General features: G+C 40.6%; 2 protein-coding genes across 7 annotated transcripts; one reads left to right on the top strand and one right to left on the bottom strand.

Moving 5' to 3' along the window:
- The first annotated feature begins 6,566 nt into the window (after positions 1 to 6,566).
- SUV39H2 (SUV39H2 histone lysine methyltransferase) lies at positions 6,567 to 34,039 on the top strand. 5 transcript variants are annotated; one of them, XM_026479040.4, is made up of 6 exons: positions 6,567 to 6,747; positions 9,395 to 9,540; positions 22,372 to 22,503; positions 25,016 to 25,162; positions 26,705 to 26,834; positions 27,621 to 34,039. In XM_026479040.4, exons 1-6 carry the CDS (start codon positions 6,717 to 6,719, stop codon positions 27,725 to 27,727), a joined length of 693 nt encoding a protein of 230 aa, XP_026334825.1. In that variant the 5' UTR covers positions 6,567 to 6,716; the 3' UTR covers positions 27,728 to 34,039. The 5 variants fall into 5 exon arrangements, with proteins under 5 accessions (XP_026334825.1, XP_026334822.1, XP_057160645.1 ...); XM_026479037.4 differs by having other exon boundaries at positions 22,372 to 23,043; XM_057304662.1 differs by having other exon boundaries at positions 6,567 to 7,149; positions 22,372 to 23,043.
- Positions 31,698 to 65,938, bottom strand: DCLRE1C (DNA cross-link repair 1C). 2 transcript variants are annotated; one of them, XM_026479031.4, is made up of 14 exons: positions 65,749 to 65,938; positions 61,908 to 61,959; positions 59,545 to 59,629; positions 55,841 to 55,900; positions 54,274 to 54,329; positions 53,617 to 53,718; positions 52,945 to 53,017; positions 52,614 to 52,754; positions 49,362 to 49,463; positions 47,477 to 47,613; positions 46,502 to 46,556; positions 42,080 to 42,168; positions 41,287 to 41,381; positions 31,698 to 33,433 (listed from the first exon to the last, which is right to left on the bottom strand). In XM_026479031.4, the coding sequence occupies exons 1-14, from the start codon at positions 65,855 to 65,857 to the stop codon at positions 32,511 to 32,513; spliced, it is 2,079 nt and encodes a 692-aa protein (XP_026334816.1). In that variant the 5' UTR covers positions 65,858 to 65,938; the 3' UTR covers positions 31,698 to 32,510. The 2 variants fall into 2 exon arrangements, with proteins under 2 accessions (XP_026334816.1, XP_026334818.1); XM_026479033.4 differs by lacking the exon at positions 61,908 to 61,959 and having other exon boundaries at positions 65,749 to 65,907.
- Positions 65,939 to 66,495: the final 557 nt, after the last annotated feature.

The raw sequence follows: 66,495 nt of genomic DNA, 5'->3' as shown, positions 1-66,495 counted from the left end.
TTAACCGTTTTTTAGGATCTTTTCCAGTTACTAAAAACTTTGAAATCAAATAAATATAAATTAAATGTTTTCAGAAAATAGGAAAGTAGCATCTGAACTAGCTGAACTGCTTTCAGTTATGCTTTGGAAAGTGCTTTAGGATTTTATTTTGTAGTTACTGTTAGCTCTTTAAACTAGATCAGGCACTGGCAAACTATAGCCAGTGTGTCAATTCTCTGCCATTCCTATTTTTGTAAATAAAATTTTTATTAGAATATAGCCAGGCTTACTGGGATCTGTACTGTTTGTGGCCGTCTTCACACTGTTATGGCAGTGAGTAGTTGCAACAGAGACTCTGTGGCCCATAAACTTTAAAATATTTACTGTCTTTACAGAAAATGTTTTGTCAACCCCTGAAGCAGATTAATGAAACCTGTAGAATAAAATATCATAAGGATTTATTCAAGAGTTTTCTTTTCTTCCATGTCTATGTAATAATTTACTTACTTGACTGCTTTCTCCACTACATTAGTAAGTATTGTGAGAGCAGAGACGCTCTTAGTCACCATTATGTCCCAGGCCCCAAAACATTACCTGAACATAGGTGTTCAGTCAATGTCTATCGAATAAGTGCATTACATGGAAGAAAAAGGTCGTCTTTGTATTCTACAGGACAATGGCCAGTAAGTACATCTTTTGCATATTTTATGATTTCTTTAGAAACACAATAAAGAAGGAAAGGAATACCACTGCTTTTCTGGCTTTATTAGTCAGCATTGCAATGATTTTTTTCCCCAAACATATCAAATTTGAAATTGTCACCAAAGGTGCTCTGTCGCCTAATGAAATGTACTCCAAATTGTCTGCATCCTCATGTAACAAGTTTTTTTTCTTCTGAATTTAGGGAAGGTTTGCCAATTAACTTTTCTTGTGTTTTACTTTTTTAAGGTAAAAATAGCTTCAACATTCTTCTAATTATAAAATTATACACATTCATTATAAAATTAAAATTGCAAAAGAAAGGGGTGCCTGGGTGGCTCAGTCAGTGAAGCATCCAACTCTTGATTTCAGCTCAGGTCATGATCTCAAGGGTCCTGAGATTGAGCCCCACATTAGGCTGCAAACTCGGTGTGGAGTTTGCTTGAGATTCTCTTTCTCCTTCTCCCTCTCCCCTTCCCCTGCTCAGCATGCACGTGCACCCTCTCCTTTCTCTCTCTCTCAAATCTTTTTAAAATTGCAAAAGAAGAAAATGTCAAACATCCTATAATCTACCACCTAAAGTAGATATTTTTGATGAACATCTTGATCTTTTCTTGCACTTAACCAATTATCTTTGCAGTGCCCAAATATTTAAAAACATGAGGGGCGCTTGGGTAGCTCAGTCGGTGAAGCGTCTTCCTTTGGCTCAGATCATGATCCCAGTTGTGATCCCAGGGCCCTGGGATCGAGCTCCACGGCAGGCTCTGCTCAGCAGGGAGCCTGCTTCTCCCTCTCCCACTGCCCCTCTCCCTACTTATGCTCTCTCTCTCTCTAATGAATTAAAAATCTTTTTTAAAAAAATTTTAAAACAAGCACTTTTATCAGTAAAGCAAGAGGTTATGTCAAACTATAATTTTGCCTGTCTACATGTCTGATATTGTCTAAAGGACAGAGCCAAATACACAGAAATAAATTCCTATATATAATACTGTGAAAGTTTTGGGGGGGAAACAACATACTTGTCATCACAAACAAAGCTTTTATATGTGTAAGAGCTTTTAAAGATAACATGTATCAGCACAAAACAAATTCTGTGGGAAAATGTCAGGATTTCTAAAATAACTGAGTAACTATGTAACATTTATAACGATACCATTGTTTGCTTTAATTCTTTATTTCATTTTTAAATTGTAACCTCACCGTAACTCCCTGAGTAGTTGCAATATGCAGAGAATAATCAAGCCTCTATTATTTCTGTGTTCTATATGTAGAAATAGAAATAGATTCAGAGAAGTTAAATAATTTTTCCAAGAACTAACAGTAAGTGTGAATTTTGAACTAATACTCCTATTTTTTTGTAAACAATTTTTCTTGATTACTTACTATTCTAAGCACCTTATGTACATTACTTCATTTAAATTCACACTGTCCATTCTATTCCCTGCCTCTTGAAGAACATCCAAATGAAAGAGGAGATACTCCATGGATCTCTAGAAATCATGTTTGCAGGGGTCTTAATGGGGAAAAACCTGGGGGGGGTGGAGGCATAATTCTGTATGTTTCCGTTGAGGCCAATGATGTATACGTCTGGCTTTTGATTTCCTCTCCATTTATAGCCAGGATTTACCAAGATCCTCAAACTTTATAGTCTCAGGACTCTTTTACACTCTTAAAAATTATTGAGAAAGTAAAGAGTTTTTATTTATTTATTTGAGATAGAAACAGAGTGAGAGAAAGCATGAGTGGGGGTGGGGAGAGGCAGAGGGAGAGGGAGAAGCAGGCTCTCCACTGAGCAGGGAGTCCGATGCGGGGCTCAATTCCAGGACCCTGGGATCATGACCTGAGCCAAAGGCAAACGCTTAACTGACAGCCACCCAGGTGTCCCATATTGGTTTTGTATACATACATATATAGTTATAGTTATTTACTATATTTACAGAAGTTAAAAAAAAACGAGATTTTTTTTTTCCTGCCACAGACAATTTTTGGTTGGCTATACAAAGGTGCATATTGGGTATGGGGGGTGAATTTGGGTTCCCCACTGAAGCAGGGAGGCCTGGAGTCATACCTGTTGCAGTAAATATTTTGCCTCTGATTTCCCCATCACTCCTGCACCTCCTCGTCTGTTCAACCAGCCTCCTTCCTTTTGTAACTTGTAGTCTATTTGACTCATATTTTCCTTTCCTTCCTATGTGAAATTTTGCTATCAGTCTGAGCTTTTGTTGCTTGGCATGTTGGGGAGATCCAAGGGTAACTTTTGGGACCAAGGGCCTGGCATGGCTCTGGTTTTTCAGGAAAGATCAGAACCAACCTCAGAAACCAGGCCATGGGGGAGATGAGAGGGAACTTTCCAGAACAAATCTCCCTGAGTTACAGGTGAGGATTACAGTAGTATGTTTCCCCATTGTCTTCTGAATGTTATGAAAAATGTTACCCTCCCATGGGTTAGTCCTAAAACCAAGAGATTTTTTTATTTGTTTTTTAAATAAAAAAAAAAATACATGTTAGGGGCGCCTGGGTGGCTCAGTCGTTAAGTGTCTGCCTTTGGCTCAGGGTGTGATCCCAGAGTCCTGGAATCGAGCCCCACATCAGGCTCATCCGCTGGGAGCCTGCTTCTTCCTCTCCCACTCCCTCTGCTTGTGTTCCCTCTTTCACTGGCTATCTCTCTCTCTGTCAAATAAATAAAATCTTTAAAAAACAAACAAAAAACTACATGTTAAGTAACATTTTTATGAAAGATAACTTTTCAAAAACAAAAAGATTTAGTGGTAAGTGTGGTATTGTTTCACGTTTTTTCAAATCTCTTTAATGTCTGTCTTGAGAAGATAGCTCTGTTCTGTTTCTTCATTCAATCTGTTACAATATCCAAGTTGTATATCCTCTGAAAAACTTCACTCTATACTTGTGAGAGGAAAGAAGTCAGAAAACATCTTGGTATTATTATGAAAAGTTTTGAACTTATGGGCCTCCTGAAGGGTCTCAGGGTTCCTGTCATACTTTGAGACTTGCTGCTTTAGATAGTAGACACAGTGGTACCTGTTGAAGAGACAAGGTCTAATCTGTCCCCTGGAATTAGTGGGGTTGAAGACAAAAGACAAAACGGTTGATGTACAAAAGAGTCTAATTCATCCCTTAAATGTTTACTGAACTGATCAAGACCCAAAAAACAGACAAGATAACTACAAATACTGGGAAGTGCATTTAGTGCCAAGGAGAGAGAATGGAAGACAGGAGGTACCTACTTTAGATAGGGTGACCAGGAGAGGCCTCTGAGGAAGTGGAAGAAGTGGAGACCCAAGCAATAAGAAGGTAGCCATGTGAAGAGAGAGCAGCTTCTCTAGCAAGTAATTACAGTTGTCTTAAGATATTTACTTGTTTATTATCTGCTTCTCCCACTAGGATATAAGCTCTATGCGGATGGGATCTTTTTCTTTCCTGTCCACTTTTAGCACTTAATACATTGCCTGGCACATAGGAAATACACCATAAAAGATTTCTGAATGGATGGAAAAGATCCTAGAGAACAGTGAGTAAAGAGGAGAGTGGCACAAAGTAAGGTCAGGGTGGAAGGGTTCCAATCACTTAAGGCCTAGCAAGCTATCAGAAGGTTTGTGTTTTATTCTAGGTACTCCAGGAAGTATTTAAAGGAGGAGAAGAATATGTGTCCACTTTATGTGTTAAGGTCACTCTTTCAGCTGTATGGAAAATAGATTGGAGGGGAAGCAATAGTGGAAGTGAAACCAGGTAGGCTTTCATAGGACTGCAGGTGAGAAATGGCAGCCTCTACTAAGGGCATATTAGCAACAATGGAGAAAAGAGGCAGAATCAAGGTATATTTTGGACATAGCACTGACACAACTTGCCAATGAAATTACAGAATGAGGAGAGGGTAAATCAAGATGACACCTAGATTTCCTTCTTGGTCCCTTGAGTAGATGGTGGTGCCAATGTATTGAGATGAGAAAGTTTGGGGACGCCTGCAGTGGAGAGGACCATGTCTTCAGGCAAAAATCAAGGGCACTCCTATGAGTGTGTTCAATTTGAGATATTTGTGCAACACCTAAGAGGATATGTCCGCTAGGCACTGTGGATATTCAAATCTGGAATTCAGGGAAAAGGTCAAGGCTGGAGACAAAAAGTTGGGAACCTTAAGCATAAAGATATAAATCCACGGGAACTGAGGTAGTCAATCAGGGAGACAGCCTAAGAGAGATGTCTTGGGGCCAAGCCCTGAGGAACCCCAGCATTTAGGCTAGATAAAGGGAGCCAAAAAGGGGAGAGAAGAGAGGTCAGCGAGGTAGAGGTCAATGAGGTAGAAGAAAAACCAAGAAAGAAGCTAAGGATGGGTGCTCCTGGGTGGTTCTAAGAACATACAGGACTGGCAGTGAATACACTTGGGGAGGGGAGGAAGGCAGAGAAGCTGCATCTAAGTCTTAAAGGGTCTCTAGGAGTAATCCTGGCAAAGATGGGGGAAAGTAGGCATTTTCTAGCAGCAAGAGCAGAATTGAAGAACTCCTGGGGACAGGGAGCAGGGAATATTTGAGGAAGTCACAAATTAAGAGGGAATGATGAGCAGTGAGGCTTGAGAAGTGGGCAGGAACCACCGTGTCACAAAGGGGCTTCCATGTGATAGGGTTGGATAGGACCTTTTATTCCTTATTACCAAGGTAATAAGATGCTCATTATAGAAAATGGTTAAATATGTAAAAAGGAGAAATCAAAAAGGAAATCACTCCCCAGGGATTTTACATTTATCTTCCTACACATTTTTATGTAGTCGAAACTTTTATAGGGTCTTGCTGCTTTTTTGCTTAACATATTAAACACTTCCCCGTGATACTGAAGGCTTCATAAACATCTTTTTAAGTGACTAGATCGTATTTCACAATGGAATCAAACTAATTTTGTGTTTAAATTTTGTGTTTAAACACAATAATGTTCTGTGTTTACGGTATTCCAAATTTATACAGGATGCTTTGAAAGACTTTTGTAATTTTTGACATAAATTTCTTTTAAAACTCCTTGGTCGATGTCAAACGGCTTTCTACCCAGGTTTTCCCAGTTGACTCTTTAAGATTTCTGCGTTGACTGCTTAGAACAATCACCATGGAAGCTGTGTGAAGAACGGATGGGGGCGGGGCGGTGGGGGTGGGGAGACCCGTTAAGAGTTGCTACAGCTATTTCGCAGAGAAGACCGGGCGTCCCGCAGCCTTGTTAGCTAACTATGCACACCCTTCCCCTCGACCCCCGCCCCAGCCGAACCATCAGGCGAAGAGTTCGTTAGAAACGTCAGAACCTCAGGTCCCAGCCCAGACCTACCTAATTTGAATCCGCATTTTAACAAGATCCCCAGAAGGTTCCTATGGCCATTCAAGTGTGAGAAGCACAGATGGAGACTGGTGGTTTCAAACTGCTGCACACTACAATCACCTGGGGAGCTCTAGCCAAAGCTGAGGTCATACCCATACCAATTAAATCAATCTCAGCGAGCGGGACCAAAAAAAACAAAACCTTTCCAAGTGATCCCAACATGCAGCCAATTTTGAGAACCTTTGATTTAGGAGCGTAGAAACAATGGTTAATAGGGCTCAGGTGGCTGAGGAACAGGCATGGGAGGTAAACCTACTCTGCACCATACAGCTCCCCTCTACATTTTGGATTTTGCACAACATTCAAGTAGGGCTGATGTGAAAGACTTAAAAAGCGTGGGAAAGCCTGATGTGCTTACTCCCAAATTAAGAGTTACACCACCCCATCGAGGTAGAGGGGCCGCTAATCCAGAGTACACCGCCTAGCTGGGACCGCGCGCCCCGCACCCCACAGGCTCCCCCGCCCTCCCGCGCGTCGGGATGGGACTTGGGGCGCATGCGCGCTCCCCGCTCCGGCCGGGGTCGACCTCCGGTGACGTCAGGACGCGTCGCGGGTTCCAGCCCCCAGCCCGGGCCCCCCGACTCCCGCGCCGGTCGGGCGGGGGCGGGGCGTCAGTCCAGCTGAGCTATCCCGTCAGACCGCGCCAGTTTGAATGAAAGCTCCTCAAGATGGCGGCGGCCGGGGCCGAGGCGCGAGGAGGTGAGGGCTGGAGAGCGGCACCCCTCACTGTCCCCCGTTCTCCAGGCAAACTCCCGAGGCCCGGGAAGCGGGGTCGGGATTCGCGGGCCTGCCGGAGAGTGACGCGGCGAGACGCCGCCTCCCGCCCTGCTGACACCTTGGCCCCCAAAGGCGCCCTCCGGGCTTCACCCTTACCCCGGTCCCTGACCCTTCTCACGCCACGGCCCGCTCGCTCCCCGCAGTCTCCCCCTGCGCCCCGCTTTCGCGGGGCCCGGTCCGCGCGCGCTGCTCCGAGGTCGGCTGTCTCTCGCTCCGCGGAGGTCCCGCGGACTCCGTGGCCCGGCCCCCGCTGCCCGTTGGGCCGGAGGCCCCTCCCCGCCTGGTCGCCGTGTGGAGGTATTCGGGCGGCCGCCGCGGCTCCTGGTAATCCCCGGGGGTGGGGGTGCTCGAGGGCCTGTGGGCACGCGTGTGGTTTACTCCTTTGTGGTGGTTTGGGCGGGACGTTTTGTGGTCGGGCTGGCTTTTTAACTGGGAAGCGCGAAGTACCCCGTGGTGTGAATGTGACCTCAGTATCAGAGGAAAAAAGAAATTGGGGCTGAAGTATGAACGCTAAGGAAATAAGTGAGCATACGCCCCAGTTCGGACGCACTAGAAGTGTAAATTCCGCGTCGGAGAACATCCCAGTAAGTGGGTGTTTGAAGACGTAGCCCCTGACTTACGGTAATTTTTATGCCCACCGGGAATTTGCGTGTTATTTATGTGGACGCCAGAGAATTAGATACCTAGCGTGTGTTTGTGCGCCTGCCTCTCGCGTGCACCCTCTGAAAGACTGGAATTTTCAAGGCATTCTAGAGTTTAAAGGTGTTTGCTAGCACTACTCTTGTCCACCTAAATTGTGAACTCATTATCCCCCAACTTTTCTTCCACTAGGGTTTAGTGTGAACCTAGTGTAGGGTTTTTGTAGTGGTAATGAAATGTTTAATCTTGCAAATGAATTATCTTCTACATTATTATAGCTAATCAGAATTGTTAACCAAGGGTTTGAGGTTTTTCATGTTCCAGTTTTTTTCCTCAGAAATAGCATTTCCGTCGAGGGTTGTCTTGACCCTCAAGTTAAACTAGATAAAAATGGTAGGGACAACAGACATACACACCTTGGGTGATATCCAAGAGGAACCTCCTTCGCACGTGATCAGCATAGTGAGGTTAACTTTACACAAAACATCCCGAAGTTTTTTAAACGGAAGGCAGTTAAGCGGTCATTTCTGTTATACCACTCTCCTACACCCAAACTACCACTCCACAGTAAGCAGTCACTCTCCCACATATTTTTTTGGAGAAAATACCTTTCATTTTCTTGGTCTAGACTTATGAATCTTTTATAGGAAGCGGGGTGGTGGAGATCGTGCTTCAAGGTTTCTGACAATGAAGCCCCAGTGTGAGTTGGGGAGGGTGAGGGAAGGATATAGTCAGAGCTGCTGTGTGTTCTCTCTTCCTTGGAAATTACCTCAAAACAAAAGGTTATCACAACTACCTTGGAGAGCTACCGCGTAAAGCTTGAGTTTACTGAGAGATTCTGTTTGGTTAATTCCACTTTACTCCCACCCTCACATTTTTGCAGTGAATCTGAAATCTGGAAAGATGGAAATACCACTGAAGTCATGTAGCTGGGTAGCTAGCAAAGGCTGGGGCAGAGGACCCTTGATTCTCTGGAGTGCTTACCGTAACACTAGCCATAAAACCAAATTTATTACATATTTCTAAACATCAGTTTGTGTTTATATGCTATATGGTAGCTTACTGTTTACAGAAATTTGAGAGTAAAATCTTCAGCACATTTAGTTACTGGCTTCTGTAAGGTTAATTATGAGTGTGTCTGATTTTTTTTTTTAAGTTTGGTATATGGATTATGTAAATTGAATACTCTGTTTTGTAAATCTTGGCTTTAAAAACAATACAGGAAATGAGTATTATGAAAATAAATTCTCCATTATTTGTTATAACTCTTGGGCTTATTTACCTTGATAATAATACAGCATAGGCAAAATAATAAATGGAGTTAAAATTTCATGCAGCATTCCAGAATGGGAAAAGTAGGGCATGTGATTGATGTATGACTATGTTACTGTAGAACTATATTTCAATTAGATTTCATTTCTTACTGTCCAACCAAGAGAAAGGGAGAAAGTTGTTTTTAATAACTTGTAAGGCTGTTTTAAAATACATTTAAGATATTTTTAATAACGCTATGTTTGTCTTAGAGATCTACATTTTATTAAAACCGATTATATTCTTTATATTCTATGTAGAATATAACTGAAAAGGTGAAAACATTATCTCTATTGACCTTTGCATCTATATGTAATTTTAAGAAAGCTTACGGACATGAAACTTTTTGTTCAGGTGGCTTAATAGAAATTAATTTACCTTAGTTAAGCATAGTAGGATAGAGACCCATGAAAAAAATCCAAGAAGACCAGTTTACCAAAATAGTTCTTTAATGCTTAACTTTTTCTTGAAGACACATAAATGGTTTCTTGTCTATGAATTTTCAGTCCTGTAAAATTGCCAGTTGAAGGGTGGGGATATAGAGATCTTAAGTTTTTCCTTTTTTTGTTTTAATTGAGTAGCTACTTCATTAGTAAAGAATTCTATTTTCTTATTGTAGCTTGGTGTGTGCCTTGCCTAGTTTCACTTGATACTCTTCAGGAATTATGTAGAAAAGAAAAACTCACATGTAAATCGATTGGAATCACCAAAAGGAATCTAAACAATTATGAGGTGGAATACTTGTGTGACTACAAGGTAGTAAAGGTAAGGCAAATATCTAGCCCCTTAAAAGAGACCTAATCAGACTTCAATTCAGTATTTCATATTTCTGTAACATAAAAAGAACCTTAAAAGTAAGCAAAAGCTCTTCTTAATGTTAAAAATTCTGAGCCATAATAAATTTATATGTCCTATCATCTGTATTGCCAAATAACATTGAGAGGATTTTGAAGCATTAAATGTTCTTGAATTAGAATATTTTAAGGTGCTTATACCATTCTACATCCAACTCTTGATTATCTCCATGTGGATTACCAGAGCAAATGTTTTATCTCATATTGGCTTCTCCTGTCATTCATTTTGTTCCTGAATCATATTTCCCCACTATCATCTGAAATAAACCTAGAAATTCAAACCCAATATTAATGCTATTGAATCTCCTCAGGAAGCATCACCATTTGTATGTCCTGTATCATGTCAAACTCCAGTTATTAGTGAGGTTTTGTGGTGTAATAGAATGGCCTGGAGTTCAGAGTGATTTCTGACCTTCAATTGGTACTTTGTGGCTTTCTCAAAGTCATTTAACCTCTCTGGGCCTCACCTGATTCCTGTTTCTCTTTAAAATGACAGGTTTGTTTTCCTAAGAGCCTTCCTCAATCTATACCTTATGATATATTTTTGAGTAATTCATCTTTCTGTAGCCTGCTCCCTCTCCAAGAACTCTTTTTTGGTCATTTATTTGTCAGTTCTTCCGGACAAATGAATTAGGAATCCTTCTCTTTCATCTTCCATATTGATTCAATCATTAAATCCAGTTCTTCCTTTGAAACAGCCATCATCTTTTCATATAACTAATTTCCCCATCTGGGATTTTATGATTAAGCATTTCACCTACACTCTTCAGCAACCATCAACCCCAAAACAGCTCAGTCACCTGCCATCTCAGAGTATAAACTGTGGCCTGACCAGTGTAGCGAAGAATATCCTATAATCCCACATATTGATGCCATTAAACCTTATTTCTAATCTCACTCCACTCAGTTCTATGTAAGGTTTTTATCTGTTGCTTTCTTTTCCCTTTTTTGTCAGCAATTTTTCTAACTTTTATTACTTTTCTGGACTTCTTACTCTATCCTTCACCTTCATATTCAACCACAGACAGGGAAGTACTTCCCTGTCTTCTACTTCCATGAAAAATAGGCTCCTTCAAGTATGAACTCTCAACTTACATTTACACCAATTATCTGTATCTTTGCTGTCACTGTTTTTCCTTTTTCTTCCTATCCTATCCCTCCCTGTTAGGACTTTGCTTCATCCATGATGTTTTTTTGTTTTGTTTTGTTTCGTTTTTTGTATTAAGCTCTCTTTTTCCATTGATTTCTCTCAGTAAAACCTATTCAGGTCTTCCCCAATTTTTCTTTGACCTTGCCTCCCCACTCAAGCATTCCTGTCTTCTACTTCATTTCCCATTAACTTTTTAAAACAGCTTTGTCAAGATGTAATTCACATACCATATAATTCACTAATTTAAGGTGTACAGTTCAGAGCCTTTAGCATACTCTCAGAGTTATTCTAAAGTTGACTGTGGTGATGGTTGCATTTTCATTATGCCAAAAAGAAACTCCACACCACCCAGCCACCACTCCCCAAACTTCCCCAATCTTCTTCCCCCACTAGCCCTAGCCAACCACTAATCTACTTTCTGTCTCTGTAGATTGCTTATTTGGACAATTCATATAAATAGAACCTTACAATATGTATGTGGTTCTTTGTGATTGGTTTCTTTCACTTAGCATGGTGTTTTCAAGATTTGTCCATATTGTAGCATGTATTAATACAGCATTCCTTTTTATTGCCAACTATTCCATTATAGGAATATAGCATATATAGTTTATTCCTCACTTGGACATTTGGGTTGTTTCTGTTTGGGGGCTATTATAAATAATACTCTTACGAACATTCATGTCGAGGTTTTTGTATGGGCGTGTTTTCATTTCTCTTGGATATATACCTAGGAGTTGAATTGCTGGGTCATACAGTTTCTCTGTGTTTAACCATTTGAGGAACTGCCAAACTTTTCTAAAGGGACATTCCCATCAGCAGTGTTACAAGTGTTTCAATTTCTCTACCTCCTTACCAACACATGTTATTATCTGACTCTTTGATTATAGCTGTCCTAGTGGGCATGGAGTAGTACCTCCTTATAGTTTTGATTTGCATTTCTCTGACGGCTAATGATGCCGAGCACCTTTTCACGTGATTTTTAACCATTTGTGTGTCTTTGGAGAACTGTCCATTCTGAACCTTTGCCCATTTTTTTAAATTGGGTTGTTTTTTTTTTAATTATTGAGTTGTAATAGTTCTTTATATATGCTAGATAGTCCCTCATGAGTTATACAGTTTGTAAAAATTTTCTCCTGGGGGGTCATCTCTTCACTTCTCCTTAACTTTTTAACCCACTTTATTCTGATTTATGCCCCTATCAGTGACCTCCTAATTCCAATATGAGGACCTCAAAGCTTACTCTCCTTCTTAGCAATGTCTGACACTGTTGGCCTCTCTCTCTTTGAAATTCTTTTGTCCAAGGAGAGACTGCCAACACTCATACTCCATCTCTACCATCTATTAGTTGAATAACTTTAGCAAATTACTTAGGCTCTCTGTGTTTCCATTTCTTCACTTAGAAAGTGAGGATAGATGTAGTACCCATCTCATAGGGTTATGATTAGCATTCAATGAGTCGATGTAGATAAATGCTTACAACAGAGACTGACCTGTGATATTCATATTGTAGAAGTGTTTTCTGTCATTGTTATTCACTTCTGTCTCCCCTCCTTTTTCCACCCGTTTTTCTTACTATTCTTCCTGAATCTCCTTTGTTGTCTCTTTTCTGTCCTTCCTCTGAAATGTAGATAACCTCCACAGCTCTGTCCTTGGCCCTCTTCTCACCTTGAAGTGACTCTGTAGATGACCTCTTTCTCAGTGGTTTCTGCTTCTATCTGTTTGACTCATGACTGCCAAATATTTGTAAGGCACCGACCTCTTTATGGACTTTATTTCAAACTGGACACTGTACAGGTTCCCAAATTCAACATATTCAAAACAGCACCTGTTTTCCTTTCTCAAATCTGCATCCTGATCTAGTAATATTCCCTATCTAAGCTAACAAAACCATTATACCTCCAGTTACCTAACCTTTTAAGTTCAGACATTTTTAGTTCTTCCTTTCTGCCTACCCTCTAATAGGTCATCAGATTATATTATCTCTGTCTACTTGTATTTTCCTGTTCATTCTTGCCGTACTTGAACAGCGTTAGCTACGTAGGGGTCTGTGCCTACATTGAGGGAGCTACCATTATTCTTATACAGGATTCTGAGTGTTGTCGTTAGGTTTTGGATAGCTTTTGCTCTTGGGTTTCCCTTTCGTCCTTCTCATCAATCCTTTTGGTTTCTTGTTTGGGGATAAGCACCCTTACTTGCACACTTAGGTCCCACCTTTCTTCTTCTTTCTAGCACAGATTACTTAATCTTAAGCCAGTATTATTTCAACATACCTCTCCGTTTTTTCTCTCTCCCCTCTCATGTTCAGGGCACATGAAAGATCATATGACTGTGTCCTTTTTTGTGTGTGTACCCCTCCATTTAGCTCGTAAGAGACACTTTTTCAATACCATATTTCTCAAAGCCATTTCAGATGTTACTAAAACACAGTTCTGGTTGTGTTAGGGTCTCGCTTTAGACCTTTTAATGGCCTGTCTACCAATCTAAGCTGAGACCTTTTGTACTGAAGTTCTTTATTATCTGGCCACCAACTATCTTTCCAGCCTCATCTCCTACTTTTTATTCACACAGAAGTACTTGTAAATTCTTTCATTTAGCTAAGATTTAATGAGCACCTACTGTGAGCTGGGCACCTTATGCCCTTTTGCTGTTCTCATCCAGTTCCCTCTTTGGGCTACTGTTGTTTCCCTTCTCTCCTTGACAGAATTCTCTCTGGCTAGGAAAGTTCAGCTGAAAGGTTACCACCTATTTTTGGCCTTCTTCCCTTCCCTGTGTCTCTAAAATTAATTGCTTTATAGTCAAGACTTAATAAGCATTGTTCTTATTATTCTAGAACTTGACACATTTTATAGCTTGGTTTCATACCTTCTCTGCTAAATTGTCAACCATTTAGGGCCAGGACTATGTCTTACTGTAGTTTCTAGTACATAATGGGTATTTAGTTAGTGCTTAATGAATTGAATTGGCTTTTGCATCAGTGATTTCTCCAGTCCTCACAATCACCAGTACACTAGATCTACTTACATTAGAGCAGCGGTCTGCTGACTAATAGCTCCTGTATCATCTTTCTATAGTCTCAGTAAACATTTGAGTTTCTTTTGTGTGTTAGGTACTACATTAGGCTCTGGGAAAAATAAAGATTAATCAGCAACTCTCTCACCTTAAGGAACTCACAGCCTGCTGGAAAGATGGACAAGTAAACCATCCACTGCAATATAGTGTAGTAAGTGCAGTGGCAGACTTCGTTACATATCTGTGGGAGGTTCACCAGAGAAAGCTTCCCAGGAGAAGGAATATCCCACTGAGGCCTAAAAAAGACAGGTACACTGTAACTCATGGTTTTAGTACAGACAATGGAGTGCTGGAATGTGGGAGTAGGACAGAATGAGAGATGAGTGAAGGAGCTTTCACAGCATTCTACAGCAATGGAGGATCACTTGAAAGATTTTAAAAAGAGTGATACAATCAGATATTTAGTTCAGAGAATTTTCTCTCTGCAGTGAGGAAAGTGGATTGGTGGGGAGGGGAAAGGCTGTTGCAGTGATCTGGGTAAGAAATTATAGTGCTTAGGGGCGCCTGGGTGGCACAGCGGTTAAAGCGTCTGCCTTCGGGTCAGGGCGTGATCCCGGCATTGTGGGATCGAGCCCCACATCGGGCTCTTCTGCTATGAGCCTGCTTCTTTCTCTCCCACTCCCCCTGCTTGTGTTCCCTCTCTCGCTGACTGTCTCTCTGTCGAATAAGTAAATAAAATCTTTAAAAAAAAAAAAAAGAAAGAAATTATAGTGCTTAAACTAAAGATGAAGAGAAATAGGTAATTTTTCTTTAATTATCATGGTTATAGAATGTACAAGTCTATGGTTTAGTGGTTGGGTAGGAATCCAGCAGTGAGAGATCCACATCTATGAAAACATGGGTTTCTGACTTGTAGTGGTGTAGATAACACTGTTTACCGAGACCCAGCAATATAGGAGGATTAGGAAAGGAGGACCAGGTTGGGTTAAGAGAAGAAGGTTGAGAACATTTAAGTGTAAGATATGTAAGGTATGTAGCTGAGAATGTGGCTCTAAGTTAAGAGTGAGAACTGGAAACAGATTTTTAAGTAATTGGCAGAAAGATAGCAATTGAAGCTCTGGGAATGGATATGGTTACCTGTTAATTAACAGATACCTATTGCCATCTGCCATGTCATATGCTAGACACTAAGGATCTCAGCAAGTAATGACACAGAGGTATGGTCCCTATTACATGGAGTTGATCTTTTAGTGAGGGTAGAAAACTTTAAATATAATTGTACAACGCACTTACAATTGAGGTAAGTGCTAATGTAACAGAAGGTTGTAACTTCTGGAGAAACTCGGCAGCAGTTCATGAGATATGGTGTTTAAACTCAGTCCTAAAGGATGGAAAGAAAAGTAGGGAACAGTCTGGAGGCAGAAGAGAGCCTGACTTCTTCAAGTAACAGAAAGTGTGAGTGGAACATAGCAAGAGGGATCAAAAGGAGGCTAGAAGGAAAGGAGGACCCAGAAAGTACAGCTCCCTACAGTCCAAGAAAAGATTTTGGACTTTATCTTAAGGACAGTAGGGAAACATTTAGTTGTTTTGTTTTGTTTTGTTTTAAAGATTTATTTATTTATTTATTTATTTATTTATTTATTTGACAGAGATAGAGACAGCCAGCGAGAGAGGGAACACAAGCAGGGGGAGTGGGAGAGGAAGAAGCAGGCTCATAGCAGAGGAGCCTGATGTGGGGCTCGATCGCATAACGCCAGGATCACGCCCTGAACCGAAGGCAGACGCCCAACCGCTGTGCCATCCAGGCGCCCCAACATTTAGTAGTTTTGAGCAGGGGAGTGACATGATGAAATGGATGTGTTGAGATGGTGTTCTGGCTGTTGGGCCAGGAATGGTTTGAAAATGGTTAGAGGCTATTGCAGTATCAAGCAAAGAAAATGTGAGAAGAGAACAAGGACTGATGAGTAGTATGGGGGGGTGAAGTGGGGGTTTCTTATGGGAAGAACTATCAAAGCAACTGAGACAAACTGGCAAGAAAGGTAGGAAGAAAACCAGAAGAATGAATCATGAAACCTGAGGGAGAGATAATGTCAGCACAATAGGGAAGAAGCCAGTGGGTCAAAGAAAAACCATGAGGGACCCATTGGATTTTGAGTAATGGAAGGGTCATTGGTGCTGTTAGAGCTATATTTGTGCATGGATAGAAGAAGCTGAAATAGAATGAATTAAAGACTAAATTAGAGGTGAAGGACACCTGGGTGGCTCAGGTCATGATCCCAGGGTCCTGGGGATCGAGTCCTGCACTGGGCTCCCTGCTTGGCGGGAAGCCTGCTTCTCCCTCTCCCACTCCCCCACTTGTGTTCCCTTTCTCACTGTCAAATAAATAAACCTTAAAAAAAAATAGTAGTATGAACAATGCTTTGAAGAAGGCGAGAAAGAGCTATGTAGGTTTTAAAGGTGTTTATAATTTTTTATTTAAAAATCTGTATAGGTAATATATGCATGTGATTTTAAAAATCAAATGTTATAAAAGTTGAACGTTCTTATACTGAAAAGAAATCTTCCACCCCTGTGGCCTTTAGTCTCCTGTCTCTGAACTTTTAGTAATTTATCCTGTCTTTTTGAAATTACATATTCCAGAATTTATATCTCAAAAGAGGTTTAGTTTAATTTTGCTTTTAAAAAATGAGGGAGGCTTAAAAAGCTAAAAATAAAAAATGAGGGAGGTTTAAATGCTGGTGAGAACAAGTAGAGAGGGAGAAACTGAAGAGACCGGAGAGGTGGGATAATTGATGGAGGAAGTACATCTCTTGTATCTGCATCCACCTTTTCTCTAGTTACATGTCCATGGAAGGGTGGAAATTAAGAGAGTTTCTGTTTTCTCTCTGCATTAGGAACAGAGGTCTAGTGCGGCTGAAAATAACGGGGAGGTAGTGGGAGATTGACCTTGAACAAAGTGGAGGAGTTCTGAAATAGCCAGTTTGGGAAGTGGAATGAGTGCTCACTGGGGGAACAACAGGACTCTTACTGTTGTGAGGTCATGTCAGTGTCCACTTGAACAAATTGTGGTAGTGTCAGTGCTGTATGGTTTTTCTGCACCATGTTCTTGCCATGTTCACCTTTCATACAGAAAAATTTGTGACAAAACTGTGAATACTCTTTATTAACATACTTAGCTCATCAGTGAAGAATCAGAATCCCCACGCGCATTGGTAAGGCTTCTCCCTTAATAAGCAAATATTAAGAAAGAAATATTACTAATCTTTGACTTCATAAAGTATCCAGGTAGTCCTTTGTCTCTAGAACCACCACTGTACTGCATGGCACATACTGGCAGAATTGTCCACATCTAACATAGATTAATATTCCAGAAAGACTGCACTTAGAGTGGTTTTTTAAGAACTGGAATAACAGAAATCGTTTGACTAAAATCCATATTTCAGACATCAGGAAAAGAGAACTCTTAAGTAAGACTTTTCCAGAGTCATGTTGCTGAGTTGTGTCAGTCTTGAAGCACTAGCCGGGGTCTCACAATTGCTACTCGGTCAGTTACTGGACTGAAAATCCAGTGACTTTCCATAGAACACTAGTGTTTTCATAATTAGATTCAGGCTGTTCTACCACTAATACTGAATATGATGATTTCAAAACTTGCAGGAGAAATTAGCTAACAGGAAGATAGTTTTTGTTTTTTGTTATATATATATATATACATATATATGTATATATATATATATATGTATACATATATATATAAAATATATACATATTTTAAGTTTTTGTGCTTGCTACCACTTACTGGCTATAGACAGCAGATGACATAACAAATATTGAAAAAAACATGAATTACTATCCAGGTCAAACTTAACAGCTTGTATTTCTTTTAACGATTCATGTAGTTACTCTTGTGATTTTTTCATATTGCATACATGTTGGTAGTCATATTTTTTGTTTTGCATTCAGAAACATTTAGTCAAAGCCTAGGATATAGTAGGCAATTGTGCTTGGTTTTGGGGCTGTGAAGAGTAAGATTTCATTCCTCCTGGTCTCTGGTTAAGTTTAGACAGGGGAACACAGGGATTGGTAGTGATCAGTTCTTGGGCAGGCGAGGCAGGAAAGACTTCACAGGGTAGGTGACATTTGAGCTGACTTCTAAAGATGAGTAGGTTTTCCACACATAAAAAATGAGACCAAAATAAGTTCATTATGGAAATGTAAGAGGCCATTGTAATTAGAACTTTGTAAACAAAGGAGAAAGGGGTGAAAACGCCTGCTATGTTCAAGTACTAGCAGTCGCAGTTCAGTATGGCTAGAAGGTGGTGTGTGAATGGGGCCAGGATGGAAGACTGTGTTAGAGAGGCAGGCATCAGGGACCCAATCAAGAATGATCTTTGTTATAATAGGAAGTTTGAACTGCATTCTTTAGGCAGTGGGGGAGCTATTAAAATTTTTAAGCAACAAAGTAACAGAATGGTACTGTGGATTTCTTATTTTTATAAGAAAACTTCACTTTAGTAAAGATAAATTGGGGTGTCATCAGTCTGGAGGCAGGGAAACCAGTTAGGCGATCAATGCAGCAATCCCAGCAAGAACTGAAGGCCTGAAGTAACTAGAGCTATGGTAATAACGGTGGACAGGAACAAATATCTGAAGAAACTTGATGATGGATTGAAAAGAAAAATCTAGATTGAGCTCCTAGTTTGTGACTCATGTGACTAGGTAGATGACGGGTAAGATTACCCTTGATGGGGAACAGGAAAAAAAATCCATTTAGGAAGGACAGTGGTGAGTTCTAAGGAAATAGATGGCTATAAGAACCTGTTGGATGTCCAGTAGGCTATTGGATATATAGGGGCGCCGATAAAGTTTTGGAAGTTATCAGCATATAATTAACACCACTGGAGTGATGAGGTTGCCCAGAGAGCACTTAGAGCAAGAATTCTTATCCTCTGGAATCCAGATATTCTCCATTATCCAAACTAGTACGTACGTGACTTTTGTTAGGGGAAGGTCCATAGCTTTCTTCAGATTCTCAAAAGCGATAAACACTTATTGGAAAGGGGCCAAGGACAGAGCCCTGAGTATCTGCATTAAGTGGTGGGCAGTGATAGTAAGTAGTCTCAGCAAAGAAGGCAGTCAAGGAACAATAGTGAAGAGAGAAATGTGATGTCAAAACTTAAGTCAAGTAACATGAGGACTGAAGAGTCATTGGCTTGGGAATTAGAAGACTGATAAATTGTTTCTAATAAACAAGATGGAATCAAATGTATTTGTATGTAAGGAAGCTTCCCACAGAAACACCATGCCTTCTAAGAATTGTAAAAACCATTGGCCTACAAAAAAGTTCAAATGGCTCTGTCGAGTGTTCAAGGCTAAAATTTGCTCTTGCCTTGCTGTTACAGTTTAACCTCTCGCTTCAATATTCTGAACTTTAACGGTAGCCAAATCCATCTTTTCACTGTTTCCTGGATACTTCATACAAATCTTAGCTGCAAGCTTTTGCTGGTGTTTTTCATCCTGCCTGCCCTGTTCCCTACCCAACAAATCCTGTCAGTCTTTCACAGTTTAGTTTGTTCTGTTTTCTCTGTGCTCCTTTCTGGCTATATTGATTTCCTTCTTTATATCAGTGGTAATTATTGTCTTGTTTTGTCATTTAAAGTTGTACCGCCTTGGGGCGTCTGGGTAGTGCAGTCGTTAAAGCGTCTGCCTTCGGCTCAGGGCGTGACCCCGGCGTTCTGGGATCGAGTCCCACATCGGGCTCCTCCGCTGGGAGCCTGCTTCTTCCTCTCTCACTCGCCTGCTGTGTTCCCTCTCTCGCTGGCTGTCTCTGTCACATAAATAAATAAAATCTTAAAAAAAAATAAAAATAAAGTTGTACCGCCTTGCATTGCTACTTACTGTACATATTATTGCCTTCTTTTCCCAGTGAGATTTTACTCCTGAAGACTAGCACTGCCTTACATCTCATCACACCTCTAGTGGCTGAACTTTCACATACTTATTTTAAATACTAAAATATTTGAATGAATGGAACCTAAGCCAAATATAGTGGGGGGAAATGTGTTTAAGAAAAAATTCTTATGATGCATTCTAAATTATACAGGAGTGATTGATGGATCATTTTACAGCTGTACTCCATTTCTATGGGTAATCAAGAGTTGATTGCATATCAGAATAAAATACTGATATATATGAGGCTTATGAACTTTTTGGCTTTTATTTGGAATTTTTAATGAATTGAATTAATTAAATTTGTTAGGCCAAACTAATTTTTCTGTGCAAAATTATCAATTTTTCAAAATGGAAATATCTTTTTTGGATTTAAAGTAAAATGCACTTACTAAAATAAGTCCACAAAGTAGAAATAAAATATTACTAGTATTTTTATACTATTTTGCCAAAGGCACTCACGTTTTATAAACATCTTTACCACCTGTAAAGTAGGTACTGATGGGATTAACATACAAAACTTAGTCACTAACAATGCAGCTGGCTCATTACTAAACAGTATGATATGTTACTTTGGAAGCTGACTTCAGAGGCATGGTGGTACTGGTTTTGCGGAATGATAATTTAGTTTAATCATCTGATTTGAAGCCAGTGTTTCTGTTTCTTCCATTATTTGCTGACAATTTTAGGCATAATCCAGGGTTATGGTAGGAAAAACTGTAGCAGAAAAAAAAGGGCCAGAGTTGCATTACTTTATTCCAGAGTCAGAAAAATTTACAACTTGCTTAGTTAAGAAGTAGAATAGATATGTTAGATACTGCCACGTGGATCACATTATTGTTGAGCAGAGATCTACTAACATAAATCCTAAATTGGGAGAAATCTGTATTACACTTAGTGGGCCAGTTTGACTAACAAATATGTCTAAGCTTTCTTTTTTTCCCCTGAAATTACAATATGTATTTTCAAGAAAGTACACTTTTTGTGCATATCCTCACACCTTAATTTAACCACATTTTTTAAGCAGGTAAAGCATATTTTGACCCTTTTCATAAAGAAGGAAAGTTCTTTTAATTCCCAAGCAGTATTGCTTATTAAGTAGAATATACTAAAACACTGAGATGAATCACTGGGAAGAAAATAAACTTACTCACTGGCTGAGTGACTTGCTTCAGCAAAGCTGCCTCAGGGCTCTTTACCCCAGTTTGTGCCTCAGCAACATTTCCTAAATCTTCCAGTTATTTGGCATTAATAAATTATGAATAGTAAAACAAGTGTTATATGTATCCTTTATAATAAAAACTGTTAAAAATTTCAGGGAAAAGCAAATGTATCCTAATTAAGTTTTTAATCCATATCTATGATTTAAAATAAAAACTGTAGAATATACAGCTTAATCACTTTCATATTTTAGAATGTGGATATATGTGAGTTATTCCAGAGGACAAAGAAAAAAATTGGGGCTTTAGAATTTTTTTTATTACACACACTTAACTACCTTCTTAAAGAGAAACTTAACATAGCATTCCCTGATTTTAAGGGAAGAGAACCTAGTTAAGTCACTGGGGAAGGAAGGCAAAATTCTAGGGACCATCGTGGCCACAACAGCAGTCTGAGGGATAAATCAAAATGTTTGGTCTTTGGTGGCTTGAGTGCCTGCTACCTAATCCATTCACGGGTGAGTCTAAATAAGGTAAGAATTCTCTGGACTCGTGATGTCCAGTAGAAACAAATAAACTACCTATGTATAATTTTAAATTTTCTAGTAATCACATTAAACAAGTGGAATTAAACAGGTGAGACTGCTTTCAATAATATATTTAACTGGGGGCACCTGGCTGGCTCAATCGGTAGAGTGTGTGACTTTTGATCTTGGGGTTGTGAGTTTGAGCCCCACACTGGGCATAGAGAGGACTTTAAACAAATCAGTCTTTAAAAAAAATAATGTATTTAATCCAATAAAAGTAAAATATTTCAGTATGTAATCAGTATTTTTCAAATGTTAAGAAATATTTTACTTTTTTGTGTGTTTGGGTTTGTAATTCAGTGTGTGTATTGCACTTAAAGCGCATCTCAACTTGGACTAGTCACATTTCAGGTGCTTGATAGCTACATGCTGCTAAGAATGACTGTATTGGACACTGTGTCTGTAGAACCTGTAAGAGATGTGTACCCATGATATTGAGAAATAGAACTTGCATTATATCCAGTGTGTAAAATATTAAAATTACCTACCTTAGAGGATGCCTACATCTGTGCTGGCCAAGTGAAGCACTAACATAGGTCATAAATGGTTAGTTTTGAGACTCCCTGTTTCCATGATCAAGATAAATACAAAATACGACTTTGTTTAACAATTACTGTTTGGTAAAATATTCATGAATTTCAGTACTCTTATCTTCATGAGCAATTCTTTTACCTGAGCTCAAACATGCTACAACTAAATTCTGTACATAATATATGTAATATAAGGAAATAAAGTTTTGTATTTCATCCACTAGAAACCTCTGATTCAATATATTCTGAACTTTATTAAGAATGATGATAACGGCTACCTTATTCTTTAAGTTATTAAATTATTTTAAGTAATTAGGACTGTCATAATCTGATTTCAATTTTCTTTTATATTTTAAGGATATGGAATATTATCTTGTAAAATGGAAAGGATGGCCAGATTCTACAAATACTTGGGAACCTTTGCAAAATCTCAAGTGCCCATTACTACTTCAACAGTTCTCTAATGACAAGCATAATTATATATCTCAGGTAAACAAAGGCAAAGCAATATCTCTAAAAGACAATAACAAAGCTTTGAAACCTGCCATTGCTGAATACATTGTAAAGAAGGCTAAACAAAGGATAGCTCTGCAGAGGTGGCAAGATGAACTCAACAGAAGAAAGAATCATAAAGGAATGATCTTTGTCGAAAATACTGTTGACTTAGAGGGCCCACCGTCAGACTTCTACTATATTAATGAATACAAACCAGCTCCTGGAATCAGCTTAGTCAATGAAGCTACCTTTGGTTGTTCATGTACAGATTGCTTCTTTGAGAAATGTTGTCCTGCTGAAGCTGGAGTTCTTTTGGCTTATAATAAAAACCAGCAAATTAAAATCCCACCTGGTACCCCCATTTATGAATGCAACTCAAGGTGTCAATGTGGACCCGATTGTCCCAATAGGATTGTACAAAAAGGCACCCAGTATTCACTTTGCATCTTTCGAACTAGCAATGGCTGTGGCTGGGGTGTAAAAACCCTTGTGAAGATTAAAAGAATGAGTTTTGTCATGGAATATGTTGGAGAGGTATGTTCAACTTAACAACAAACAATGAGTGTGGAAGGCTTATGCTTTTTTTACATCAGTAACAAATATTGGTACATTTTTATATTACCATTTGCAAGGATGTAAAAATTTCAGGTTTGAGAAAAGGCTTCATTGGCATAGTTAGAAATACAAACTTGTATGTGAACAAAAATATATATCAAAATAGTCCTCTTTCAAAAACACCCATTCATAGTCATTGAAACTGGCATTTGTAAAATATGGCAACTATTTTTTACATAAAAGCCCTAAGAAGAGAATCAGATCTAAACACCTGCTGACCTTGAAAACTTTTAGATATAATTCATCCACTTGACTAAATATGGTTAAGTGCATTTGGCAAAACTCAAAATTGTATCAACATGATACTGTAGACAAATGCTTTCTGAGCAAGTGTTGTAAAATAAACTTAAAAGCATTTATTGCATCCATCAGAAAATCCAAACTCTTTGTAGCTTAGCTAGAGACTATCCTCTGAATTACCAAAGACTGAGCAAATTTATTTTTATATGTATAATTGTAAATATACAAAAACCTTATGTTTTAACTCCTTAATCCTCTCAATAACTCAAGGTAGTAGTGTTATCTCCATTATTATAGATGAGGAAACAGGCACAGAGAAGTTCAGCAACTTGCATGAGGTCACGTTGTAGTGAAGAGGAGCCAGGATTCAAAACCAGGGCTCCAAGATGAGTGCACTTTACCCCCATGCTACACTTCCTCAAACTGAGTGAAGGACTAAGCTGTGACTAGAAAATACAAGTTTGACTTGCGTATCTCAGGTTGTCACATCTGACGTTTTAAAAGTTATGTGGGATTAGGTCATGTATAATTATCTGTATTCATCTAGAATTGTGAGATTAAATTGGAACCCTATTTCGATCCTTCAATTTTTAGACCGCGGCAGATTATTGTAAATCACTCTCCGGGATACCAGATCTTGTATAATCAAATTCTTCTCTGTTTTGGCTTACTGAATGAAGTAGTTAAATGTGATTGACACCATGAATCACTTTAGACATTTTTGGTTTCCTAAGCTGAGCATCTTGGTAAAGCTGTGTTCTTAGAACTGTAGACAATAGTTTTGAGCTACAGAATTTCATGAAAACAGCCTACTCTACGGAACTGAACTTTCCATACAGTTGACTGCAGATTTAGCATGCTTTCTTTGCTGTATTTGTAACAAATTTCCATTTTTAACTGCACCGGTTAGAGGAAAACTAAGCTTTTAGAGTATCTTTACTTTTTTTTTTAAATTAACATATAATGTATTATTGGTTTCAGAGGTGCAGGTCTGTGATCCATCAGTCTTATATAATACCCGGTGCTCATTACATCACATGCCCTCCTTAATGTCCATCGCACAGTTACTCCTTCCCTCTACCCCACTCCCTTCCAGCAACCCTCAGTTTGTTTCCCGTGATTAAGAGTCTCTTATGGTTTGTCTCCCTCTCTGGTTTCATCTTGTTTTATTTTTTCCTCTCTTCCCCTATGACCCTCTGTTTTGTTTCTTAAATTCCACGTATCAGTGAGATCATATGATAATTTTCTCTGATTGACTTCTTTCGCTTAGCATAATACCCTCTAGTTCCATCCACATTGTTGCAAACGAGTATCTTTACTTGTAAATTTAGTTCTTTACATTCTGTTATGTCCTATAGAAAGCTATAATTGGGTAGCTTCTTGAACATCTGAATAAATTGGAAGGAAAGTAGTACAGTCTCAATTTGTTAATTGTGGGTTGTCCTAATTCCTGTCTTAAACAGCCTTGATTCTTTTGCAGTCATTTCTGCCCTTTCCCACTCTTCTAGAGTAGTTTGTGTGAATATTTGTTTTGATGACACTTTAATTTCTTTTTAAACCTTTGTAGGCATTAGTATGTGAATAATTTATGGATGAGTGTTTCTTCAGTTCAACAATAGCTATATAATATACTATAGTTTTTTCTTTTTAGGTAATCACAAGTGAAGAAGCTGAAAGACGGGGGCAGTTATATGACAACAAGGGAATCACATATCTCTTTGATCTGGATTATGAATCTGATGAATTCACAGTGGATGCAGCCCGATATGGAAATGTCTCTCACTTTGTGAATCACAGTGTAAGTGATACTTAAAGAATAGTCAGGACTAATCAACTTAGCATTGTTTTTAATGATTTTTCCATAGTTAAGGAATAATTATCTTTAAATTACTTACCCTTTTAATATTTCCAAAGTATTTTAATACAAAGACCTCTTCAGTTAGGTTATGGTATTATTGCTGTATTAGGAAAATTCAATGAGGTGCCTACCAAATACCATGCATTTTGCAAGAGTTTTTCTGTGTGTTACTTCATTTAATCCTTCCAAAACTCTGTACATTAGGTTTTGTCTTCATGTAGAGGAGGAAGTTAGTAAGCAGAGGAATTAAGAGGTAGAAAGGTTAGGAATCACATGCAACTGTACAAGTTAATATGTAACATGTTAACGTATTTATAAAATTTAAGAATTTGTAGAGTTATTTAAGTATTTAGGGCTATTTTTCTAAGTTACATGTTAGTATTTTTAATTCATGTTTGAACTTAGAATACAGCTGGAAACTTAACTGTAGAATTTTATACTCTATAAACTATTTCTAAAAATAAGGAAGATGAATAATTACTGGGTACCTACTAAGTGCCAGCAGATAAGGGTAAGTTATATAGCTGCCCATATAAGGAAGTAGGCCATGCTAAACTTTTGATGGGTTTTAGACCAAGAAACTAGTTTATGTTTAGTAGTGAAATGTCAGAGACCATCCTTACTGGTAGTTTTTTGATTGACTTAAACTTTTGCTTTAATTTTTTTTCTTGATAAATTGGAGATACTCTCAAAATAGATGTATTCTGGGGCGCCTGGGTGGCGCAGTAGTTAAGCATCTGCCTTCAGCTCAGGGCGTGATCCCAGCGTTCTGGGATCGAGCCCCACATCAGGCTTCTCCGCTAGGAGCCTGCTTCTTCTTCTCCCACTCCCCCTGCTTGTGTTCCCTCTCTCGCTGGCTGTCTCTGTCAAATAAATAAATAAAATCTTTAAAAAAAAAAAAGTTGTATTCTAAGGACAATTAAACACTTATTTTGATTTCTTAGGATGATTCGCTAGATGTTTCTTCTTGCATTGTCCAGAATTTAATGTAGAATTCTCAAAATATTAAACAATTCCAAACAGAGGTTAAAGCAATGAAACTCCATGCAGTATGAAATTTGAGTTGTATACTGCTGACTTGATTTTTTAAATAGTTATTCTGTTTCTTTATGCCTTACTGAAATGAACTACGTACAGGTGAAATTCATGTTACCTAGGGTTTACATGACAAGTCCTCAGAAAAGTTAAAAGGTTGAGACTAGATGAAACAGGATTGGTAAAAATGTTAATAATTGTTAAAGCTGCTGGGTGAATATATGTGGATTTATTATTTTCACTAGTGTTGTTTTATGTCTGAGATTTTCTCTAAGTGAAAACAGTACTTTTTAATTTGCATGCCTCAAAGACCACTAAACAATATACAATGTAATTTCTAATAGAATTTAAAAAATAATAGTCTGAGAAATTTAATATTTCATATGGCATGTAGAAGAGCCTGTTCATGTCATTTTTACCTAAATGGGTTCATATGTTCCTTTTCAGTGTGACCCAAATCTTCAGGTGTTCAATGTTTTCATTGACAACCTTGACACCCGTCTTCCCCGAATAGCATTATTTTCCACGAGAACCATAAATGCTGGAGAAGAGCTCACTTTTGATTATCAAATGAAAGGTATGGTTTTCAAGTACAGTTCAATTGGTGTTCAGTTGTTTCAGTATGAAGAATATAATCAGAGTAGGAAAAGACCTGAGTCAAAAGATCTGAACCAAGCAGATATTAAAGAAGAAAAAAAATGAGGCTATAAGAGTTTGTCATTTTACTCATGGTCACAAAGCTAATCTGACAGAGGTAAAACTAGAATCCAGGTCCGCCTGACCTTGAGCTGAGTAATGCTCTTTTCTCTGTATCACGTTGCCACACCTTTTTTTTCATGATTTCCATTCTGAAAGCTTATTATACATCTTTTCTCAATATTACTTGTATTTTAAAATTGTAAGGCGTACATTTCTGAATATTTACTAAGAGGTGTATATTCAAAAGATTGAAAATACGACTTAAATCACAAGTGAACCTATTCCATTCCTACTTGGATTTGGCTTTTTTTTTTTTTTTTTAAAGGGTACTTTTATTTGCTTTATTGTGACAATGCTTTTTCTTTCCTTTGTTTTTTCTAAGTATTAATTATAGGTTGTTACTATTTGGCCTTGCTTTATGGCCCTTAAGTAATGTATGAAACTGAATGATTGTGTATCAGATTTTCCGAGAAAGTTCCATCATTTCCAAAAGCTATTCTTTTAAGTATGGGCTAATAGCATAAGCTTTTCTCTCTTACTAGCCCATACCATCCTTTCAAGATAATTCATAATGATTTGTCTCTGAATATTCACATTTAAAATTTGAACTTCCTCCTGAATTGTCTTAACTCTTACTTCTGTATTTCTTTTTCTATGTAATCAGGTTCTGGAGATATATCTTCAGATTCTGTTGACCACAGCCCAGCCAAAAAGAGGGTCAGAACTGTGTGCAAGTGTGGAGCTGTGACTTGCAGAGGTTACCTCAACTGAATTTTCAGGAAATAGAGCTGATGATTGTAGTTTTGTTTTTTTCTAATGTTAACATTTCAAAAAAGTATTTGGTACTCTTCTCATATCATCAAGACTATATGCTATGTTAATTTACAGTTCATGTTTCAAACTATTGGCCAAATGTATTACTGATGCTTCTGAAGAGAAGAACACAGGGTCACATAGACTAATTTGAAATACACATATTTAGTAAATAGATACCAAACATGAAAACTATTTACAGATGAGCATATACATACATAAAAAGTCTGTGAAAAAAGAAATGCCTCCTTCAGTTTTTAAGCATTGAACTGATAGCGTAACAGTCACTAAGATCAAATATTCAAGCTGCATACACCTTGAATTCAGAGAAAGTTAATTCAGTTTGGGCAAGTATATACAAGTGCTATTTCTGTTATGTTGTCATTCCCATTGTTACTCACTGTACTTGTATTTGAGACAAACAGATGATACTGAATTATACTATTTTCCTACTTTAAGTAAAATATTGGGTCTTACTGATACAGAATTTTAAGGTTTAAAATTAAATATAAAAAAATTTAATTACAGCTTGATTTCATATTTTGAAGCAATCTAGACTGTTAGGAGGCATGTATGTCTAAATCAGTAATTCTTAAAAACTTTTATTCCCTTAAAAGAATAATTTCCCAAAAGCTCTAAAATTCTAGAATGGCTGCCCATTATGGTGCTTTGAAAGAATGGGGCTGTGGGACCATAGGAGGATTTTTTGGAGTGCCAGGCAGAGGAAAGGGAGCACTTGAAGGGCCCCCCTTAGTAACATGAATTAAGAGATCCAAGTTGAGTACCTCTGGTCTAAGAGTAAAACAAGCTACCGCTGAGTGCAGTTGCACTTAACAATAGTGTTTCATACAACACATTAATATTATATCTTCTGAATTTCAGGCAGTTTTAACATTTCCACCAAATTTAATTATTTTTATATTTCCTGCAGGCTCTTAAAATAATCTATATTTTGAATTGATAAATATTTTTTATACATGAATTTTTAAAATATGATAAAGCTAAACTTGGCTTGGCCAAAGTGTGTACCTGAATAATGAGAACTTTTTTTACTTGAACGATGAAGACTGAGATGGTAAAATATATTCCTTGTTTGGTTTTGGTTTTTGTTTTGTTTTCCTGCATAGTAAAACCTCAATCGGGAAAAAAATGTGTTTTCATCTCTGTCATTGTGGCATTTGTAATCATGGTGTCCAACGTGAAGGTAAATGCAGCGAGTAAATCTGGCTTTCAGTATTCCTAATTAAATTGTACCTAAGTTCATTGCCCCGTTGCTTTAATGACCTAAAATAAGTTTGGGTAAAATTGAACTGACTTTAAGAATGCAGCAGATTCAAGTATCTTCTTAATCCTTAACCTCTTTTTTGGGAGAAGCTACACTTTATTATGCATTATGTTGTTGCTACCACATGACTTTGCTCTTTCATAATATAGGGTAAATTCTTTACATGTTTGGAGTCTCAATGTATTAACCAAAATCTGCAGAAGGTGTCAAGGAAAAATACATTTTTTGGTGCCATTTCTTATGTTTTCTTTATGAGAAAATAGTCACATGGTGTCAGTGGTGAGAAAGCATCAGAGATTTACAGGTGCTCCAATGGCCAAGCTGAGTTTGAATTATAATTCTTACAGGTTTGAAGATATAATTTTAATATTCTTAAAAAGTCAGTGTTTTACTGTCCAGTTATTCTTATTTCTTGTGGTAAAAAAAAATGTAAAACAGGAGGGCAGAGGGAAAATGGCTGTTTTCAGTAAACTTGTTTCATTTTGTCCTTATTACTAGAAATTTCATGGGTCCTTGAGATTTTAATGACCTTTGTTACCCTTATTTTATTAAAAGCTGAACTTAATCAGTAAAATAGAAACTCCCTACATGAAGCTTTTAAAAGCCTTTAACTATTTTAAGAAGTCAACACTTAGCTTCTTTAGTTTCCCAAGTTGTCAGAATTTGTTCCGTATAAATATAACCAATATTCAAGGGTAATATTTAGATCGAGTTTAAACTGTACGTCCACTATGCGAGTTGTATTAATATTGTTTTCAGTACCTACATGAGGATCGTGATACATGGTTGGTAATCTCAGGGTCTTTTCCCCCTCTGTGCAAAATCTAGACTGCACTTATTTTTCTTAAAGTTCATTTTTCTTTAGCAAAATAAATTTAGTTTGGCATTTGATTTTCTATTTATCGTGGCTTAGCTTTGTTTCTGAATATTTTACTGTCATGTCCAGTAAGGCTACAAAAGGGTCAAAAAAACACTGATGTATTCCAGACTACTTGCTTTTGAGATTAACCAAAGGTTTTTATACCATTCCTTTAAAGAAGTGTATCATTGTCATGGTTGATCCATTTGAATATTAAAGTAGGATTTTACATAGCATAAAATGGATATGGATGGGTACTTGTAAAATGCCTTGAGCATTATTAGTCACCAGGTTACTTAGACACATTGTGCTCAATAAAAACTGCCTGGAACTGTAATTTTAGATGTAAAGCTCCTATTCTTTGAGCAAGTTATTAGGCCCTTTCTCTGTGCTCCTCATAGAGCTGAGGCTGGCACTCTCAACTCTAAACCATAGCACAGGAAAGGGGGTCTAGACTGGTTAGGTAACATTAACCCAAGATCACCCAGCTCGGGGCCAGTAAACTATTTGACTGTAACGTCCTCGATTTTGTACTGTTAGTTTAAACAAACCTGTAACTAAGGCAAATGTGGCTAGCCACGGGGCTGTTTCTATGATTATCTTGGCATTTTGAAACTTTTTTTCACTTTTTCTTTTCTACTTTACAGTTCTTAAAGTAAAAATCAAGTAGACACTATGATTAATCCTGCCCAGTCCTGTACTCTTTTTGAGGGGCATTACTGCTAGTGGCTAAGAGCATGGACTCTGAGCTTGAATTGCCTGTGTTTTCAGTCCCCGCTTCACCCCTTCCCAGCTATGTGAACTACCTCTCTGTGCCTTAGCCTCCTCATTTGTGAATGGGGAAAATAAATTTACCTCAAAGGGTGATGGTGAGGAATAAAGGAGTTGATGTCCAGTGTGTAAAAGAATGAAGCATCATCACAGAGTAAGCACCATATGTAAGTATTTGCTACAATTATTCTGTACTGTAAGCCTGTACTTTAAAATGTTTGGTGATACAAGTTTGTTTTTTAAAGTTTGTTCTAGTGCTCCTAGCCCTTAAATTCACTCAGCTGGCATTTATTATACCAGGTTCACCTATAAAACAATGAGAATATGGAAGTATGTGATATTAAATTGGCAATGTGATTATAAAGTGCTAAAAAATTCAGAAGAATGTTTCCAGGCATGTTTTCAATTCCCACCTTGGGTTATAAAGCTAGACTGTTAAGATGACGACGTCTTTGGTGTCAGTGAATATATAGTTACATTTGATTATATGATTTGTAATAATGAAGTGTAACTAATTTTTAGAGCTATAAATAAAAAAATGAAGTCTCTGGGTTCTTGTATCAGGACTGTTGTAGTTATGACTTGATATTCAACCAGTGATCTGCAATCTCTACTGGTCTCTTCAGTAATTTTATGCTCACTTTGCATTTAGGTAATAGTACTCCTAGGAGAGAGGGGTAAAATGGGATGCATGTATTTTTACCCCAGTCATGCTGTGTCTGTGGAATGTATTTCATCAAAAGCTGGGAGTAGCTGCTGAGCTAGAAACAAAGGATCAGTGCAGCACGGTGATAATGTGTATCATTTAGTTTAATTGATCTGCAAATTGTTTGAGAGACTCCACTTAAACTCCTTTTAAGTGAAATCTCTCCTTTTGCTTCCTTAATCTCTAAAATGCCAGCATACCCCAAAGTGTTGAATATTTATTAATAGAACTTTATTAAACACATAACTATGCAAAAACATAACCCACTGACAGGCTTGAAGGAAATCAAACGACTCACAGAACACACTTATGCTTTTACTATTTAATTATTTTCTTCTAGGTCCTAATTTTTCTACTTTTAAATTTGTCATCGTATTCACACCAGCATTCTTAAGTGATATATCTTTTGAGATATATAAGGGGCTGATTGCTTGAAGTGTTTTTATGGTCCTGCAGGATACAGTCGTCTATTGTGAGTGTGCCAGAGGCACTTCTGTTGCTGGGAGGAGTGTTCTGTGTCAATCAGACCCAGTTGGTCAATGGTACTATTATTCAGTTCTATATCCTTGCTCACCTTCTGTATGCTAATTCTAGTACTGACAGAGGAATGGTAGAGTCGCCAGCTAGAGTTGTGCATTAGTTTGTCTTGCTCCTTGGTTTTTGCTTTGTATGTTTTGAAGCTGTTTTTAGGTACATATACATTTAGCATTGTGTCTTAGTGAACTGGACTTTTTATTAGAAATGTGTGTGATATTAATATAGTCACTCCAGCTTTCTTTTAAGTAGTATTTAGATACCTTTCCCCATCCTTTACTTTTACCCTCCCTGCATCATTTGCAGTGAGTTTCTTAGAGACTGCGTCTTGGAGGGTTGTTTTTTCACTATATTTTCATTGGTGTGTTCTGACCATTTTCACTTAATTATTGATGTCTGGACTTAGTTACCATATCTTTTCTGTTTTTCACCCCTATTTTTTGTTCTCTGCTTCCCTTTTACTGCCCGGTTTAGGTTACAGGACCATTTTTAAGTACTCCACTCTGATGTGTCTGTTATGATTGGGACTCTTACCTCTTTGCGTAGGGTTTTTACTGGTTGCTCTAGAATGCAAGGCTTTTCGTTTTTAAGTATCTAAGAGTGAGCTTTTTCTTTTTTCAATGACTATATTCTCCCCTCTTGCCAGCTTCTCATATAAATAATGTAAATGCTCTTCTTTAGGTAGCTCAGCTTCTGGTGTTGAGGGAATTTCAAAGTCTGAGGAGCTCTGGGAATCTGCATTGGTGCTAAGATTTAACAGCCTTTTCTCCTGAGGTATGTGCTTCCCGCTGCTTAGAGTGGTTGGTTCTCCAACACTGGGAACCATCTTTCCATCTTGATCTCTGTGTTTCACGTCAGAGTAAGTATCCTTTGGACAAAGTACATTTTGTTCCATCTGAGAGGCAGGAGTATTCTCTTTGATTCTTGGTCTGTAGCTCCCTTTGTTTAAGGAGGTAATATCCCCACTCTTTCTCTCCTGGGATGATAACAAAACAGTGTCCGATTGGCTGTCCCAGCCTTGACTCCCTTGTTCAGATATGTGTGTTGACTGAGAAGAATTCTGGGAAGAGATGTGAGTTGATTCCCCATCAGAGTCACTAAAAATCTTTGGTGACTGAGAGCCCCCTGCCTCTGTGGAAGAAGGGGGGTTTTCTAAACCGTCATCTGTGATTTCATCATTTCTTTTAAAGAATACTTCCCACCGTGGTACTTCTCCATCAGCCTTTTGCTGGTGGTGTGTCACAGCACCCACGTCTTCTTGAGATGAAGCTGGGGTTTGTAATTCTTCTTCACTTTCGCTGTTAGATTCTTCACAATCTATAAAGTTTGCCCAAGGAAAGGTTTGCATACTCTCTGCTTTGAGGTAGCCTGTGCTTTGCCTCTGTTGTTCAGGCTGGCTTTGTGATGTTGCAGTCATTACAAATACGTCAGGGTGAAGACTTAGCTGGTATGGAGCCTTGTGCCTTAACGGTAATGGCACGGGATCATCAAAGAGGTCGTCTTCCTCCTCTGCAGGAAAACACAGGAGATATATGGGAAACAATGCAAAGGAGCCAATTTGTGCTTTTAATTTAAAAACCAATTTGTAGCACTTAGCTATGTTTTCATTTGGTGGAACTGCAAATAACAGTTCACTTTTCTTTGAAGAAAAAGGGCCCTTAGGATATTTTGAACAGTTTACCGCCTGTCAACTAGTGCCAAACTTGAGTATATAGATCTGTGTTCCCCAAATAGGCCACAATGCTTATACCAGTGGTTTTCAAACCTGGCTGTTCATTAGCCTCATTTGGAAAGCTTTTTTATTTTTTATTCATTTATTTAATCTATACCCAACATGGGGCTCAGACTCACGACCGAGATCAAGAGTTGCATGCTCTTCTGACTGAGCTAGCCAGGAGCCCCTGGAAACCCTTTTTAAAAAATACAGCTTTCTATATCTCATTCCAGACCTACTGAATCCCTGAAGGTGGGACACAATAATGTGGTTTGTGCTTTAAGTTCTATAGATTACTGTTCAACAGCCAGTTTGCAAACTGTATATGCTCGGCAAATAATAGATACTCAGTGAATTGGCTGAATAAATAAAACATTTTTCTACCATTTTTCTTCTGTGAATATTTTGTGCATGTTATGGGCTAAAATGTCTGTGTCCTCAAAGGTTCCTAATTTGAAGCCCTAGCCACAGGTGTCATGGTATTTGGAGGTGGGACCCGTAAGATGGGATTAGTGTCTTTGTAAGAAGAGGAAGACAGATTTCTCACTTTCCTTCTTTATGCATGGACAGCGTGTGGAAAGGCCAGGTGAGCACACACTGAGAAGGAGGCTGTCTACAACCAGGAAATGGGTCCTCTTCAAGAACCAGATCTGCTGGCACCTTGACCTTGGACATCCCAGTCTCCAGAACTGTGAGAAGTAAATATCTGTTGCTAAGTCATCCAGTCTTCCGGTATTTATCATAGCAGCCTGAGCCAGCCAAGTGCACAAGGCTGTGATAGATACTGAGGGGAACAAATGTGCCAAATGGGGGCTTACTTTGAAGTGTCACGAACTGAAAACCAATGAATTTAATTTACGGATTTTTTTTTTTAAGCATGTTACATTAGCCATATAATGAGCCAATCCCCTTAAATTCTTAAAAGGAGGAAACCTTACTTGGAGAATGAAATTCTCATAAATGGAGTAGGCATGTAATTGGGGGGGGGGGGGGCGCAGGGAACAAATATTTTCCTGCCTTCTAATGACACCTAAGAAGAAAATTAAATGCTCATGAGACTACTGTCCATGGCAACTTAATTGTTCTAGTGTTACCTTATAACTACCTACTTAAAAAGATAACATTTTTTCCAGTGATAAAGGATGTAGCTAAACACTACATTTTTAAAAGCTCCTTTTAAAAAATGGACCACAGAGATCATTCTGCTTACATTTTACCAATGAGACCAGCCTAGAGAAGTGGTGTGACAAGACTCTGGGTCAAAACCCGGTCAGTTTGATTCCTGGCTCTGCCTAATCCTTAAGCAATGAGTTATCTCCTTTTCTGAAGGACTTAAGGTGACTGAGATGTCTAGTGACTATATTTGGAATCATTCTCAGCTCCAAGATATGGCTTATATTTCAAAACATGGATCATAAATTTGTTTTTGCCACAGTTATGTTTTAGGCAATATTTCCATATCATCTCTAAGTTGAACAGTTTCATGTTCTTCTAGATTAGTGACTATAACATTATCACGGTCTGTTTCAACAGTAAAAATCTGGCAAAACAAACAATTCATCTGTATCTAAAAAAGTTTCTATACTAAACTATCAAGATTCTGATACTATGAATTCTCTTATGACAATATAAAAATTTTAAATTTCTCTATATGAAAAAAGTGTTAAAATCCTTAACGGCATTTACACAAGCTGATAAACACAACTAAACCCAATGTTAAAAAGGACAAATATTACAATTCATAGATACTTTCCACCATCATGTCTGTAAAACCACACTGGACAACAAATCAAGCACCTTAATTTCTACAATTGCACCCAATAATGAGAGGTATGAAACAGACCTAAAGTGAAGTTAAATGTACAAAGAAAGAGGAAATACACCATTATAGCCGTAATGCAAAGCATGCAGCCGTTTTTTTGACCACAAAAAGTTTAACTGCTTTTCAGCTTGTATGCACCTCCACACTTGTACAGCTATTAGGAAACAGCCCTTGCTGCAAGCCCTCAAGTGTCTTTCCTTCCCCCCTCCCTGCCCTGGTTCCTGCTTAAGGACTGCTGTCCACCTCTCCACAAGTCGTACACAACGGAAGAACTTCAGGACCCTGTTCTTGCACTATGGTTACTACTTTCTTCATGGTGCCTAAACAATGTTGTTTTTTAAACTTTAATGTCCTCTGAGTTCTGGATATTTATATAAATGAATGGGGAGGAGGAAGTACATTAAAATATATGAAATAATTTAGAGTTGTGGAATTCTATGTAACTACTTTCTCAATTAGCTACAATTTATAATAATTATTAAATATAAGATATCAGAGCACAAACAGCTTTATTGAAATGCTTTTCAAAAAAGGCTAAGAAAAGAATGGCTCCTCAACTTACCCCTCAGAAAAATCAGTTGCTCCAAGATTTGTTCAATATTACATGGGTATTAGTACTGATTTTCTTCAACAGAACATATTTAACAGACTAAAGAAACTGAAAAACCACCCAACACACTAGTAGAAATCACCACAGACCTTACAGCCATATGCACAGGACAGAATTATAAAGTCAGTGACATGGACTAAAGCAAACCTCCCTATGGCTTACAAAATATATCTAAAACCATCTCTTAGACTGACCGTAAGATCTATACCTGTACGAATAAAAGCTACAAAAATTGCTATATTAATAAGGAATAAAAATGTTAAGGAATCAACAAGGAACAAAATCAAAAAGAAAAAGCAAAAACAATAAAATGGAAAAACTAGTGGCCCAATCAAAAAACCAAAAAAACCACATACTCAACAAAAATAAGTGTCATAGGGATAGATGTTTAAGATTTCTGCTTCCAGCCAAGAGTAACAGGGACTACATTTAACTTCCCACCTGAAACAACTAAAAAACCAGACAAAATATAACAAAGGGCTCTCAAGAAATCAGACATCAGGCAAGGAAGGACAAGGACACCTGAGACATGAAAAACAAATGAAGGGAGCTCTTAGACTGCCCCAGTTAACTTGGTGACTGTTTCCAGGCAGGAAGGAAACACCCAGGTAGAGCCCATGGACATCGTGTTGTTGAGAAGGTGTGACTGGGAGTCAGGAAGCCAAGGTGGCAGAAGCCTACAGAGCAGAGGCCTGGAGAGAGGGCCTCCTCTAGTGCTCAGCGAACAGACAAGTGCATGCTTGTGAGGTAACTACCTGAGGCCAGGGAAAACTTACTCCAAAGAACTGAAAGAAACAGTGCCTAGAATACACACAGTGCTAGGAACAGTGCCTGTTCCCACTAGAGTGGAACCCCTTATAGTTCACATGGCGGCTGAAAGGGTACTAAAAGGGGCCTTAGTAGTGGGGAGAGTTAATTCTAGACCAGATGCTGCCCTGTTCCTGCCTAACAAAGATAAAAAGCAAAACACAAAAGGATCACACTGTAGCCAAACCACTTAACCACATGTCAGAACAAAGTGCATGAATATTCTTAGAAGTCCAAAATTATATAGAACCTAACAGGGTAAACTTCTGGTAAAATGATCAAGAAAACATGGGAGTAAATCTTCGTGATCTTGGATTAAGCAATAGTTGATTAGGACACTAAAAGCACAAGAAGTAAAACAAAAATTAGATAAACTGGACTTAATCAAAATTCAAAATTTCAAACTACAAAAGACACCATCAAGAAAGTGAAAAGACAAGCTGTAGACTGGAAGAAAGTATTTGCAAATCATATCTAATAAAGGACTTATACCCAGACTCTATCAAGAACTCTTACAATGCAATAAGATCGATCATCCAATTTAAAAATGGGCAAAAGACCGAAGCATACATTTTAGCAAAGAACATAAATGGCCAATAAGCACATGAATTAAGCTCAAAATAAATAATGAAATGCAAATCAAAACTACGAGATACCTCTTTATACCCAGTAGAATGGCTACAATCAAAAGACAAAATGTGAGCTACAATGTAGAGAAAACTAGATCTTCAATGAGTGGGAATAAAAATGTGTTCTAGTTGGAAAATAGTTTCTCTAATAGTTTGTTAAAATAGTAAAACATAGATTTACTCTATGTATGTTCTGGAATAAATATGCCCTCCCCCCAATTCACATGTTGAAGCCCCAACCCCCAGTGTGGCTGTATTTGGAAATGGAGCCTCAAAGGGTGTAATTAAGTCAGTAAGGATAGGACTCTGATCAAATAAGATTAGTGTCCTTATAAGAGACATCAGAGAGCCCCCTCCCCGGGGACTACAGCCCTCTGCCCCCAGCACATGCCCCAGGAAAGGGCATGTCAGCACACAGCGACAGGATAGCTGCCTACAAGCAGAGACGAGGCCTCAGAATGAAACTTACTTTGCCAGCACCATGATCTTGGACTTCCAGCCTCCTGAGTTACGAGAAATGTCTGTTATTTAACCCACCCAGTCTGTGATATTTTGTTATGGCTGCTCAGACTAAGACCCCCACCCCCACTATCATCTAGAAATGCTACTCCTAGGTTATTTACCCCAATAAATAAATCCTATGTCCACACACAGACATGTATACAAATATTCAAAGCAGCATAATTCATAACTAAAAAGCAGAAACAACCCAAATGTCCATCAACTGATGAATGGATACATAAAATGTGGCAATAAAAAGGACTAAGTACTGATACATACAAGACAGATGAACTCTGAAAACATTATGCTAAGAAGCCAGGCACAAAAGACCAAACGTTGTATAGTTCCGTTTACATGAAATGTCCAGGAGAGACAAATCTATAGATTTAGTGGTTGCCTACAACTGGAGGTGCTAATGGGGCGAGTGACTCGAAATGGGCACAGTGTGGAGCAACAGAAATGCTCTGAAATTACAGTGGCAAATGGCTGCACGTCTGATAGTAACAGCCACGGAAGTGTTCACCCTAAAAAGGGTAAAATTTATGGTATATAAATTATACTGCAATAATGCTTTAAAAAACTGACAGTTTAAAGCAAAAAAATATTGTGGGATTTACACAAGTAAAATGTATGACAAAAACTGCACAGAGTGTGAGGGGGGAAATGCAGCCATACTGTCATTCAGTTTCTTATACTGTATTATACCATTACTAGAATAATACGTATCTTAACTTTTCACTCTGATAGGTTAAAGATGTATACTATAAGCCACTAAAATAGTTACAGCCAATAAACCAACAAGAGATTAAATGTAATCTATTCTTCCCAGACTGATCAACTAATTTACCACAATCCCAATCAGACTCCCTCCAGTGGACATTTTGTACAAATGGCAAGATGATTCTAAAATTCATATGAAAATGCAAAGGACTTGGAATAGCCAAAACAACTTTGAAAAATAGCAAGAGTTCAAGAACTTGTATCACTTACCTTCAAAATTTATAAAGGTACAATAATAAAGATAGGGCAGTACTGATGTCAAGACAGAGATGATGGAACATAACAAAAAGTCCAGAAGGAGACCCCCACATATATTGTCAACTGATTTTCAACAAAAGCACAAAGTCGATTCCGTAGGAAAAAAGATAACTCTTTTCAACAAATGGTTCTAGAGCACCTGGATGTCCATATGCAGGAGAGAGAGAGACACACACCACACACACACACAAAATAACTAGAAAATGGATCACAGACCTAAATGTAAAACCTAAAACTACAAAAATTTCTATCAGGAAAGAGAGGAGAAAATCTTTGTGACCTTGAGTCAGGCAAAGAGTTCTTAGTTATACTACCAATAAATAAATAAATATTAGTAAATTGAACATCAAAATTTAATATTTCTGCTCTTCAAAAGACTCTAAGAGACTGCAAAGATGAGCGACAAACTGCAAGGTTTTGCAAAGCATGTAATAATTTATATCCAGAAACTCTGAAAATTCAGTAATAAAAAAGCAACAAAATAATTTTAAAAATGGGGAAAGATTTGACAGACACCTCACCAATGATAATACATGGATGCCAATAAGAACATTAAAAGATGCTCAGCCTCACTAGGCTTTAGAAAAATACAAATTAAAACCATGAGATACCACTGCACACACATTAGGATATCTAAAAATACTGGCAATAAGTAGAGCAAGAGAACTGGCAAGAATGCAAAATGGTCCAACCACTCTGGAAAACAATTTGGCAGTTTCTTAAAGACACAGCTACCCTCTGACTACTCCTAGTATGAAAGCATACATTCATACAAAGATTTGCACATGAATCTTTACAGCTTTATTTGTAATCACCAAAAACTGGAGACAACCCAAATGTATAACAACAGGAATGGATGTATATCCATGGAGTGGAATACTATTCATCAATAAAAAAAGAACAAACTATTGATACATGCAACAGTATTGATAAATTTCAAAATAAATATGCTGAGTGAAATAAGCCAGACATATACTTGTATATGATTATTTTAGAAAATGCTACCTAATCTGATAGAAAGTAGATCAGTGGTTGCCATGGCACGGAGGAAGACAGCAGGGGGCAAGAGGGACAGCTGGGAGGAATTACAAAGTGGCACAAGGAAACTTGGGGGTAATGGATATTTTCATTATCTTAATTATGGTGAAGGCTTCTCAAGTATATGCATATGTAAGTCTATCAAATTGGACACTAAATGTGCAATTTATTGTTATCAATTATACCTTGGTAAAGCGTTCTTAAAAAAACCCTACAATTAAGTTTGTATATACGAAGGATTAGAAGATGTCATACATGATAGCTGTACATCTGAAAATACAACTGTTTTTCTAGAATCAGTCCTGGAATTTGCATCTTAAGGTTTTCAATTTGATTCGAAATGAGAGGAAATGCAGAAATGGAGATGGGAAAGACAGGTCTGGATTAGAATTCCAGCCCCATCACTTACTTCTGGCTGGACCTTGGGGGATTTACTTCACCCTCTAAACTTCATTTTCCTCATTAGTACAATTGGGATGATAGCCCTTCGAGGTTTGGGGTTTAGCTGTAATGTATGTAAAAGACCTAGCACAACACCTGCCGTATACAGCAGAGCTTCAATAAACACTACCATTATTATCTACTCTTTGGGTCATGTATGAGCTACACGGCACAGTAACAGACTCCCCACCAAAGCAATGAAACCTGAGAATCCTAACTACGAAGTCTGGCTGCTATAAAGGAGCAGAGCTTTGTTTGGAAACTGCAGCTCTGATTTCCTCCTCAGAGGTTACCTCTGGTCTTCGCCGGAAAACTAAAGTAGCAATGAGAAAAAGCAGGAAAGTACAGAGAAAATCCATGAGTGTAAGCACTACTGATCAATCTGGTTGGAAATGATGACAAGAAAAGTTCCCATCATCAGCATTTACTAGTATCTTGAAGGAAATGTCCAAGATTAACAGCACAGCCTCTCCCTGTGGCCTACACAAACCACACGGCCTACTTCCAGAAAGCTGAGAACATCGTTCAGTACAGGCACAGTTCTCCAGGTCACTTGTTTTAAGCCCGTGAAGGAGACAGGACTCCTAATTTCACAGGCTGAGAAAGGAAGGCAAAGCACTTGCTGAGAGCATGGTGACAAGTCTGAGTGACAGTGGGTCCCCGGCCCGCCTCTGCCCACTGCAGCTTTTATCAGACCGGAGTAGCCTGGGAAAAAGGCTTGCATGGGAACCCGCACCTCTGAACCCCGGGTCATTTTCTTACCTGAGCGTAGATGAGTTTTTCTGGCTCTCTTCAATTTTCCAAGTGGTTTATACTTTGGCTCAGTACTTTGGGAAGATCGGCATAAAGGCTTTAAGCTGAAACGAATATGAATATTTTATTTTTTCCTGTGGGGAAAGCTGCTAGAACGTAAGCATCACTTACAGAGATGATAAAAATTTGGCCATGGGGAAAATCATATAACTACTTTTCAAGACTGAAAAGCCAGGTTTAATAATTTAAAAACCGCTTCACTGTAACAAAGTGGTGAACATAAGCGCTTAAATACACGCTGCTACACAGCTATCTAATCGTAGGACTGAGGGAAGGCCGAACCCTGCATTTGCTCCTGCACTGCAGACAAGCAGGGCCCTGTCCTACAAGACCAGTGAGTGATACGGTGACACCTGGCGTTCAGGGAATACCACAGAGCTGGCTGCTTACTCTTGCCCTACTTCTTTCTCATAAGAATCTCACAAATTTGATCTCCTTATTCTAGAGACTGAAAGCTAAGGCACAGTGATGATAAAATACAAAATGGCATGGAAACCAGATTTGAGGATGGCCTGCCCTTTCTTGAGGGCCTCACTGCCCACTGCTTCCTTGTGCCAGATTCCCAGAAGCCTTTAGGATTATAGATAAAATACCCACTTGAAGAAAGGCATCGGGCTCCCAAGCAGACACATATTTACAGCCATGCCCATCTTATTTACATCCTTGCCCCCGTTTTTAGGCCCAAAACTAGTCTCAGCATCCAGCCTGTTCTACAGAAGTTCCACGAGGAGCAACTACTCACATTTCTACAACCTTATCCATAGTTGTGCCTATTGGAATGACATTTGGATACACGTTCACAGGAGAGATGTAGCTCAAGAAATCTTTAATCTAGAGGAAGGAAAATAAAACGGGTCGATTATCTCTATACCGAAAAATCTGGGTGTTAGGCAACAAAACGGAGGGCGGGAGAAAGAGCAGCAGGAATTTCTTATGGTGTGGTTCTCAATACTAGCTGCACATGGGGATCGCCTGGGGCCCTCCTGGGAAAAAACTATCCAACACTCAGGCCCACCCCCAAAAAGACTTTTGATACTGAGCTACAGTGGGTACTGGGATCAGGATATTTAAATGTTCTTTGGGTGATTCTGTTCCACAGTAAGGACTAGGAATTAGTAATGGAATTCAAAGATTCTATTTTACTTTTTTTTTTAAAGATTTTATTTATTTATTTGACAGAGACAGCCAGCGAGAGAGGGAACACAAGCAGGGGGAGTGGGAGAGGAAGAAGCAGGCTCCCAGCGGAGGAGCCTGATGTGGGGCTCCATCTCAGAACGCCGGGATCACGGCCTGAGCCGAAGGCAGACGCTTAACGACTGAGCCACCCAAGCGCCCCATCAAAGATTCTGTTTTTTTTAAAGATTTTATTTATTGACAGCAAGACAGCACAAGCAGGGGGGAGGGGCACAGGGAGAGGGAGAAACAGGCCCCCTGCTGAGCAAGGAGCCACCTGCTGGGCTTGATCCCAAGCCCTGGGATCATGACCTGAGCCAAAGGCAGACGCTAAAACAACCGAGCCACCCACGCACCCCTGTATTTCTTTAAATGACATTAGTTTCCTTGTCTAAGAAAGTCACCCATAATTAACTAATTCCCTTCAAGTAAATGAGAATTAAGGTGAATATTTAATACACACAAGAAAACAAGGTTTTAGAATTGCATCTTTTCTCCAGCAAATAAAATAAGGAAATTGCATCTTCCAGGATGCTTGATTTGTTCTAAATTTATTCTCATCTAGAGGACAATGCAAAAATTTCATGAATACCTTGATTTTCTGCAAAGTTCAGAATGCTAAACAAGAGCTCTGTCACTACTCCTCAAAACATCTCTACAACGCAGACAAGTTTCAGCTTTGTCGCTTAATACATCTTGGTGAGCATGTAACCTTGGTCAAGTTACCTGAAGTCTCTAAGTTATTAGATTCTTCATCTAAAAGTATAAATGAGATAATGCATGTGAAGTGTTCGGCACCTGGCATATGTTTAACATTCAATGGAATTATCCATCACAAAGATAATGACAACACAAAGGTTTTTATTCCCTTCTGCAAATGGGGAAACTGAGTTCTGAGATTATTAGAACTCAACTCTACCAAATCAAGAGGTAGGAACCCACGAATTATCAATAACTTCATATTAAAGTGGCTACCTTACTTAAAACAGGAGAAAAAACAAGAGGACCCATTCATTCTTCAGGTATTTTTCATAAACAAATTCTTTTGTATTTTCAGAGCAGGCATGCAAACAGAAACTATTATTTACCTGCCCACAAGCTACATGATTTGCGTAATTAATTCAAAGTTGAGGCTGGTAGAAATCTGAGGCTCCTTCTACTTAGAAATGAAGTGGCCACAGGAGACAAGAGACACCTACTAGACAGGCACCCTCTGTCCCTTGTACAAGCTGATGTCCTTACATCAGATGTCTGCCTTAAAACAATTCATGAACACTGTCTATTCTCATTATCCGCAGGGGTTATGTTCCTTGAGGTCACCGGGAACGGTGAATGAGCAAACACTGAACCACTACACGTAAGGGGAAAAGAAGGTTCCTCTGAACCTCTGGTCACTGCGTTTTTGTCAACCTATCAATGCATCACCTTGTTTTATGTGTGTGTGTGTTCAAAGATACCAATTCAGGGGCACCTGGGTGCCTCAGTCAGTTGGTTCAGTGTCTGCCTTCGGCTCAGGTCATGATCCCAGAGTCCCACATCCGGCTCTTTGCTCAACGCGGAGCCTGTTTCTTCCTCTGCCCCTCCCCCCACTTGTGCTCGCAAACTGTCTCTCTCTGATAAATAAAATCTTAAAAAAAAAAAAAAAAGACACCTATATTCAGTATGTACTGTTGATTCATTACTATGAACTCACAGTCAACAGCACCATAACTCGTCCCTGAACAAAGCTTATCAAACACACGGCTTTTCTCCAGAAGGCACCTGCCAGCCTGTGTGCTTAGGAACATACACAGCACCTCAGCACTGCACTTGGGGCCGTTTCAGACAGTGAAATCCCCAACCAGCAGCACAGAACTGTGTACAACGCAGCATGGGACTGACTGCAGAAGGAGCCCTGTTTACCCCACGAGCTCGGCGGAGAGGGCACAGCACGGCCTTGTGCGGCCTAAACTGGGCATCTGCGTGGCCGGTGACTGCTGGGCGTGTCTGCAAACAACCCCGCAGTGCTGCCACTATGAATTTGGGGGTCACAACAAATTTTAGTGAGCAAGCAAACTTGTAAATAAGGAATCCACAGATAAGGAGGATCAGCTGTATTTGAAAAAATCTGACAGGAAATGATACTTAAATCTACAATTTATGGGGGCGCCTGGGTGGCTCGGACGGGTAAGCAGCCGACTCTTGGTTTCAGCTCAGGTCACGATCTCAGGGTCGTGAGATGGAGCCCCTTGTGCGGCTCTGCAGGGAGTCTGCTCCAGAGTCTCTTTCTCCCTCTGCCCCTCCTCCCACTCACATGCGTGCTCTAAAATAAATAATTCTTTAAAATCCACTATTTACGTTTTTAAATATATTTTAACATGATCTATACTTGGGATAGGCCTATTAATTAGAGCACGTCTCAGAAAAGCCTGTCTGCTTCTCGCCACCCTGAGAGAAGATGACCACGTGGCGCGCACAGCGACCCACGGTGTGCGTGATCACGAGCGCTAATCCAGGGGGAGTGTGGCGGGCTGACGGCAGGCCGGGGGGTCATCTGCTTCATCTCTCCGCTCAAGCACCAGGGAAACAGCTCCTTCCTGGGGGGTAAGTGCATAAAATCGCAGGAGGGCTTATGCTCCCCAACTCAGCTGCTAACTGCACTGAAGGAGGGAAATGGGCCAGAAGTTGTCCTAAGTGAAAAAGTAAGGCCTACCCTCTTCCCTGATTAGATGCCCTCCCCGTGGCTGAGACAGGACACCCAGCCACTATGGGATCAACAGGCAGGGACCCTGCTGCTGAGCCAGACGCCAAACCAAAGACAAATCCCCAGAAGGAGGCTCTGACAACAATCTGAGATTTCAGGATAAAATAAGGAAAACACATTAACTAAATAATACCATCACAATGAATTCCTTCCAGGCTGCTCTTGGATAACCTATTTGTACCTGAAAGTTAAGGTAAGTTATTTAATAGAGATGTCATTGTAATATTTTGATAATATGATAAAGAATCATTTACAATACTATGGCTGACTTGATAAGAATGCCACTACCTGGAGCTCTGGAAGAATCCACCTGTTCAAATCATTAACACGTCCACGGCTCACTGCGGCAGTGCTGTATCCATGTATCCCAAATACAAAAATAATAGTTATCAGGGAAATCAATCTTTAAGTGCTGAAATGGTCAAACTAAAATTATATGTGACTTCAAGTGTCATACAAAGTCTGATTTTATATACCTTTTTCTCCTGATACGTACATGAAATTACTAAAACTCAGCACTTACAAGATGCTAGCATTTACTTTTGAAATGCACGAGGAGTTTGCAAATAAATTACACATATTCAAGTTCCCACGCTAGTGAATAGGCCAATTCTCTATATAAAAAGGATCCTAACAATGCAACTGTTGAAGTACTGAACTCTACATCCGAAACTAATGATGTCCTCCTATATGCTGGCTAATTAAAAAAACAAAAAATAAAAATAAAAAGGATCCTAATAAAACCATTTAATAAACCTTAAACTCCTAAGAATAAGGTCTTTATCTCAATCACCTTTGTTCTTCCCCACTGCTGAATATTCAGGACTTTTTTTCAATTTTTCAGCACAATCCAATCTTGGAAGAGGACAAAAACCTGGACAGCACCTTGAGGCTGCCCATGAGATTTTATCCGTGATACTCCTTTACATAAGACCTCTTAGGACAGGTGAACAGAACAACCGAAGTGGGGAAGTTAAAATGCATGCAGGAAGCGAGACGGGAAGAAAACCTTAATCATCCGTATTCAATGTTTAGGCTGAAAACAGGTGATAATAACCAATTTCCTCTGTACTCAGTAAACACAGCTCATCTGCTGACATTTCCCCTACATTTCTTTAGGAAAAGCCACAACAAATCTTAAGCAGTAGGGAAAGAGATGCCTCAGGTAGTCGGGGGGACTAATGCTGTCACCATGAAGGCCGCCAAAGCAGCTGGCAACAGAGTCCTGAGTACATGGGCTCCTCTTACCTCACTGTAGGAAGAATGAAAAGAAAAACAAGCTCTGTATGAACTCTCTCCAGTCCTAAAGGGAAATGAAAACACAAAATTAAAAGGTCACTTATCCAAACTAAGCTAAGCTCTAAATTTCATGCCTTCCCACTTAATCCATTCCAATATAAAACCACCCTACAGTCACGGGTTTCTCCCCGGGACAAGAGGGAACTCTCCAGAAATACAAATACTCGTAGGCATTCTGAATACCCAATATTAAGGGAAGTACTGCTGAAACATGACGATTATGGTACTCCTCTACTCCACCGAGGGCTTCTATCCCCCACGACGCCAGTTCCCCACTCTACTCCCCGACAAGCAAGACACCTCCACTCTCCAGCCACCCGACTGGAGTAGGCTTCAGGAAATCCTGGCTCATGGTACTGGCCATCAGGCAGGTTTGGAAGTAGCACCTCTTTAAATAGCATTTAAATTTCGGAAGTTATTCTCCACAATTATAGTATATCCTCCTCTTTGGGTTAGGCTAGACTGCACTTAATCTAAAACAAATCAGGGCGCCTGGGGGTCTCAGTCGGTTAAGCATCTGCCTTCAGCTCAGGTCATGATCTCTGGGTCCTGGGATCCGCCCAAATCGGGCTTCCTGCTCAGCAGAAAGTCTGCTGCTTTCTCTCCCTCTGCCCCTCCCCTTCTCTCTCTCAAATAAGTAAAATGTTTTTTTAAAAAAGATTTTATTTATTTGACATACTGCGCGAGCACAAGCAGGGGGAGCAGCAGGCAGAGGGAGAAGCAGGGAGCCCGATGAGGGACTTGATCCCAGGACCCTGAGATCATGACCCAAGCCAAAGGCAGACGCTTATTAACGGACTGAGCCACCCAGGCGTCCCCATAAATAAAACCTTTAAAAAGAAGAAACAAACAAAAAAACTAAAATAAACCAGATAAGTTACCTCAAAAGCAAGGTTTCTCTCAAAAGAGAGGTTGCTTTCTTACCTCACAATTACATTTGTTTTTCTGGTTCTTTCTCCAAACCACATAGTGGATGGTTTAATGCTGATTGTGTGGAGTGGAATTCTATTTTTGGAAATAATTCCACAAGGTAATTTATTCCAATGAAAATATTCCTCTGCCTAAAAGATTTCAAAAACAGAAAAGCAGTTCAACACTTTCAACAAATCTCTTTGTGGGCAGGGTCTCAAAAACAAGTGTTTATAAGTTTACAGACATGAAATAAAAAAGCAGATGTAAGGAGACAATCAGATAATGCCAAATTTAGGACCATTCTGCAAAACGACTGGCCTGGTCTCTTCAAAAATATCAATGTCCTGAAAGAAAAGTGAAAGGCTGGACACTTAATCTACATCAAGAGACGGAAGAGGCCACAGTGACCGCAACACACACCCGACCTTCGCTCAGGATGCCCTGCTCCCTCTCCACACGCTAAGAAGGACACTACTACACAACCAGGGAAGAATGAATACGGGCCGCATATCCAATTTTTTCAAAACAAAGTTGGAGGAAAAAGTAACAAAAGTGTTTTTAAAGGCTGAAAACCAGTGGGACTATTTTCCCGAAGACGTCGTGTATGCATCGGGTCCTACAAAACCATTAGCACTCCATCCAAATCAAAGGTCATCAGGGCCTCTGCTGTGGGTCCTGACGAGGAGGCGGGGGATATGCGGGGTGTGAGCCGTGAGCAGGATTCCTGAGGCCACGGGACCTGAGAACTAAGCCACTCCAAGGAGTGTCCCAAGGCAAGTAGCCATGTGGGAAGTGACAGGAGTGACAGTTACAAATGCAGCTACTTTGTGGGATGTAAGAAAACTCAGAGCAGAGAAGTCTGCCAATTAAAAGATTTACGGGGCTTGTGCGGACCAAAGGCTACAAGTCCAACAAAAAAGGGACAAAACAGTTGCTATTCTCTAAGTGATGTCGATCCATCTGCGAATTCGGTGAGGATGTGTGTCTGTGCACAGACACACAAAAGGGTGAAATAAATTCATGACTCGGGTTTTGATAGGCAGCTTACCAATCACCAAAATAATTTCTTACCTTGTGGTTATCCTACAGTGGTCTGAAGTAGAATATTCCATGTTACACGTGAGAATTCTTTTTTTTTTTTTTAATTATGCTTTACTTTAGGGCTGAGCAAGTCTACTTTAGGTTTTTGGCAATGGAGCCAATATTACTATCACAGTGAGTTAATATGTAAATACAATGTTTAAAAATAAAAACTACTCAGCATTTGAATGCTCAGATATTTTAAAATTTAGAGGAAACTCATGATCATGCAAACCCCCACCTCTGAAGATCACAATTTAGTATTAGTGACATTGAATGACTATATAAATTGAGAGGGAAAAAAAATGTTAAGGGCAAATGCAAAATTTAATACCTGACCTTTAATAACAGAAGGGTACTTATTAAGTGAAGGGAGTTCTATGCTGGCACTCGAAAATGAATTACAAATGAGCTGCAAAGACACTAAAAACGCTCATCTGAGACTGGACCAGCGATATATAAAACCATTTCAAAGTGTGAAGCAAAGTTAGATCTAAGTATTTAACTCAAATGAGAAGAAAAATAGTTTATACATGTGTACACAGGTCATGAGTCTCAAATATAAATAACAATGGATTGTGTTTTCTTAAGTTATAAGCTCTAATATATAGCTAATTTCTTTATAAATACATTACTCATTGTGTAATTCACTACAAATAAACATGTATCCAATGCGTATGGATTTATTTCACTAAAAAACAAAGAGGGTCTCTGTTTCCTACCACGCCGTCTATGGCAATGGAACACAGTAACGTCCAGCTGCGTGGCCTGGGGTAATACATCACTCCCACAACAAGAAAAACAATTTACTCCGTACCTTCGGATGGCGACAGGCATGGATCTGAGTGCTGCGGTCTGTTGTGAGATGATGAAGAATGTCCGGCATGTTTCTAAACATGTCTAGTTTGTCCACATGAATCTGAATAAAATAACACATATAAGCCTATTCTTTTGAATTGTATTTCCTATGAACTGTTCAAGGGTAATTATGCCGAGCAAATCATCCAGTTAGTGCACTTTCTTCTTTCTTAAAACTTAGTTTTGGGTGGGGTGGCTGGGATCAAGCCCCGTGCAGGGCTCCCAGTTCAGCACCGAGTCCGCTTGCCAATCCCCGGCCCCCCACTCAAATAAATAAAATCTTCAAAACAAAACACCCCTAGTTTTTGGCTATTTCAGTGCACACTGGTATTCTGCCAGGATATCAACCAGCAAAGGACGAAGATCATATTCCCACCAGTCAGCATTAGTGCCTACTGGTGGTGGTAATAAAACATTCCGGAGACTCGGTGGATTTCCTTGAATCACACTAATACAGCTGACCCTGAACAACACAGGGGTTGGGACACCAACTCCCACAATCAAAAATCCCCGTAACTTTCTACTCCCGCTAATAGCCTACCGTTGATCAGAAGGCTTACTGATACCATCAACAGTCAACTAACACATATTCTGTGTATGTATCACACACTGTATTCTTACAACAGAGCAAGCTAAAGAAAAGAAAATGTTATTCAGAAAATCATAACAGAAAATACACTTGGGAGTACTGCACTGTATTTTTTTTTATTGAGGTACAGCTGACCCACAATGTTACGTTAGTTTCAGGTGTACAACTTAGTGACTGGACGAGCCTGTAACTGTGGGTTATGCTGTGCCCACAGGTGTAGCCACCATCTGTCACCACACAGTACTGTGTGTGATACAATACCGTGTCTATCGAAGAAAATCCACGTATGAATGGACCCGTGTAGTTCAAACCCGTGTTGTTCAAGAGTCAACTCAACTGTCCTTCAATCCATCAAGTCATTCAACTCCTATTTATTGTACGCCTACTATGTGTCAAGTTTTACTCTAAATATGTCAGCAATCAAGAATCACTGACTTGGGACGACACACCCCCAACATGCCATGGAAGCAGGGCAGTTTCAGGGGGACACAGCTGGAGTAGGAAGCAGAGACCCAGATTCCCCCCTTACCACACACCCCTTTACAGGATTAAAAGGGGGAGAGCAGATGCAGAAAAACAAAAAAAAAAAAACAAAAACAAAAAGAAACCTTAGCCACCTTTAGAATTTTAAGGCTAATACATTTTAAATTGTTAAACCAATGTGTCAGTTTTAAAAAATACTCTCTTTTAAAGTAAGTAACATGTATGTAAATTGATATTAGGACTATGAAATGGCACAAATAAGTAGTATTCTCATTTTGAAATCTGATTAACAACAGATTAGAATAATGTCAAATCGCTGGGGTAATTAATACCAAGACAAGCATAAAAAGAATCCAGCATAACTGCTTACTTACCCTGTGGCCTATTCCGCTCACTCCCTGTTTACTAACAACTAACAAGTAATAACAAATTTGCTTTTCTGGACTCTCTAAGGAGATAAAAAGGGGTAAATTTTGAGGTGTACAGACCTACAGAAACTTTTTTATCCTCAAAAAAATAAAGAAGCCTGAAAAAGTTGCCAGAGATCATCTCTGAGGTCCCTTAGCCAAAAAACCTCCCTGCTGTCCCTTTTTAAATTCCTGATCTGAAATTGTTTCTATCCCCTAGAAGGGATTCAGGGGCCTGAGAGAGGGCTCACGCCAGGACGACTCTGAGGTCACCGGGTCACCACCCAAGGCTGCTCTCCCCCATCTACACCCCTCCTCAGCCCACGGTTCCTTCCTGCAAGGCCTTCCTAGATTTCACACACACGAACATTTACGGTAAACACAAATTTGGGACTGGCTACCTTTGTATTTCATCAAGAGAGGACAGGTTAAAAAAAAGCAGATAATAGAGATCAGTGTGTGTGTGTGTGTGTGTGTGTGTGTGTGTGCGCGCGCGCGCACGCGTACACGACCTATTATAATACACTGTGATTTTTAAAAGGCAATTTAACACCAAAAAAACAGGAATGAAAAGCTAAGAATGAAAGCAAATCCTTCTCAAAATGGAGAATTCACAACTTTATACCAATGTATTTCAGCAGAGGGACCTAAAGGGAGGAAAAAATTAAGGAAAGGAGGACAGAGGGAGACTTACGAAGGGAGGGAGGGAGGAATTTTTTTAAAATTTCAAATGCAGAAAAGCTACATCGTTTTTATTTTACGGAATGACACTGTGTAGAAGTAAGTTCTTGGCACAAGTTTGTTGGCTGGGGGTCTATGTGAGAAGGTACAAAACAGAGCAGAACTTAAACGTCCAACCCGCTCCAGCACTTTGTTTTATTCAGGGTCATTCCCAGAACTCCCATCTTCTGTCGGGACAAGACAGGAGCCACGGGCTCGGCGGCTCCGTCTGAGAGCCCAGCACGAGCCACGAGGAAGGGACAGGTGAAACCCAACTCCCTCCCAGCCTGATATAAGCCGATCCATCCAGAAGCTTCGGTGCTCTAGGACAGTGGTTTTCACACACCTGGACCAGGACCCACAGTAAGAAATAGGTTTCCCAGGGGAACCCAGCACACGCGCTCACACACACGTTATGTAAAGGCACGTGTCTGATTTTCTACGTAAACGCTCACAAAACCATCATTACTCGGACTGGAAGCAATACACTCAGATCACTACATTTGTTTCATGACCCACAGTTCTGAAAAAAAACGTCATCTACAGGACATTTCGTCAAAGGGCTCTTCTCAGCCACAGGGCTGCACTTGGCTCCCCCCGAGAGCACATGAATAAAAAGAGATGACCTCTCACTCCACAGGGGCTGCCAACCCGGGCCACTCGTCCTTTGTGGTTTTGTTTGGTTTTTGTTTTGTTTTGTTTAAAGATTTCATTTATTTGACCAGAGAGAGAGAGAGAGAGAGTGCACAAGTAGGGGGAGAGGCAGAGGGAGAAGAGGACGCAGGCTCCCCTGGACTGAGCAAGGAGCCCAATGCAGGGCTCGATCCCAGGACCCTGGGATCATGATCTGAGGGGAAGGCAGGCGCTTGACGACTGAGCCACCCAGGCCCCCAATACACGCCCTTTCATAGGTTGCTTCCCTCTTCTACTGCGGTAGGGTTTTGGGGGAGGGGGAGGGGGAGGAAAGTAGAGGCTGGAAGGAGCAACAGAAAAGAAAGAGCCATCACCATACCTGGACTCCAAATTCTTCACTAAGGTTGGTGAATAGGTACTCATACCCGTAAGCTGCTTTGCAGTTCAGCCACACGACATGGTATGGACTCCGAGTGATCCAGCTTCGAACCAGCTCTACTACTCCACTCAGACACTCCTCCTGGGCAGGAGTTTTAAAAGGCATTTAACACTTTTAAGAACATCACTCACCCTTTCCACTCCCAACAGTCACAGGTATTAATGCCAATTAATTATGGGGCGATTATGATCTGACATGTTATTCTAGAAACTTCCTACTAGAAATACAGCCACACCCCGATTACCACCCCTGCTTCTCTGGGGAGACTTACTCGACTAGGAATTTGATAAAATTTTGGATCACAGAAAGTAGTATCTAAGTATACACTTTGGATGTCTTTCACTCTGGAAAAAAAACACAACAACAATAATTGGTGTTAACCATCTAATGTGAAATAAAATATATGTAAAGTTTAAATTCTCAGTAATTTTAGACGGTGTTCCATTGAATTTGGAATTTTTTTGTTAAATCAACTTTGTTGGGAAATGATTTCCACACAATAAATTACACAGATTTTGTAAATATAATTCGGTGAGTTTTGACAGGTTCACATAACTACTGCCCCAATCAACATACAGAACGTTACCACCACCCCATTTCAAGAAGAAAATTTTGCTTTACTATCACAAATATAATAAACTTTGATTTCTAGTTGAAAGAAAGGCTTATATTTGGGGGGAAAGGATCAGTAAAACTTTGTAGATGATTCAGTCCTCCATTCAAGAATTATGTGAAGTCTGGGACACCTTGGGGTGGGGGCTCAATCAGTTAAGCATCTGACTTCTGATTTCTGCTCAGGTCATGATCTCAGGGTCATACGATGGAGCCCCGGGTCGAGCTCTGTGCTGGGTGTGAAGTCGACTTGGGATTCTCTCTTTCTCTCCCTCTGCCCCTCCCCCTGCTCGTGTGCCTGCTCTCTCAAAAAAAAAAAGGAATTACATACCTGCCCCCAGAGTGCAGAAGCTCCATTCTGGTGGCTTCTCCCTTTGCCAATCTGAAGTCTCCCGTGTACAAGACCGTTCCATTATTGCCCTGAAATAAAAACCTGAGAAGGAGATATATCTTGGTGACTTCTAAGTCTCATACGACATCCTAACAAAGCAAATATACACTAAATCCATAGCACACATTTCCTAACAAACATAGCGACCTACGATACAGTATTAATGGGATTTTAATAGCTCTAACCCAGACCGGCACTTAGCTGCCACCCCTTCCTGCGGGGGGGGGGGGGGCGGGGAATAACATAATGGAATATACTGCTGCCTTTGCAATAGATGTCCCTGAAATGCGTTAGCGATCTCAACTACATGAGATCATTCCTGCTCCTGGAGAGAAAAATCCATGGGAGAGGAAAATGCAAAGCCAATGGAGAAATGGCCACTGAAGACTTCCATTGTAAGAAAGCCACATTTCAAACTTGATCTTCCCCTCAGTCCCCCAAGTTCAATTTGGAAACAAAAATGAAAGAAATTGCCATCTACATATTAAAGAAATAATCTCCTTACACATATTATTTTCTAGACCCTAAAAACATACTTCTACAAATACAATACATATCTATGCATAATGAAACGGCAAAATAGATGAGCCCCCTTACATAACTGATCCTGGACAATGACCAGCTGGTAGGAGAGTCACAACAATCTCTTCCTTCTAAAAAGAAAATAAAGAAAAGATAATAATAATAGAAGTTATCGTCAGGACCCAGCTCTCCTTAATAGAACAAATCCAAGTACTTCTCCAGAATGTGGTATGCCTTTTCTCATTTCCTCACGCGCCAAATCCTGGAGACAAGTGGAATCCTAACCCACTGAACGACCGTTAAACACAGTGACAGTATAACCCAGCAATTCCACACCGAGCTACACACACAAGAGAAATGAAAATGGACATCCACACAAAACCCTGGATGTGAATGTTCACAACAGCATTGTTCACACTAGCCAACGAGTACAAACAGCCTAGACGTGGATCGATTGACGAGCAAATGAACAAGATGTGGTCTATCCATACAATGGAATGTTATTTGGGCCACAGCAAGAGAGGAAATCAGTAAGAAAAGGAAAAAAAAAAGCCTGATGTCACCTGGCCCCAAGTCACTATTCTGCAGAGTACTGTCCTCTTAGGGCAGAGCTCTGGACACACCAGCTCGCTACCTGATAATGGCAATTCCTCCCAGAAGTCTAACGTCATTCATTCCAATGGCCCCATTAGAGCAAGGGTCCTGTGGTTAGCGCTGGAGACACAACACACGGAGCCAGAGCGCATGAGAATAAATAAAGGACCAGAGTGGGACAGCCAGACTCTGATCAACGGGAGCTGCCTGCTGTCTGTGCCCAGTTTTCACCAACATAGGTGGCAAGGCAGTGAGGCAATCGGAGGAGTCTAGTGTTAGCTAAGTGAGGTCAGGACAGCATTTAGGAACCTTCAGGCTATCCTTTTTCCCCGTCCTTTTTAACCCACCCTCACCTGCCCTGCAGTCCCCCTTGGTGAACAACTCGATGAGGGCTACACTTCACATGCCTGATCTTCTCCAGAGAGGAGTTGTGAAAAGTCAGCCCCTGCCTGATCCCGGGTAGACGACGCGTCCACAGAGCAGGTTATAACCAGGCCATGGAACTAATATTAACTAGATTTACCATAAAGTAGGAAAATACTTCCTGGCTCTAGGAAGAATGTGAGGTAAAAAAATAAAGAAAAGGTAGGTCCATAATCATATTATTAAACAATATATTCACAAAAGTACCCGCTTCTAAATTTAAGGACAAAAAATATATTGGATCCACTTGGATACTGTTTAAGTAAAAAATGATTCAGAAAAAGAGAAAATCACAAATATATAAATTTGCTACAAAAGCACTAAGCACCAAATTATATCCTGAATATTATATAAACGTAATAAATGTGACAATGACATCACGTAGTAATATCAACTGGAATTCTCATTATTAGCATTTAATATGCTAAAAAGGAACAATTCACACAGAAGTCAAAGTCTACCTTTGCATGTAGAAGAGAAATACAACACAAATATTTTTTCCCCTACAAATTCACCCAATTACTATAACTTTCATTTATAGTAAGATGAGCATTCAAAATCACAGCGAAAAACAATCATATTATTACATAATAATTTTTTAAAATTACATTTAATATTTACTTACCTCGCCTGACACTTCATCGACTAAAGGTATCTGGGTAGGAGTTTCAATTTCAATGGATATCTATTAAAAAAGAGACCATATGTACATCATACTGTTTTCACCGTTTTTCATGGACTTACATGCCTTTGCCATCTCAAACACAGAAAAAGGACTTAGAAGTTACTGAGACTCTGAGTAATAATTTCCGATTTGTGATACTAAACGTTTTAGCAGCTTGAGGACAGGACTGAGCTACAGTAGAGCCTTTCCCGTGGCTGACGTGGCGACGTGCATTAAATGCCTTCTAAACTCACCTACGCTTTGACTCGGCAGTCCTATTTCCATGCATGCAATTTTTTCCCCTTCAACTGCCCATCCCCGAGCTCCCACTCCCTCCCCCGTCTGAACTTGAGTCTGGGAAACACTTGGCGTGTGCTCTTGTGCTATTCGGCTTAGGTTTCCTGCTGCAGGGGCGCAGCCTGGATCCATCCCCAGGCCCTGGCCTAGTTCACAGGTTCGGGCCACAGCAAACTGTTAAGCGTCTGCCTTCAGCTCAGGTCATGACCTCAGGATCCTGGGATTGAGTCCAGCTCCCCACTAGGTGGGAAGTCTGCTTCTCCCCCACCCCCCAGCCCCAGCTCATACTCTCTAACACATAAAATCTTTAAAAAAAAAAAAAAATCCTCACATTCTGGAACAAACACGTACTGTATTCACCATGCACTTTTTTACTACTGTGAGCTTCGGTGAGCTAGTACCCTAGTCAGGATGTTCGCGTGCTCGTACGTGAAATGGCTGTTCTCTTCCTTGCACTATCGTTATCGATTCTGCCAACAAGGTTGAGCGGCTTCTCTCTTTACCATATCCCACAAAAACTCATCCAGTATGGGGGTTATTTGTCCTTTGAACATTTGGTAAAATGCACCTATAAAACCATCTGGATCTGGGGCTTTATTGAAAAAGAGATCTTTAAGTTGCTTTAATTTCTTCAATGTTTACTTATTCAAGTTTTCCACTTTTCTTGCCTCAATCTGGTATTTTCCTACTTATCCAGGTATTTACCCACTTCGCCTAAAATATCAAATATATGATCATTAATTTTCAAAAAATGCATTGCTGCTATTCATAGCTACTTTCCTTTCATCACTCTGTATTTTTATATGCATCTTCTTTTTTTAATCTTTGCAGAAATCTAGCTCTGTTCCTCTGAAGATGAGCTTTTACTTTTGTTCATCTTCCATTTTCTGTGACCCGCCGGTCTCTGTATCACTAACTTGTCCTTCGACCTTTATTATTTCCTTCTTTCACATACCCTTAGATGTGCTTTGTTGCTCCTTTTCCTTCTTATTGATTTGAAGACTCATTCCCCGTAATTCTGGTCTTTGTTTTCTAACAAATGTGCTTAACGGTCTCAATTTCCCCTCAAGCGCTAATTTAGCCGCGTCACACGCATTTGGACATGTGTTCTCACTGTCCCTCCGTTCTAAGTATTACACGTTTTTCTTCACAATTTCCTCTCTAACCTAATGGCTGCTTATTATATGCATTTAGTTCCCGTATGTATGGGGTGACCGGAGCTCTCCTTTCCTTTGCGACTCAGCATCATTGCATCGTCCTCAAAACCATCTGTCCTAGACAGATCACTAGCATTTCCTACTTCTTTTGTGGCGCGGTACGTGGTCAATTGTTGTAAATGTTCCATGTCTACCAAAGATCTTGTTTTCCCTTTGGGTGCCTCGGATTGCTTCTAGTTCACATTTATTAATTATGCCCTTCCAATCTCTCTCTTATTTCCTGCCTCCTTCCTCTTTTGGTTTCTGAGAGGGGTGTGGGGAGTGCCCCAGCTACAACTGCTGAGCTGCCTGGTCTCCCTGAGATTGTGAGGTGGCCTCGTACTCCACCAGCTTAGCTGAGCCGGAACTGTCCTACGAGTCCCTTCCACGTACACCTCCAGGTGGGCACTGGCCACAAGAAACACCTATGTGAGATCTGGAAGGCCAAAGTCAACCACCAGCCCTTTCTTAATGCGCTGAAGGGTGCTGGAAATTCTAACAGCGCAGGACGTTGACCTGCTGGCTCAGCTTGCAGACGGGGCAGGACCGCAGCAACCCCACCTTCGGCTGCGTATCCCCTCCAGCTTCTCGAAGGCCTGGCCCAGGAGTGTGGAACTCAGTGGCAACGGGGAGCTGCAGCACTACCCAGGTTGGGAGGAGTGAGAGACAGACGGGGGTTCCAGGTTGTCCTTGTGGGTTCCAGACCATCTCTGCCCCTCTCTGTTTCTTTCTCAGCTCAACTTCCCGACTGCTGGCCGGGCAGACCCACGGCAACTTCAGGCCTAATACGAGGCTGAGGTTATAGCCTTGGTGTTGGGTCACTCTGGGGAGTGGGGATGGACCCCATCCGATTATTGTCAGAGGTCGAGGCTGACTGTGTCACACTGCACCAGCAGGGTATGAAAACACTGTACTTCCCACACTGCGGGACGTTCCGGGGAGAGGAGAGCAGTGCCCCAGCTGGGAGGAAGTGGCTCTTCACGGCCCGAGAGAGGGTAGCAGTGCGTGGCCCTGGTTTTTGTTGTGGTTGGGGGGGGGGGTGCCTGGGCTTGTGTGGTTCAAACTTCATGTCAGTGCCGGGGGGGGGGGGCAGGCTTTTCAATCAGCTTGCCCAAATGTGGGGCAGAAGTGGAAAGAGGATGTGAAAGCTGAGAGCTGGCAGCAGGCAAATCTCAAACAGACCGTGACACTTGTTCAGACTCTCCCACAGTGACTGGCGGTCTAATCCACGCAGTGCACCCTGACCGTCAGTGCACCCTGACCGTATCCCCCAGCGGTGCCCACTCTCTGATCAAGCACTGCGGGGCCAGTGATTACTTTATGTCAACTGCATGTTAAGTTCATACCTTCTGGATCCGTTGTTCCTTCTGACAGTAAATAACATCCTCTTTGAAACAAGATCTCCTTTTGCCTTCCAGTCTATCCTGTATGATATAAAACTAGCCACTCTGGCATTTTTAGCTTCTAATCGTTTAGTACATCTTTTCCTTTGTTTTTTATTTCCATTTCAACTTGCAATTATCCTTTTGCTTTATCTAAGTCTCTTGTAGATGAAGACTGTTAGAACTTTCTTTATTCCCCTTAACCTAAACTGAGAAAATCATTAGCTAGAAAATTAGTTAGAAAACTAATTAGTAATTACTGTTATAATAGAACTTTTCCTGGCGTCTTTACATTCTCCATGCCATTCTTTTGTTTCTCCCCTTTACTATCTGCTTTCCATTGGACAGATCCATTTTATTCTGTCAGATTCAGAGTTGTCCACTCTATTTTTATTCTAGTTGTTATCCCTTTATCGTAACCATTAGATGTGTTCATTTTCCCTAAACTATGTCATGACCTAAATAAGAGGATTTATCGATTGGGTTAAACATTTTACACTTTGAAGTATTAAAATGCAACTTAGCAAGGGTTCATGAGATTAAACCAACAAAACTAAGACCCTAGATCAAACCGTTGAAGGACAAGAAAAACAAATATGCAACAATAAAATGTTGGCCTCTTCTAAACTGATGAATTACAAAGACTAAACATCAGTACTGTAATTAATATGGATAAATATAGTGTAGGAGGAACTGGGCTTTGAATAATTCCAATGCATTGTTTCATCAACCTCGAAAAATATTTCCCCTTGAGAAAAAGAATTAGTGTCATTCAAAAAATAAAACTTACGATTCGTTTCTCCCAAAATCTGTACTTCGGGCTAGTTAACAACAACTCTTTAGTAACAGGTGAACAGTATAAGCAAACCTTCAAGCTGAAAGGAAGAAAGTTAGAAAAGGTGTGTTAGTACAATCCACAACGAGCCATCTGAGTGACCAGAAAATACATTTCATCATCTGTCAGTTATCTCAAATCATTCAGACACTGAGCTGGCTCAACCAGTGTTGGAGCAGGTCCCCACATGCCACCACCTGTGACTATCTAGGTCCCATCAAAACCACAAAGGGGGGGGCACCCAGCTGGCTCAGTCGGTAGAGCGTGAGACTCTGGATCTTGGGGTTGTAAGTCAGAGCCCCACGTTCAGTGTAGAGATTACTTAAAAATAAATTTTTTAAAAAGATTTATTTATTTTGAGAGAAAGAAGGGGGGAGAGTGAATGAGCACACGCACATTTGCGCGCAGAGTGGGGAAGAGCAGAAGGAGAGGAAGAGAATCTGAAGCAGACTCCCTGCTGAGCACGGAGCCCACGTGGGGCTCAATCCCGCAACCCTGGGATCATGACCTGGGCTGAAATCAAGAGCCAGCCGCTTAACAGACTGCCTCCGAGGAGCCCCCCCCTTAAAAATAAAATCTTAAAAACAAAAACAAAAAAAAGAATGCAGAGGGACAATGGGAAAGAAACAGATGACAGAAAATACTGTGCCCTCTGACTTCCTCAAAAGGGTGTCCCCCATCACTCTTAAAGACACACGTTTGTACATGATCAGGTATGTGTGGAAAGATACCACCAAATGAAGCTACCTCTCGAGAAGGGAAAGGGGTGGGGTGCTTTTGAATTTGTTCAAAAGCGAAGGTTAGAGGTTAAGAATATAGTCTGTGGTAGACCATATTTTCCAAAGATGGCCATACTAATCTATATCCCAAACATACACGCTCTGTTTACAAAATGGATACAGAAATCCCTCCACTGACAGGAGGGGTCTATTTTAACCTCCCCTTCAACCTGTCTTGGTAACTGCCTTAACCAACAGAATGCGATGAAGGAAGGTCGCAGGACTTTGGAGGCTATGTCTCCTGGGCAACATGGCTACGTGCTAGTTCTCCTTTGGGACATACACTTTTTAAGCCCTGAGTCTCCATTTAAGAAGTTCAGCTACCTTGCAATTACCATACTGAAGAGTTTTCTAGCGAGAGAGATGCCCAAAAGCCCCAGCTGCCTGATTTTTCTCAGCCTTGGTGTCAAACACTGAATGAATGGGCCTCCAGATAATCACAGCCCCCACAGGACACCCAGCCAGGCAGGAACCAGCCACCCCCACTGTGCCCTGTCAGCACTCCCGACCCATAGAAACTGAGAAAGAGAACATATGATTAGTGATTTAAGTCACTAAGTTTTGGGGTAATCTGTTACGCAGCAATAGATAACTAATATTCAGGCTCCAAAATGAGACAGACCTGGTTGAAATCCTGGTCCTGCCACTTACTGGCTGCGTGACCTTGGGCAACTAATTAAACCTCTCTGGTTCCTCAGTTTCCTCATCTGCAAAATAGAAATAATAATGGTTTCTATTCAAAAAATTATCAAGAGGATCTAAAGAGGATGTTCGCTCCAAGAAGACAGGGATTTCATCTGTGCTGTTACTATTATACCCTCCACGTCCAGGACAATGTCTGACTCATCACAGGCACCCAAAGAAACTGTCCAACTAATCAATCCACAGTGCCTGGCATATACGTAAGTACTCAATGAATACCGGCTACCACTTATCACGAACACAGACTAGTGACAGCACTTTGCAGAGAAGACTGACATCCACTGGTCAGAAGTTAGAGGGTCCGCAGGGCCCTTTCCAGTACATATCTTGAGAATCTGGAATTGACACTGAGGCAAAAGCAGGCTACGGGAAAAGAACGCAGTAGTTTAAAGATCCAAAAACATAGGATTATCTTCACGACAGAACAACACACACAGGGAGAAAGGAAAACGAACACACTACTGCTGCTCCCAGCAGCACGAGGAATCCCATAATCAGAACGTTAAGTGAAAGAGAACAAAGAGTCAGGTCTATTCGGTATGATTCTACTTATGCAAAGTTCACAACCAGCCAAAACCAAACCTAAAGGACAAAAAGTCAGAATGCAGGTGGCCTCTGGGAGATAAGGACTGACCAGGAGGAGGAATGGGGCTCTGTTCTGGGACACTGGTCTTATTCTGTTTCTCGATCTGGGAGGAAACTTCACAGACATGCTCACCTGTAAAAGTTCATCTGACTGTGAACCCTTACGATGCATGTACTTTCCTGTGTACAAGTCAGAGCTCAATTAAACCGTTTACTTAAAAACACACACAAATAATTAGCAAAATAAATTACCTGCACTCTAACCTTCTTTTCAGGGTAGGGGCTCTTAATCCTTTCATGTGATCTAAAACAAAAGAATCAAAAATCATAAGCACATTTTTTTTGGAGAGGATTCCTTAGGCCAAGCAAATAGTTGCCTATTCTTTTCAAGCTTCCTTTTATGAGAAAATATATGAGAGGTTCACTTTTTCTTTTAAAGATTTATTTTACGGGCACCTGGGTGGCTCAGTCGTTAAGCGTCTGCCTTCAGCTCAGGTCGTGATCCCAGAGTCCTGGGATTGAGCCCTGCATCGGGCTCCCTGCTCAGCAGGACGCCTGCTTCTCCCTCTCCCCCTTCTTATATTCCTTTTCTTGCTCTCTGTCAAATAATAAAATCTTAAAAAAAAAAAAAAGATTTTATTTGAGAGAGAGAGCAAGCATGCTCACGCATGAGTAGGGGGTGGGGGAGAAGGAGAGAATCCTGAAGGAGGCTCCCGCTGAGCACAGAGCCCGACATGGGGCTGGATCCCATGACCCCGAGATCACAACTTGAGCCAAAACCAAGAGTCGGACGCTCAACCAACTGAACCCCCAGGTGCCACGAGGTTTATAAGAGAACTAATTCGTGTGGGCTACTGGCTCTTTCTTCCACAGGTGACAAATGCATCTGAAAACAGGACAGGAACCACCAAAAGCTGACCATCTCCGGCCATCATTTAAAAGGAGAATGATCCCTTCCATCTTAGGACAGGGTCTAAATTGCTCTGAGTAGCCACAGAAGAATGAGTACCAGACCCTCATTTCAGAACTGTTTCCAGCACTTTCCTTTACGTTCTTCTTTCATTTTAATCCAACCATCCTTCGTGCCCCGCTCTCTGTGACCCATTCAGTTCCAGGCATGTGAGTTAGTCCATCTGGAACTAGTTCAGGCGTAGGCCGGCATAAGAAGAGTTTCATTCTCTTCTCAGCCTGCTGTGACTGCGGTATTTCTATCTACACAGGCCCACTTCGCAGCCCTCCAAAGTAACAGATATAGAAAGATGGCCTTTAAACGTATGGTGCATCCTAATGCATTCTGAATCTCCAGCATGGGAAGGACTAGATAGCAATAACCACACCTTCTCAGTTTAGGTGAATCAAACCAATCCTAATTATTCAAATTAACACACACACACACACACACACACACACGCCCTCAACTTGCCCGTGGTGATCCTTAACTCCAGAGAAAACAACGCAGTCGCCCCACCCCCCCAAGGAAAACCTTGACCAGACATGTGCCTGCCCCCTCGGACGGTGAATCTCCTCAGAGCACTCCTGGTCCAGGCTTTTAGGGCCTATGGGGGCATCCCAGGGCAGAACTTTCAGTTGGGATTTCCAAACAATTTGTGCCATGGCAAAAAAGAGACTGAATCAGGACTCGGCTCCATACTCCTGAACTAAATCAGCAGGCAGCACTCTAGCTGCTTTAATCAGGACGAGCCCAGCCCCCTCCAAGACTGCCAGGCACGAGAACCCGGGCCATTTTACTTGGTGCTGCGAGGACTGCACCCACAGTCTTCTTTCCACGGCCGTTTCCCTTTTCTTGGACCAGATTAAGTCATTGTAAATTGTCCCCTAAAGGGGTCTTCTCCAACCCTGGGCCACTATCTCAGGCCATGGGTCCCTCTTGTCCTCCAGGCCTTACTGATGCTTAGCAAAACCTGTCCTGAGCAGAGCACCGGGTTCCAGATGGTCCATGAACACGACTGAGTGGGCCATGGGATGAGATGTTCTACCGAAATGTGATGTTAATGCATTTATGTGATTTTTTCTACCAAAGAGCTCACAGATTTGTCAGATATTCTGTATCAGTCGGCTCAGCTGACATAACAAAATGCCACAGACAGGATGGCTTAAACCACAAAATTTCTTAGAGTTCTGGAGGCTAAATTCCAAGATCAAGGAGCCAAAGGCTGGTTTCTGGTGAAATTTCTCCTCCTGGCTTGCAGATGGGCTTTCTTCAGTGTGTGTGTGTGGAGAGAAAGAAATCTCTATTGCTCTTTTTATAAGGCCATCAATCCTAACCAATTAGGACCCTGCCCTTATAAGCTCATTTAAATTTTAATTGCCTCCTAAAAACCCAGTCACCAAATACAGTCACATAGGGGGTTTAAGCTTCAACATGCGAATTGGGGGTGGGAGGGGTGGTGAGGGGGAGCACAATTAAGTCCACAGCACATCAAAGAAATCTGTTTCTTAAAAACATTAAAAACTACCAGTAAGGAATGTGGGAAATTTCTGAAAGCAGAAGTTGAGTTCTTGCCCTCGGTAAGTTTATATGCTGGTTGAGTAAACAGACTCACATGTCATTAGAGAACAGGAACAGTTATTATCAACTGCTCAATAATAGGGAGTCGGTTTCTTGCTTAACGTACAAACTAACGATCACAATTTCAGATTCCTTTAGGTGGATTCCTCCTCCAAACTCTGCTTGTAAACATAAAGGGCAAGCCGCCACGCCACGCTTCAATCAAGGCTAGCACATTTTGAGTTCAGAAACTCCAGTGAGGGGGGCGCCTGGGTAGCGCAGTCGTTAAAGCGTCTGCCTTCGGCTCAGGGCGTGATCCCGGCTTACCGGGATCGAGTCCCACATCGGGCTCCTCCGCTATGAGCCTGCTTCTTCCTCTCCCACTCCCCCTGCTGTGTTCCCTCTTTCGCTGGCTGTCTCTCTGTCACATAAATAAATAAAATCTTTAAAAAAAAAAAAAAAAACTCCAGTGAGGGGGCGTCTGGGTGGCGCAGCTGTTAGGCATCTGCCTTCGGCTCAGGGCGTGATCCCAGCGTTATGGGATCGAGCCCCACATTGGGATCCTCCGCTATGAGCCTGCCTCTTCCTCTCCCACTCCCCCTGTGTTCCCTCTCTCTTCAAAAAAAACAAAAACAAACAAACAAAAAAAACCTCCAGTGAGGCTCAAGACAAAAGGCAAAACAGAGGTATTCTCACCCAGCAGGAGATTCACAATGAAAAAAAAAACCCAAAACCAAAAACCTTATTCTGGAGAATAAGTAGAAAGACCCTCAAAGAGGCTCACAGTGCTATTTAGCAAATCGAGAGAGGAAGTCCAGATTTTCCTCATTAAAGAGAGAAAAATAGTAGGTTAGAGCAAGAAAGAGGCATTTCCCAAAGGCAGTAACTTGGGCACACCAGATGTTACACATGGCCCACAGCTGCAGACTGAGCGCTCCTCCAGCTCTGGAGACTGGCTAGACCCTTTTAGAGACACTCCAGCCTCACCTGGAGCCTCTAGCCACCAAGCCGTATCAATAGGGCCTAATCCCTAACTGTGCGCAGCTGTGAAATCTTAGTATTTTGGCTGCCTCACCTTAAACGAAACTTTTATACTGGATGTGGACAGAACACCTAAAAGGAGCGGGAGCCTGCAGTTCATGGAGCTTTCGGACAGGATGTTTGATTGTGTGCGCACGCGCTTGCTTGATAATAAATGTTGGGGTGGGGGAGGGGAGGGCAAAATTTCATCTGAAACTCGTCTTCTTTATAACATGGAAGCGAAGATGTAAAGGAAGAAGTAAGTAATAATCCTCGCTGACCTCTGACTATTCGCTGCTAGGAGAGCTACCAAAAGAACCTAAGTGTTACGCCTGGTCAAACTGGCTCGGGTGGTTGCGCAAGTTTCGGTTTTGTCCCGTCGTACGGATGAAGAAATAAAGCCTCAGAGAGGCTGACAAGCTAGGCTGGGACAAGGTGCACCTGCTAGACTCGGCCCCGGCCTCCCGAAGCCTGCATTCCGCCGCTCGAGCACCCCCCCCCGGGCGGCTCCCCGGCGAGGCCAGAACCCGCGCAGCCCGCGCCGCCCGCGCCGCGCTCACTCACCCTTGTGGCAGTGGGACAGGAAGTAGGCGCGGGCCTTCAGGTTCTCCCTGTCGAAGCGGTCTATGGAGATGGTTGGATACTCGGCCATCTGCCCCATGAAGGAACTCATAGCGCCGGCACAGCACGGCTGACCGGTCCCCACGCCGCCCGCGGAAGCTGAGGTCTGGCCCCGCAGCGCCGCCACTTCCGGGAACCTGCCGCCGCCGCGCTATTGGCCGGCCAGACGCAGCCACGTCCAATCAGAGGAGCCGTGAGGCGGCGGGGCGGTGCCGAGGAACGACCGAGCAGAGCCGGCTGCTCGCGAGCCGCGTGGTTAATTGTCCGAGTGGCGGGATGCTGGGCTGGGGGCAGCTGGTTATGATCTAGGGTGTGACCCGACGAGGGTGCCTCCTGCCGGAAATCTTGACTCGACACCGGCGGCGTTCTGATGCGGAGTGCAGGTGTGTGTGCAGGAACGGTATCGCGAAGGGAAACTGAAAACCCGTAGCTGGTGCTGCACCCAAGGATGCAAAGAAGCGCAGGGGGATGCAAAGCTTCCTTTGAAATCAGACTGCGTTCCACCTCCTGCTTGTCTACCGAGAGCCTGAAAGCCGAGCTCAGTTTCCCTTTTTTCCTTTTCTTCCCAGTTTCTACCTTAGGAGAGAACCATGAGGATTGTACGAGAAAAAAAATTATATGTGACTCATAGTAGATTCAATAACTGTTAGTTTCCGCTTCCATTTATTTATTAAAGATTTTTATTTATTT

Source organism: Ursus arctos, unplaced genomic scaffold (genome assembly GCF_023065955.2).
Source record: "Ursus arctos isolate Adak ecotype North America unplaced genomic scaffold, UrsArc2.0 scaffold_30, whole genome shotgun sequence".
Taxonomy (NCBI): Eukaryota; Metazoa; Chordata; class Mammalia; order Carnivora; family Ursidae; genus Ursus; species Ursus arctos.
The sequence above is the reverse complement of the archived record's forward strand: the minus strand, read 5'-3'. Positions and strand labels throughout refer to the sequence as shown.

What these genes read in the sequence shown, in the direction of transcription:
- SUV39H2 (XM_057304662.1), top strand. Translation starts at nt 6,717, where the DNA reads ATGGCGGCGGCCGGGGCCGAGGCGCGAGGAGGTGAGGGCTGGAGAGCG. An exon ending in GTGACTACAAGGTAGTAAAG is followed by an intron (nt 9,541 to 22,371) that starts GTAAGGCAAATA and finishes TTATATTTTAAG; the next exon opens with GATATGGAATATTATCTTGT. An exon ending in CTCACTTTGTGAATCACAGT is followed by an intron (nt 25,163 to 26,704) that starts GTAAGTGATACT and finishes GTTCCTTTTCAG; the next exon opens with TGTGACCCAAATCTTCAGGT.
- DCLRE1C (XM_026479031.4), bottom strand. Translation starts at nt 65,857, where the DNA reads ATGAGTTCCTTCATGGGGCAGATGGCCGAGTATCCAACCATCTCCATA. An exon ending in CCTGTCCCACTGCCACAAGG is followed by an intron (nt 61,960 to 65,748) that starts GTGAGTGAGCGC and finishes CTTTTGTTTTAG; the next exon opens with ATCACATGAAAGGATTAAGA. An exon ending in GATTTTGGGAGAAACGAATC is followed by an intron (nt 55,901 to 59,544) that starts GTAAGTTTTATT and finishes CTTTTTTAATAG; the next exon opens with ATATCCATTGAAATTGAAAC.